At 46.5% G+C, this 70,640-nt stretch overlaps 1 protein-coding gene across 3 annotated transcripts; it reads left to right on the top strand.

The window, feature by feature from the left end:
* The first annotated feature begins 23,095 nt into the window (after positions 1-23,095).
* DOK5 (docking protein 5) lies at positions 23,096-55,111 on the top strand. Of its 3 annotated transcripts, none has more exons than XM_069033944.1 (8): positions 23,096-23,270; positions 39,722-39,829; positions 46,622-46,736; positions 46,836-46,955; positions 47,705-47,855; positions 49,192-49,327; positions 53,625-53,745; positions 54,477-55,111. In XM_069033944.1, the coding sequence occupies exons 1-8, from the start codon at positions 23,205-23,207 to the stop codon at positions 54,542-54,544; spliced, it is 885 nt and encodes a 294-aa protein (XP_068890045.1). In that variant the 5' UTR covers positions 23,096-23,204; the 3' UTR covers positions 54,545-55,111. The 3 variants fall into 3 exon arrangements, with proteins under 3 accessions (XP_068890045.1, XP_068890046.1, XP_068890044.1); XM_069033943.1 differs by having other exon boundaries at positions 23,097-23,270; positions 47,666-47,855; XM_069033945.1 differs by lacking the exon at positions 46,836-46,955 and having other exon boundaries at positions 47,666-47,855.
* Positions 55,112-70,640: the final 15,529 nt, after the last annotated feature.

Here is a 70,640-nt window from a genome sequence, read left to right as displayed (position 1 = left end):
CTCTGACATCACCTTCCCTCGCTTCCCCGCGTTCGCATTCCGCAGTTGTTAATGAGTTAATGATCTGTGCCGTTTTAATGAACAGAGCATCAATGAGGGCACAGGGAAGTGCATGAGAGTTCATGAAGCCGCCGAGTGAAGGCTTTAATTACACCCCATCTTCAGGTCATTAGCTGCATAACTACCTGTGCACGAGCTGATAGTTATTCTCTCGTGGCACTGATGAATTTGGGGTTTGTTTGGATTGGGAAAAATGCTGAAATCCTTCCCATGAACAATTCAAGTCACTGCCCTGGCTGGATCAGAGACTGACCACGCTCTGCATGTCTTCCTTCACCCCTGATGCTGCTGCACATTGGGTTTAATTCCCATTTTCCAGCCTGATGTTCAATTAACTTTGCTGCAGTTTGGACAGGAAATCTTTGTGGGGTCTTGCAAAAAAAATCAAGCAACAAGCATTAATTTTTCATAAAGGAGTTGCTGACAGGGTTTCTAGAGGCTGATCCTGGTTGTGTTATCTTTGAACTCAGAGGTGCCTCAGTTCCCAAAATCACGTGTAAAACCAATAATCACTACCCCTGATAATTCTGGAGTGGGTTCTTGGCAACTGTAATACACTTCTAAAATAAATAGAATTTATTTTAGCTGCTCTGAAAAGGGTAGCTTAAAATGTACGTGGGGTAATTTTTTCTGAGAGGTTCCAAACCTGCTTAATCCATTTTGCTCTGCACTTTACATGTGTAATTGCACTTGCTGCAAAGAGCATTTGAGTGAATGCACAGATCAAAGGAGCTGACAGCTCACATATACAAATCCTGTTTGCTCCTCACAGAGCTACAGGGCTGAGCATTTGAGTGCACAAATCTGGGGAATTTTTAAATATCTGAAGTTACACTGCAATCAAATAGTATCAATCTCATTTCTAGCAGCTAATCATCATCTTAGGGATTTTTATATGGGGAGCAATGGGATATTTTAAAATTCTCCTGACAGTATTTCAAATATTTCAATCAAAGGAAATAAATAGGCACTGAACCAGGTCCTGTAAGTGATTTTCCAGCTTTATATCTCTGTTGGGTATTGGAAATCAAGTGTGCAACTGAAGTATTTAAAAATCAGAAGCAGGTAAAATTCTCCAGGTCACAACCTGAAAGATAAAAAGATGGTGACTGTCTCCAAATTCCATCTGACTTACACAGGACAATGACACTGATTTAAAGCACTGAGTAATCACCTGAATGGTTTTCAGAGGGTTCATGTTTAGTGTGTGACACCGAGGATTGGTTTATTCCATGTTCTGCCCTTCTATTTCCCATTTTCCTGCCTTTTATAGCTCTCCTCTGCAAGGCAAAGAGAAAGGAAACAGCCAGAAGTTGATCTTGCCTGAACATGACCCTGTGGGAAGGGAGAATGGAAAAGCTGCTTTCAAAGCAGACAAGCTGAAGGATATTCCCTGATTCCCACTCTTCTGCCTCAAGATGAAATTTTGGTGATGAAAATCAAGATGAAACTGTGGGAATGTTAAAGAGGTGCAGCTGCATCCACAGATGTAGAGTTTCGTATAAACGAGGGGAGCACAAACGAGCAGGAAAGGAGAGCCCTGAGCCTTCCCTCCCTTTTCCAGCCCTTTTCTGCTCCAGCAGAGAACTCGTGCTTCAGGCCAAGAACAATGTATGGAAACGATCCAGAGGGGTCACCTAAAGGTGTTGCTGGGGAAAGAAGCAATTTCCAGCCGGAGTGGCACCCTCAGTTTGGAAAACTCCTTTGCAGTCCCACAAATCCTCCTGAGTTTTGTTCAGGATGGCCCTGACCAGCACTGCTTGAACAGACAGAGTTAAACCCTTTGCCCCATCCCCAAGGGGCAGAGCACAGGACAGCATTTCCCAGGCAGTCCCACTAAAATATCCCAGTGAAGGAATGAGGGAAGGGCCTGTTTGTGGGGCTGAGGGAGGTTCGGTGGCACATCCATCCCCAGCCAGCTCATTTTTCACTTCAGTCTTTTTCCCTTTGGTGCTGTCTGCAAATCCTGGGAGGCAGCTCTGAGATGTGCTGTGGGTTTGATCCCGTTGTACCTCTGGAGCAGCAGCTCTGATAGCATTCCTCTTGATTTAGCACGGACTAAATGCAAGCTGTAATATTTTATTAAACTATTCCCACTTCTTCAGCTTGCTGTGTGAGTTAGGCTGTTTATGAGATGCCGGATGGTTAGCAGAAAAAAAATTGGATTAACAGAATGCTACATTCATTTTTCTCTAACTTCTGGGTCAAATTTAATCAGCTTACAAGTCAAAGAATGCTTTCTGCCACAGCAGTAAACACAGCTGTGATCCAAAGTGGAGCTGTTGGGGGCAGAAAAAAGGCTCATGCAGTTACATTGTCAGCTAAATTCTTCTTTCAGGCTCTTTCTCACTGCTCGTGATCCTTGGAAGAAAGAGGCAACTTTTTAATTTCAGCAAAGGCCAGGTTGCCTGGATTGCCCATGTGGCTCCTGTCAGACTTTTCTCATTCCTAAGAAATCCCAGTTCTGCAAGTGCTACAGGAGAAAATTTATTTCTTCAGAGAAGCCCAAGCGTAGGGATTAAAAATAGAGAGGAAACAGAATTATTGTGTGAGGTGGGGTGGGGTTCACCCTGCTCCGGTTTTCTGACAGTAATCAGAGCTGTCTGCAATATTGCACAAGGTGATATCCCCAATAAAGGCAGGAGAAGGTTGGGCATTTATCATCAGTTTATCAAATTCCCACTCCTGGTGTGCACAGGCTTCATCTGCAGTGGGAAACCACAGAGCAGGAAAAAGGAGGTGTCTGACTTCACTGAGAAACCGTGGAAAGAAAAGACTTTCTGTCAAACACTGACTAAGAATACAGCGATATAATACATTATCTTTCAGAGATCTTCTTAATTCTGACAATTCCAGTGTAAATTTGGTGACAGGATCTATTTTCCCCTTCGAGTTGGTGGCACTTCACAAGGACAATATGTCACTAGGATAATGTGCTTTTTCCCAAATGCCCCACTGTGCTTTTAGCTATTTACATTTCTGACACCTTAATGCACTCTTTGCTGCTGAAATGAATGGCTCATTAAAAGAATTCAGTAGAATTAGAATTTGTTTTATCTAATTATGTATTCTTTTAGTTGTCCCTTGGAAGAGTTCAGCTCCTTATCTCACTGCTGGGATGACCCAGACACAAGGAATTTTTGTGGGGTTTTTTTAACCTCTGACTCAGATGCAACAAAACAGCTCTGGAGGATGCCAGTTTGGGCATAAGCTGTGCCAGGGTTTATAGAACACCAGGGAATTTCTGGACCTGCAGAACAAATGGAAAGATTTTTGGTTTGAGCACGTTGACATCTCCAGGTGTTGGTTTTTTGGGAGGCAGGGAATGCACACTTGGCAGCCCCTTCTCACATTCCTGTGGACACAGAGCTGCAGAAACAACATGCTGGGATACAAAACAGCAAGAAATGAAAGGGCAGTGCCAGGAGGTGTGAGGAAAAGAGCCCCAATCCTCACCACCCAGCAAACTCCAAGGGCTCGCCTCTACCTCTGTGGGTGTCAGGAAATGGGAAGTTGCTCAGAAATTTCTCTCTGGCACCTCTCTTTATTTATTTCCTTGGCAGGATTGCTCCTTCATTAAAACATGAAGCTCCATAGCATCCCAAGGGCTGCCAAGAACCCAAGCAGTGCCTTTTGGGAAGCTCATCCTACAGAACCAAGCCTGGCATTATTTGCAGTCTCAGAAATTCCCTGTGAAGGGAAAAGACCAAGGGCAGATCAAACCCCATCTCCTTGGGCAATCAGGCTGTTTTCCAGACTGAGCAGCACCGTGGAAGTGAGACAGGAGCAGAATTCCCGCTGCTCCCACTTCTGCTCAGTCTGGGAACAGCAGGAGCTCCCACCTTCGCTGGCTGCTGCACGGTTGGGTTTCATCCATGAGTTTGTCAGGTTTGGGGGAAATCTGCTTGGAATCAGGTTCCTCTTTCTTCGTGCAGGGAACCAAAGGACCTCTCTGGTTCAGATTCACTCTTTGTGGTGGCCAAAGCCATGCAGAACTCGTGGTTCTGAGCTGGTGCTGACCAAACCTTTGGATCCTGAATCCTTTCAAGGGACACTCCTGAGCTGTCAGCGACCACGGGAACCTTCCCCACCTATTCCCCACCCTCTCCCCCCAGTACCCAGCACTTTGGCTCCTGGTTTTGCCATTTTTTCATTGAAATTCCCTCCAAAAATGTAAATTTTGCTTTATTTGGTCAGAATCTCACCTGGACCATGTTGCAGTGGAAACAAAAAATTTTTTGCTGGAGTTTTTTAAATGCTCAGAAAAGTGTTTTTCTGGTTTTTTTTTACAGGCAATGCCAGCATAGCTTAATTAGAGGAAAGCAAAGAGGTTCATAAAGCACTGCTGTATTAATCACTGCTGAAATATTACAGGTAGCATGGTGAGCACCAGACTCACAGAACTGTTTCACCAAAATTTGTGAGTTTCTCTCTGTTTTCCCACTCCTGTTTCTAGTCTAACTGAACCCAAACCAGAATATCCTTTTCTGATCATAATATTTTTTTTTCTCCAATTGTTTGTAAAGCAGTGAATTGTACAGCATGTTCTGAATATTAGAAAGCACTTCCTCGCTTGGTCAGGAGCCAGTAATAAAAAGAAATTATAATGAGCTAATTTCAATTCCAAATGAACTCGTTCCTGTGCTGGCTGCTGAAAATGCACGAGCCAGGCATTGTACTGGCAAAAGCAACTTGGATTCTCCCTTCTTCTCCCTGCCTGCCCACAGAAAACATCCAGACTGGAGTAGTTCAAAGCGAACATGTTGGAGAAGGAAATGAACACCTGGTACACTACTGGCATTGTCTGGCCTGGTTTTGAATTCCTGCTGCACCCAGAGTGCTCAAATAAAGGTTTATAGGCCCAAGAGCAGGAGTGTGGTTCCCTGGGCTGCTCAGAAAGTACAAGCAGGTTGTAAGGGGTGAGGAAAATCCTGCTCTGTGCCACTCTGGGCTGGGGGCTCAGCTGTTCTGTTTGGGTCACAGAGTGAACAAGTGAAAAAATCCCTTTGCAGAGGTGTCAGCTCAGTTTGTGTTTGATTCAGGTCTGAAACACCACAAAGAGGGGCACTTAAAACCTTGAATTCCTCCCTCTAGAACACCATTTTGGGTAGTGGTAGCTAATCTTTTTAAACTGGAGACCCTGAACAAGCTCTTAAAAACCCACAAAATACCCCCCTGCTCTTGTCACAAAATTGCCAAAATTGAGTTAAAAATTACTGGCATTGTTTTCTGCTCCCATATTTCCAAAGTGTTTCAAAGGACTTTTTATATCAGTATTTAGTGCTGCAACATACACTTTAAATGCCTTGAGGGACTTTATCTTAGTTTTTTAGTTTGGGAAGTCCTGTGGCAATCAAAACATGAACCTGCTAAAATACAGGGCAACACAGTCTACTGAAGGATAGTAGGGCTGCTCTTTGTGGGAGAAAAAGTTACTGGAGCTTGTTAAATTGGAATGTAATTACAGCCAATAATCAAATAGAAAATATTCTGATGGGAGGCGTCCCTGCCCATGGCAGGGGGAACTGGGTGGTCTTTAAGGTTGCCTCCAACCCAAACCATCCTATGATTACATGATTTTTTCTAAGCTGAAACTCCACCAGACTTCTCTTCCTACTCCTCCTTCCCTCAGTGTTGTCCTTCCCTACCTGCCCTTCCCATTTAACTCTGGATGCTTTTGAACAGACACCAAACAGTTAATTTTTGAGAACATTTGAAACCCCAATTCACTCTTCCCAATAGCCCCAGGTTTTTCATGCTAAAGCTGGGACAAAATGATGATTAATCAGCCAAGCCAGTAATTGGAAATCTGATTTTGAGTCAGCAGCCTCAGTTTCCTCTGCTCAGGGAGAGGAAAACATTGACCTTTCCACCTGTCAGCGAGCCCTGACTCACTGCTGACAAACCTCTGAAGCTGATGTGCACTGCTGGCGAGATCAACCAGGGCTTCAAATCCCCATTTTATCTTTGCCTTGGTGCTTCACATGGGCCTGGGGAAGCGCCTCGGGCTCCTCCTGTCTCATCCGGTTATTCCTGGACCATTCCTCGCTGTGAGGTGAGCTGAGAGCCCACAGCCAGGAGCGGGGCTTCGTCCTGGGGGTGAAGGGCTGCCTGGGAATCTGCTGGGACACAGCAGGAAAATCCTCCCTGGTCAGTGCTGGGGTGGGCACAGGTCCCATCCTGCTGTCCCTGATCCCAGGAGCTCTCACTCTGCCTCTCCTGGGTGGGGAGAGGCAGAGGGGGAGGAAGCTGAAGGATGTCTGTGGTTCTGTTGTTTCTCTCTGGAGATCAGGGGCTCTTTTTAAGAATCAAATTGTCTGTCTGCTTCTGCCAGAACCGAGTGAAAATTGGGGCAAAAGCAGCAGAGAGAACAATTCCCATTGGCAGCACATGCCCAGAGCAATCCAGAACTTCCAGAGGATGCTCTGGCACCCCAGTTTGTATTCAGATATTCTGGTCTGAAATAGAAAGCAAGGCATTAGCCTGCAAAGGCATTAACTGCTGGGGTTATTCAGTGGAACAATCCAGAACTTCCAGAGGATGAGGATGTCACACCCTGCTCCATCTCCAGCTGACCCCAGCAGAACTTCCTGGCAGGTTTGGAATAAGAACACTCTGAAAACATGATTATACAACACTGAATGTTTTGGTGAGCTCATTTTCCCTCTCCCCTCTCCTCAGATCTGTGATTTAAATGTGACTGGAGGATGTGCTGAGGTAAAAACTCCAATTCCAGCCAAGGTGAAGGATTCTTCCCTTCATTTCTTCTAATTCAGCTTAATTGCCAAATATGTGGTGTGATATTAAGTTTGGCTTCAGACTGGTGGTATGGTAATGGTTTTAATTTTCTCTCTCAGCTTGAAGACTGACTCGTAAACATTGGCTGACAGGCATATCTTTCGTCTCACTGACAGTAAACTGATCTGTCAAAATTCCCAATGAATATTCCGAGAGGGAGGAGAAAAGTAATGCAATTCAAATTAGGTAAATCACTTGAGTTAAGATTTGGGATTCCTCCCTCTGAATCTCTTAGGTGCCCCTGGAAGGTGTCATTCTGCATGAGGGATGTCCAGCTGCCGTGACACACTGCCTGCTTGAGCCTCCAGGAAGAGGTTCAGGGGTTTATTTGCAGTGTCCTTGTTCATGTCCCTGTCCTGCCTCTCCACAGCTCTGCCCTGGGCTGCCCAGTGCTTCTTTCCTGGGTCATTCACTGCTGTTTCCATCACTTCTGCATTTCCCTCAGTGAAGACATTGTTTATTTCCACACATTCCACGAGCTGAAGATCTCTGATAATTTCTTATTTACATTTTAAAAGCCACCAAGTCAAACTCTCAGCACTGCCTGCACACTTTGAAGAGCGTTTTCAGCACTCAGATCGCTTCTCTGCTAAGCTGTGGTTGAAATTCAGGAATTGCAGTGGGCCAAGTGCTGCTCCTGCAATAAATTTTCTGGTCTTGTAAGGCAGCTGAGAGCGGGGTTTGATCCTGTTGTTAATCACCATAATGGTAAACAAACCCTAATGTTAGGAATGCATTAAAGTCAATGAGAAACAGCATTGCAGAGGGAAGTGGCGGGGGCTGCATTTGCTCATTATCCACTGAATAACCCCAGCAGTTAATGCCTGTGCAGGCTAATTGCTTTGCTTTCTATTTTAGACCAGAAAAGTCATATTTGAATACAAATCGGGCTGCCATGTTTATCACGGAGCATTTCTTTTTTTATGACTAATTAACTTTCTTTTGCACTTAAACTGCTAAACCAAATTGAACTCCAGGCTCACGAGCATCACTCTCTCCTTTGGGGAACACATTTAGAATTCCAGCAAGGGATCCCAGATGATCTGGAATGCTTTATTGGCTCTTCAACCCTCACTTCAGATCACTCCAAAATCAAAGTGATGCTGCAAAGGGCTGTTTGTTGTGTGACTTGCAGCGTTCTCTGCTGTTTGCAGAGCAAACCGATGAAATATGGACGTGTTTATGAAATATTGCTCAGGAGAGACCATTTCAGGCACTCCAGTTAAATCTTTCTGTTTGCCACAGTAATTGTTCTTTTACAATAACAGTGTGGGTTGGAAAAGAATAGTTTGGTTACTGAAGATTGATTTTTGGATTGGAAGGGTTGTTTTCCTTTTTTTCCCCCTCTGTAAATCACAGAATCGTGTGGCTTTTGCCTGATCCCCACCCTGTCCCCAGCCCAGAGCCATGAGTGCCACCTCCAGCCCTTCCTTGGACACCTCCAGGGATGGGCACTCCAAACCTCCCTGGGCAGCCCCTGCCAAGGCCTGAGCGCCCTTTCCATGGGGAAATTCCTGCTGCTGTCCATCCTGAGCCTCCCCTGGCCCAGCCTGAGGCCGTTCCCTCTCCTCCTGTCCCTGTTCCCTGGCAGCAGAGCCCGACCCCCCCGGCTGCCCCCTCCTGTCAGGGACTTGTGCAGAGCCACAAGGTCCCCCCTGAGCCTCCTTTGCTCCAGGCTGAGCCCCTTTCCCAGCTCCCTCAGCCCCTCCTGGGGCTCCAGCCCCTTCCCAGCTCCGTTCCCTGCCCTGGACACGCTCCAGCCCCTCCTGCAGTGAGGGGCCAGAACTGGACACAGCACTCGAGGTGTGCCCTCACCACTGCCCAGCACAGAGGGACAATCCCTGCCCTGCTCCTGCTGGCCACACTGGTTTTGATACAAATTTTCTGATTTTTTAGGCTGATGGCAGCCTGGCTTGTCCACAAAGGTGAGTTCAGTTCCTGCAGATGGCTCAGCCTAAGGGAAATGATGCATTTTTAACAAACCGTAATTGCAGCACACGTTTCCATGACAGACAATTCAGTGCCTGAACATACTTTCTGATTTTAGTTCATATTTTCATAGTTCTCTTTTGCACAACACTGAAAATCCTTTCAAACAGGGTAACAGGAAATGCTGTGAGTTTTATTGGTGAGTTTTATTGACTGAGTGGGGAATTTGGGCACGAGGAGGGTCTTGCTCTGGTCTGGGCTGTGTTTGCATTTATGTAAAACCCCAAGTACAGCCCAGTGAGGCGTGCCCTGAGCTGACCTGCCAGTTCAATTGTTTGTTTGTTTGTTTGCTTGGGAAATAGGGGTCATGGGGGCAGCAAAAGCAACTTCTTTTGTTCTGTTTAGTTCAGCACTTGCTAAATTCCAACACAATTCCTGCCAGGTCCTGCCAGAGAACCTGGATCTGCCAGCCTGCCTGGGTGTGCAGATGTTCCAGGCACTGCTTGCCAACTTCCTGGAAGATTTTCTCTCTCGGACTGGGTTACTAAGACAACAGCCCCACTCGATTCTTTGAAGCCAATTCATTATTTGAACGAACAGAACGAGTCCTTCTGCCACTCCTTGCATTTCTTCAGTCATTTTTAGCTCTCACATTGCCTCGGGGTGGTTGCAGGGTGCTGACTTGTTAATTATGCAGCCTCTCTGTTCTCTGAAACTCCTCAGAATGTGCTGGCAGATGCTGCTGGACCAGTTCTCAGTGAGATCCTGGTCTGGGATGCTGCTGCGTGACAGCCACGTGAGGATCAGCTCGGGCCCAAAAGGCGAGTGCTGGGTTTCTGGTACATATTCATGAACAAATCCATCAAAAGGAGGTGGCAGCACGTTGTGGTTTCAATTATTGTGATTCATTCACTGTAATGTGATCTTTGTAACACGAACCGGACTGGGAACCAAACAGTGGGAGGAGAAGAAATACATATGGCTTGAGAAGAATTTCTTTAAATGTCCTAAAAAATATAAATGAATGGTCCTTAAGGAATGCCGGAGTGTGGCTGAGCTGCAGCATTACAGAAATTCAGCATTCCTACAGTGTTGTCAGTGGTCTCTGTGATGGATCAGAGGCATCCATGGATTGATTTAAGATTAGTCCTTCCAACCTTTTTAAGACTGAGCAGTGAAATGATTTTGTTGTCCTCATTCCTTAATTTGAGGCACTTTAAAACAAAAAAATACTGAACGTGAGCTTCCTAGAGACTTGATAATTGCTATGAATTTTGCATTGAGGGTGCTCCAGTATAATGAAGATGGTTGGAAAACCTGGAAAGAGGGAGAGAGGTTAGCTGAAGGAAACACCCTAATTGCATAAATCATTACTCCAGGGCAAAACGTAATGAGAATTTTTTAAAACATGAGCTGTCTGCACTAAGAGATCTCTTTAACCTCGTGCCATCGTGTCACACCAATAATTGTTAATTTTAAATGAATTCCTCTTCCCCCTCCACATCACTGATGCTTTTGATTATTCTGAAGGAATCACAACAATCCTCAGGATTGATTTCCCTATAAAAAACCTCTTCTTGGTCCCCTGGTGGGAGCAGGTGACACCTGAGGCCATGCAGATCTCAAAGGGCTGCTCTGGTGTGACTGTGAGGACTGATAGGTACCTTGTGGGATTAATCATTCGGTCACAGTCCATCCTAATTCTGCCATAATAAATACCAGTAGAAAATCCAGATGTTGGGTTAAATCCCCCTATTGCACATCATCCCCCTCAGTGCCAGCCGTGGCTCTCTGGCAGTGTGCAGATGCTCCTCTGAGGCCCTTGCCTGGCTCTGGACCACGTCTGACACCCGAGCAGGAATAAAAACCTCCCCCACAGGACGTGGTGGTGGGAATTTCTGTGCAGTCACAGGTGAACAACTGGAGCAAGACTAAAGAAATGTTTTTATTCAGTAACGGCCTCGTTTGTAAGAGTGATTGTGAGAGAGGCCTGGCTGGAGAGGCGCATTCATCCACGATGCCTCTGTGTGGTTATTCACTTTGACACAGGAAAAATCGTCTGCCACCTTCAGCTTTTCCCTCCCCACGGGGGAAATGCAGATCCGCACTTAGCTCACTAAAATATGGCCAGCTTTGGGATTGCTCACATCTTTACCCCCTGAGCTCGCATTCCTAACCTGCTCCTCCATTCCAGTGATGCCATCACTGGAATCTTGTTCCTTCCCCTGGCAGACGGGGCTTTTTCTCACTTCCAGCACACAAATGAAGCTCTTTGTCTTGTTGTTTTCGCTTTTATTCAACGAGTTGCAGGTTTGTTGCAAATCCCATTAAGCTCCCGGTGTGTGTTGGATCATTTTCCTCTTGCAAAGCTGCTCTGCTTTTCCTTCTGTTCCCTGCTAGGGAGAGGTGAGAGCCTCCACCAGCTGCTGTCTGGGCTGGGTGTCGTGCTCCTAATGCTCCTTGTCTGCTCGCCAGCATCGTTTGCAGAGCTGGGATAATGCCAAGAGAGGAAAATTGTACTAAAAAAAAAAAAGTGGTTTAACGTTTCTCCTGCATTTTAGTACCTGTAAATTAAAAACAACCAACCAACCAAAACAAAAGCCCCAGAACGCCAACCCCAGAGCACTTTACCTGCGTGGCAGAGGATTATGGGGCTTAGTGCAATGATGGGGCTTTAACAAATGGTGCTTTTAATTGTCTTGTGCTCGTCTACCTGGCAGTGATTCAGGCAAGGATGTTTCTTGTCATCAGACCTGCTCTGAAGCACAAACCAGGCACGTCTCCCTCCGGGGAGATCCCCAGCAGGACCTCTCCGAGTGCCGGAGGAAGGGAGTGGACGTTTCCAGGCTCTGGATGCCCAGGAAGCCTCTTTGCACGGAGCTTTTGGGGTGGCAGATCCTAAATGTTGCCTCTTGCTGGCTCCTGTGAGCTGCTGTGCTGGACCAGAACTGCTTCTGGCACAGCACTAAAGGGCAGCACCGTTTTTGTTGGAATTCGTGCCGGTTTTAGCACGTCAGGGTCAGGAGAAGAGCCAAGACTCCACCACTTACTGATTAAAAAAAAATAATGCTGTGAGGGTGGTGCTTAGAGGAAAGCCAGAGGGGTTTAGGTCTCACTTCAGCTCCTGCAAATCCTGTTGCCTCTGGAATATCGGAGATGCTGATGGGTCTTCTCACAGCTCTTCCCAGCTCTGACTCTGTGACAGGGAAGCAGAGTTGCAGGGAGGAATGTCAATCACAAATATGACTTTTTAACTGGGTTGGTTGTTTTTCTAATAATTCTTAATTTTCCCCAAAGCCACGAAGATTGATCAGCTCCACAATGCCAGGGGACATCAAACTGGATGCTCCCATTGGAACTGCAGTGGCTTCATCTCCCAAATTACTGCTTTTATCTTACTTTTTTTTTTAAAGTAATTTCTGACTGATTCTAAAATTCTTGTCACTGAAAGACTGAGGAGTTGTGAGCAGCACTGTAATATTTGCTTTTATCTGTCATGTATATTTTCACTTGCTTGGAGTTAATTTGTCACATATTTCATAATTACCATTAACCATCTGAAACCTTCTCTGATGCAATGCTCTGCCAGCATGGCCATTTGCAGTTACTCACTTTCAATTAAGCAGATTTTTAAATAAACCTGAAACTCTCTTTTGATCTTTTTCATATTTGCAGGACCTGCCTTTTAGCTTCACCACACTGGATTTTGGTACTTCATTCATTTTGAGCAACCTTTTTGCCCAAATATCTTTCAAAATATTGCAAAGTCCATGTAGGCTGACTTAATTTATACGTTTTGTGTCTGTTAAATTCTATTATTGAACTGTTAGGGGTTTTTTTCCCCATTCTTATATTTATCAGTAAAAATATTTCCCAGCTCAATTAATGCTTTACATTAAGCTACAGGGAGCTATTTAGTTTCCATATGTGCAAGTTGTGTTTTATTTAATATTGATTTCTTTTTTAATGTGTGGTTTGTGCTTCCTTAAAGCCTGGACTGCTTTTTTTTACTGGCTCAGTTATGAAAGGCTCCAAAAGTGCACCCAGAGTTGATTGCTTTGCCTTTCAGCCCTGCAGTGCAATTGTTTGTGTTCTGGAATGTTTGGGAAATCTCTCCCTGCCAGATAAGGACACATCAAAGCCTTAATAGTTTATTTTACAAGGATATTTTGGAGTCTTTCTAATCTGCTGGCACGATTGCTTATCTTCTGCACTGCCACTTGTTGAGTGAAAGGATAATCTTCCTTTTGGATTAGGTTGGGAATCTTAGAGCAAAAAGTGCCTATGTGAGAGCAGTTTATTGTTGCTCCTGGTGCTTCTGCTGAAGTTCAGGGAATTTACTGAGACCAGATCAGGTTTTCATCCTGCTTAGCGTTAGCTCAAACTCCCTAAAAAGAGTCAGTAAAGTAAAATCAACACAATTATATAGAAAAAGTTCTCTCCCTTTCTTCTAGAAATGAAGGTACAAGCAAAAAATGACAGTGAATCCACGACAAAATGTTTTCTGGGATTACTGAGGCTGTCTGGGCTGAGATGTCCATTAAGAAATGGGCAGGACTAAATCAAAACTCCACACACATACTCTGATTATGGTGACTAAAAGATGGTTCAAACCAAGCTGTTCTTCAGGGTCATGCTGGGATTCTGAAGTTAAAATGCCTAGAAATGTGATTTTAAAAAACTTAATAAAAAACCAACTGGTGATGTTAAACAAAGTCAGATTTTCACATTGTCAGTCCAGTTTTGAGAGGTGTCACCAACATCTGAATATATTTAGAATGGACTTAGAGATTCCACTGGATATAAATTTTATTCTTTCCTGGCAGTGGTTTCAAGGATTTGTTACAATACAGTGGAGTCAAATTCCTTAATTTAAGTTGGACACAGGAAAAAAAGTTCCAGGAGAAAAGCCACTAAAGGACTTTATTCATCAAAATCACCAATTCCTCACACTTTTAAAACAAGAGTGTCACAAAACCTTTAATAATAGCAATTGTAGGTTTGTGTTTTGCTCATGAAAATACCCAATTGCTAAGCACATTTCCAATGACAATCTGCGTAATTAGATTTGCAATGATACATTTTGTTTGGTGGCAAACAGTTTGAAACAAAGAAGAAAATGTGATGATGACATTAAATATTACCCAGAAATGCTTTTTAGCAACGCTGCCCAAAGGAGGCCTGATAGAAAGTGCTGATTCTCATCAGAGAAAATATAATCTGTTAAAGTTTGGTGTTCAGGAAGGGAAGTGCCCCAGCGTGTGAGGAGTGAGCAGACAGAGGAGGGATGACAGCAGCGCCTGTTCCAGGCCCAACGCTGCTCCAGTACCATGGAAACAAACACTCATCCATGATTTATTGCCATGACTCAATCCAAGCATCACTTCTGTTCTGAACTGAACACAGCTGGGAATTAGGGTTGTCTTTCACTGGAGCTGATCAGTCCTAGCGCCCCATCCATCTCGCCAGGCAGGTGAGATTAACCCTCCCAATTAACCTTCCCAATTAACCAAGGAGACGTTTGAGCGTCTCACAGCAGCCTGGCCGTGCCATGGGGACTCAAACTGTCCCCAGGAGCCGCAAACATCCAGGTGTTCCATGAGATAAATTGCCCTATTTTCATCAGGTGATAACCACTATTGGCTTGTGTGTTGTTCCAGGATGTTCAGAAAAGTGGGAACAAGCTGCCAGAAAAGTGAATTAGGGGGTGTTATCTCTCCACATCCAAGGGATTGCTGACCAGGAAATCCTGCTGGTGCCCAAAGGAGTGGCCCTGACAGCCTGAATGTCATTATTGATGTCCCACCTTCTGCAGGAACATTTTCGATCCTCTATGAATTCCTGCAGTAAAAGATTAATTGTGGAGAAGAACTTGACATGGTGAGAGCCCACCTGGAATCCTGCATCCAGCTCTGGGATCCCCAGGAAGGACCTGGAACTGCTGGAGAGAGCCCAGAGGAGGCTCCAGGATGAGCAGAGGGATGGAGCAGCTCTGCTGGGAGGAAAGGCTGGGAGAGCTGGGATTGTTCACCTGGAGAGGAGAAGCTTTGGGGTGACCTCAGTGTGGCCTTGCAGGGCCTGAAGGGGCTGCAGGAAAGCTGGAGAGAGAGTTTGGACAAGGGATGGAGGGACAGGACAAGGGAGAATGGCTTCAAACTGGCAGAGGGCAGGGTTAGGTGGGATATTGGGAAGGAATTCCTCCCTGTTTGGAGACCACGAGGAAAACTCTTAAGACAAAGGACAGACCCACGTGTCCACGAGTGCAGGCTGGGCTGACAGGAATCAAACTCTGCCAGTTCGGATTTACTGAGACTCCAGCCAAAAGTTACAACCAGCAGACATCAGTTCCTCCAGAAAAAAAACCCTCATAACTGCTGTTACTGATGGAGAGGGGCTTTGGAATTACTCATCCATCCAGGGCTTTGGAATTACTCATCCATCACTCAGGGAAGGAGGCCTGGAACAGCCATGGCCTGAGCACTGCTCAAACACCATTCCATGAGTAAGGCCATTAATTTGTGATGCCACCACGGGAGTGCTTTGGTTTAGGTGCACAGTGAAGGCTCTTGATGAGTCAGGGCTGTGCTTTTCAGTGCTCGTGGTCAGAAATTCCCAAGAATTGCAGGAGAGGAATGAATCCCTCCCCTCATCTTCCTGAATGAAGGCAGAGGGGAGCCTGGCACTGCTTTAAGCACAATAAAACCCCCTGGAATCTGCTCTCACTGCTGCCAGGAGCTCCAGACCCTGCTTGCTCTTTGCCCTGCTCACTGCAGTTTATACCTGTGTCTAAAACCTCCCAAATCCACAGCAAAATGGGAAAATCCTGCACGTGGCAAAGCCTCCTTCCGAATGTAATAACCAGGCTCCCCCAGGACCCTGCAGAGGGAGGCAGCCAAACCCCACTGAAAATTCATTAAGAGCTGGGCTTCCTTCAGCCCTTCTGCAAAGCCCAAAGCACACAGGTGATTTCTGGAGCACAAAGCCGTGCCCACAACTCCTGCAGTAGTGCCAGGAGCAGGATTGCTGCCAGACTTTCATTGCTGCCTCCAGCCCTGGCAGTCTGAAGGGACAGGTAATATTGTTACAGTGAGATTAGCTGCAATTTAAAATTACTTCTCCCATTCCCACCTTTTGTCTTTTCTGGCCGTGGTTTGTGTTGAAAGAGGAAGCTCTGAGTGTAGAAATTCACAAGGACTTACTCTGAATGACCAAAATCTGAATTTCAATACCCTTGAGTAACCCATAATAATGATATTATGAGGTTTTAACACAATATTTAAGTTTCAGCAGATGTTTTGTTGTGGGTTATGGAGAACACAGGTTCAGGAATTCTTCAGCACTGCATTTTATAGTAATTTCTAACCTTTTTGCCTCAGCGCATTTTGCCACCCAAATTCACTTGTTATTAATATTCATGTAACATTTAAACTGCTTTGTAAACTACTGATTGAAAAAATGTGAGCATAAAGTGAGATAGACATGTCTGGCCACAAATGATGACAGAGTGAAATCTGAATTAATGTAACATTTAACTCTCAGTGAGGAAACAGAGGCACTGCTGGCACGACTTGTTAATGTTGGGCAAGGCAGGTTTCTCAGGTTGTCCTTGTTGTTTTAGTTTATGAATGAGTGGGGTTTGTATATTTTGTATATTTATTCTGTATATTTATAGCTGTGCCTCTCTCCCCTCTGTGCTCCTGCTGATCCGTGTGTGTCCCCCAGTCAGGACAATGATGAGCTCCCAGAGCCAGGCGAGCAAAGCCACCTGTGTTCGTGAGCCCTCGTTTGAAATCATTTACATGAGAGACACAATTTGCAATATTTTCTGTGTAAATTGCAGGGAAATCAAGGATAATTGGGCGTTAAGTGGTTCTGCTCGGTTCCTCGGGGAAGGAGCTGCACGAGAAGGGTCTGCAAATCGCACCCCACTGCAGGCAGGTGTTCAATTCGTGGCAGCTTTGTTGGAAAACTTGATAAACTTTGGGTAATAATAAACAATTAATGTTATTGAGATGTTCCACAGTCAGAACCCCCGAGTTTGTGCATTGTTTTTGGGTGACCTGAAACAAAACTGAAATCATCTCTGGCAAACTTCTGTTTCCTGCACCACGTCCTGCAGAGGGAGGAAGACAAAATCCACCCTTCCCACCTTCCCACCAGCTCCAGGGCACTGGGAGAGCTTTGGCTTTTCCTACCCGCAGTCCTGGGGAACGCTCTTTGTCTTCAAACCAATTCCTCTTATTCAGGTGCCCAAATGCTCCTGCAAATTCAACCCTGCCCAAGGAAGTGTTAAAATCCAGCCCCCAAATCTACTGCTCCTGAGGCAGCACAGAGTAACAAACTGCCTTGTAAACTGCCACTGTTTGGTGTCTTTTCCAAATGCCATCTGCGAGGACTATAATTAGAATATCTCCTTTTCCCCAACTCATTTAACAGCAATAAAAATATCAAAAAACAAAATTCCAAGCATAAATTTTCGGTAGACGTGCAGTATTAAATGCTTAAAGCAGCATGAGGCAGGAGAAGGATTTGCCTTGCAGCTATTTTGTTAACACAGACATCAGATTAGCTCGACATTAGCTCAGGAATGAGTATTTAGGGCAAAACAATAGGTAAGAAATGTCACTGGAACCAACTGGTATTGGAATCTATAAATGTGTACATTGAAGTCCAGTTTAGAAACATCTCGTGTTTAAATTTGTGGTGTAAAGCAAAGAAGCTTCTACTTGAATTTTCAAGTAAAACACTTGAACATTTGGGTTTCAACTGAAACTTAGCTGGTGCTTTTCTTGCAGGATAATAGTGGCAAATTATTTAAATAATAATATGATGTACTTTGTGTAATAATTTTGTGTAATAGCAACCAGCATCCTGTTCCAGCACTGACCACAGCCTGCGTGCTGGTAGGAACCTCAAATCTTTTTCTGGACAAGGTTACAAGGTTCAGATTCCTACAGAATATCCTTTAAAATGTCAGACACCATTAAATACAAGTCCTGCCATAAACATTTCCCTGGGTGCCATTAATACTCTCCCAGTTGGGTTCCTTTGTGAACATACAATAGGCAAAACATGAATTTATGGTAGGATTTCTACACCTTTGGCTGCCAAATCTCCCAGCTTGACGTTGGCAATTCCAGCCCTGAGAGAATGGGAAAATGCTGGTTGATCCCAGAGATTTTGATGTTGCCGTCAGCAGGGGCAGGTCCTGTTTGGAAGGATCCCTTGGAGGAGTTATTCCAGGTGCTGTGGGGCAGTGAAATGCTCCTCCGGAGGCAGCACAGTGAAATCCCAACCCTCAGGCACACGGGAATGATCAGAACGCAGCCCTTGCTGAGGTCTGAGCCTCTGGCAGCGCTGCTTTGCCCGCTGCCGGCCCCACAAAGGCTGCGCTCACAGCTCTTGGGACCAGCTCTGGGATCAATGTCCCTGTGCTGGCTCAGGCAGGAAATCCCAAGCAGGCAGTGGGGGAAATGCAATTTTCAGGCGATATCAGCACAGGCTGATTCACCCCAGCGCTGCCACAGCCCCGGATCAGAGCCGGGCTTTGATGCTCTGCGGGCTCGGATAAATCCCCTATCGGCACGGGGAGGATGGATGGTGGCCCATGACCCTGTTTAATCCCCCAGCCCGCTCTGCAGATGCAGGAAGGTCCCTGGATGTGTCTGCAGGAGAGCAGCGATGCAAAAGCGCTTCAGTGCTTGAAACTGTCACCAAAACCACAAAGCAAGCGAAATAAACGGTGGGTTTTTCAACGCTGGATTCCCTTGGCTTGCACATTCACTCAGCACGTATTTATTTCCATTTCAGCATTCCCTGTGTTGACAGGAATTTTGTTAGGGACAAAATATTCCAATCAGAGCAGAGTTTCCAGTGAAATGATGCATTTCCTCGGCTGCCCCAGCCCCCCCTTCACTCTCTCAGCCTCTCTCCACCTTGCTCTCCGAAAGCAGAATTCTTGGGATGAAGCCTGCAGAGGGAAGGCAGTGGCAGCACTGTGCACAGTGACACGGTAGCCCGGTTAATAGATTATTTATTGGCATTAAATATTGATTATCAGTGGCTCCTGCTGGCAGGCACTTCCCTGCTTGCTGCACGAGGAGCTCTGCTGTTAGGATGGGGTTTTTTTGTAAGTTAAATGTTCAGTCTCATGAATTTTCATGTTTTGGCACTGACTGACATCTGCATAGTAATTCTGCCAGGGAGGTCTGCATGCATTCCACTAATGCAATTTTCTACCTGATGGATTTAAAAACCCCTGGAGCGAACGAGGATGTTTCAACCAAGGGTCCTGCCCTCACCTCCACCAGGGAATGCTCGAATTTATGCCCAGTTTTATGGGTTTTCCTAAATTCTGTGACCCAACACACAACTCCTCAGCCTGAAGGCTGACAGAGCTGGACATTGCCTGGCTCTTGGGAACAGATTGTGGATGATGTACAAAGGAAGAGGTACAGAAGGAGACGGAACAGCAGGGAAAAGTACCTGAGAAATCTTAATTTCAGCAGAATTCATTCACTCAAAATTAATTAGCACAGTGACACGTAAGTGGGGAAGGAATTTCTGAGCAGTTCTGTGCTGTGGATCCAGCATTTGCACCAGAGGAGAACAAAACTAATCAAATCTCTGCATTCTGAAAGAAAGAAATTCAGGATAAACTTCTTTTCTTTTGGCTTTTTCCAAAATTAAATGATCCAAGGCAGCACTTTGCAAAAGGCGAATAAGGGATTTCAATGTCTGCAGTAACATGAGAGAACCCATCAGTTTTTATAAAGAATTACAGTCTCTTATTTCACTCATTATCTGTCACATTTCCTCACAGCCAGAACTCATCCAAATTCACAATTCCCACTGCAAAAACCAGAAGGAAATGTCAAAAATGTACCTCGCACCACAACAAAATTAGACACTGGAATGCCCAGCAGCTTTTCATGGAGATCCCGTGGTTGAAATATTGCATTCCAGTAACCCCAGAGCACTTGAAAAGGTCAGCACACTTCATGGTGATGTTATCATCTCCAAACTCCTCTGGAATATCAAAATCATAGTGGAAAAATGTTGGCATCTTGACCTTATGGAGGGAAAATGGTAGGGGGGCATTTAATAAAAAAATATTGACGTGTGCTATAGATTTACAGAAAATCATTTCAGGGGGATCAAATGGGAAATTTTATTTTTTTTTCTTTTTTTTTTTTTTTTTTTCAATCAGGAAATGCTTGACTAGTCCCAGGAAATAACTTCCATGGAAAATATTGCTTCCTGAAAATAAGCAGTTTTTTATCCTTTAACTTGGGAAGTCCCAGAGGTGTTTGGCAGATTTCAGCTGTGATGAAATAATACCCTGGGCACAGGGGATGAGGTGCTGTAGATACAATAAAATGAATGTAACTTCCTTTTAAAATGTCAGGATGGCATTTTGGGGAAAAACTGAGTTAAAATTTGTGACAGTGATTTGTGTTTGCAGGGGGCTAAAAGCAGCGAGCTCATCGTAGGGCAGCACGAGAGTTCTGATGAGATTAAAATATAACAATAATCCACTTAAATTATTAACAACAGGCTGGTGCTTCAAAGTGACCCTTGGCTCTTATCTTCCCAAGAAATAATAGTGATAATATCGGCATTTAAAGGAAAAGGACTTCAGTGACAGCTTATTAAGGAGGTTTTTGACAGTTTGGAATGTAGATAAAGATAAATGTAGTGCTGCATTTCCTTGTGGTGAGGGCTAATAGTCAACAGACCCAGGGAAAGGAAAGGATTCCTGTCAAACCAACTGGGGCACACACTTCCATATTAAAAAAGTGGGAAACAAGTTTTTTTTCTGGAGATAGCACCGAGTGGAAAACCTGAACAATGAGATTTTCTGGCACATTCTTGGAGCATGTTGCCCACACGGGAATTAAAGTGCATTTTCTCTTTGAAGCGTGGCATGTGTAAGGGATTTGTGCTGTTCAAAGGGAAGATGTAAGTAGACTCTAATATCCTAATTCATCAAAGAATAAACACAGGCTTAAATCCACCTTGGCTTAGCCAAGCTCTCAGGAACGTGTTTACCTGCAGGAATATGCCAGTGACTAATGAAACCAGCAGTGAGTGTTTGCAGGTCCTGCCAGGGATTAGAAGAAACGTCCAAACTTGCTGAAAAGCCATCTAAAGTGGCTCTGTTATTTCTTCCCTGCTACAAATGTCTTTGAAGCCCCGCTAAGACTCTCTGGTTTTGTTTATTGTTGTCATTATTTAATCCTGGGTTTAGAACTCACTTGATGCTTCCAGCATTAGTATTGAACAAAAGTGTGTTTCTTGGTAATTCCACAGCCTGGGCTTTGTCAGATGCAGCTGGTGTGTGTGGATTTCATGGAATGGTTTGGGCTGGAAGGGATCTTAAAGCTCATCCTGTTCCACCCCTGCCGTGGGCAGGGACACCTTCCACTGTCCCAGGCTGCTCCAAGCCCCATCCAGCCTGGCCTGGGACACTGCCAGGGATCCAGGGGCAGCCACAGCTTCTCTGGGCACCCAGTGCCAGGGCCTGCCCACCCTCATAGGGAACAATTCCTTCCCAAAATTCCATCTAAATGTCCTCTCTGTCAGTTTGAAGCCATTCCCCCTTGTCCTGTCCTTCCATCCCTTGACCAAACTCTCTCTCCATCTCTCCTGCAGCTCCTTCAGGCCCTGCAAGGCCACAGTGAGGTCACCCCAGAGCTTCTCCTCTCCAGGCTGAACAATCCCAGTTCTTTCAACCTTTCCTCATAGGAAAGCTGCTCCATCCCTCTGAACCCGTTGCCTCAAGGTCATATTACAGACTCAGAATATTTATCTGATTTCTGGTGTGTTTTGGTGCATGGGAGTGGAAGGTTCCGCTGTTTCTGGCTGAAGCTGTTTTATTTTATGCATTCTGTAAAAAAGCTCTGTGAAAAGGAGCGGGAAGTATAAATCCCAAAGTGAGGACTGCAGACTTGCCTCCTCCATCCTCAGTGAATCAGTCCTTCAGCTGGAGAGCCCTCCGAAATCCACTCCATCAATTAATATCTCGCAAAGCCTTGCAACGCATAATCACCTCTTCGAGGGAGAGCTGCGAGCACCACGCTGCCACTGCATCATTCCTGGCTGCTCCCAAAATGAGGGAGCCACACATTCAAACCAGACAGAGGCCACTTCTATCAGAGGTGGATTTGGCCTCAATAATCTTGTCCTACCTAAATGACTCTGTGATTCTGTGAACTAAATAAACACAGGCATCTCTTCCCCACAGCCCTGCGCTCGGCCCAGCTGGGGGCTGCCCTCCCTTCTGTGCTCCGTGGTGCTTCCCTGCTCTGCCTTTCTTGCTGTCCCATTTGTAATTTCCACGGCAGGATAATTCCCAAAGTCCAAGTCACCTGTCTGGCTGACCTCCTTGGGCTGCCTGTATCTGTGACTCTATACAAGATGTTATGCAGGGATGAGCAGTCCCCCTTGCCAGGACACGGTATTTATAGCATGGCACCAGCAGGTAACCCGTGTGGAGTCACCAGAGCCCCTCTCTCCTGATCTCTGGAGTACTTGGCAGTGTTTGCACATTCTCGGGAAAGGAGAACTTGGGAGCCACAGAAGGCAACCCCAGGGCCCGGTGCCAGGCAAGGCCTGTCCTTACTGCAACCACACACTGCCCAGAAAACACAGCCCAGGCTCGTGTGACATTTCCTCGGCATGAGGCATGGCCACAGGGCAGCAGCTCGGGTTACCCGTCCTTCGGAGGCGATTCTGGAGAATCCTGGCTGCATTTCAGGCATCTGAAAGACTTCCAGGGAAAGCCACTTTTCTGGGGAAAAACCACAGGTCTGAGAGGCAGGTGGCCCCGCACGGTGGGGCCGATCCCGGTGCTCTCGGCTGAGCCACCTGCAGATGGAGGGCGGGGTGCGGGATCGGGGCAGCGGGGGCTGGCGAGGATGCGGGGATGGAGCAGGCGGGGGTGGCACAGGGAGTGCGGATGGGGCTGCGGCAGCTCTGCCCCGGCCCGGGGCGCTCGGGGTTTGGTGCGGGGTGGAGCGGAGCGCCCCAGGGAAGCTCCGGGGGTGGTGCGGATCGTTCGGAGGGGCGGTGCGGGGCTGTGCAGGGCGCTGCGGGTTGTACCGAGCGGCGGTGTGCATTGTACCGAGGGACGCGGCTGTCCCTCCCCGGGCGGTGCGGGGCGTTCGGAGGGGCGGTGCGGGGCTGTGCAGGGCGCTGCGGGTTGTACCGAGCGGCGGTGCGGTTCTCGGGGGGCGGTGCGGTCCCTCCCCGGGCGGTGCGGGGCGTTCGGAGGGAGGTGCGGAGGGAGGTGCGGTCTCTCGAGGGGCGGTGCGGTCCCTCCCCGGGCGGTGCTGTCGCTGCCGGGGCGCGGCTCCGGCGCTGCTCGGCCATGCGGACGGGCTGAGCGGCGCTGCCGCCGCCTGTCCCGGGCAAGGATGGCCTCCAATTTCAACGATATCGTGAAGCAGGGCTACGTGCGCATCCGGAGCCGCCGGCTGGGGGTGAGTGCCCGGGGGCGCTTGCCCCGGGGCTGGGCATTTTGCTCTTTTATTTATTTTTTTTCCTCCTGCTACTCCTTTGTCTCTTTTTGCAAACTGAGCTCGGTGGGTGCATCCGCAGGGGAGCGAGGAAACAAAAAGATGGGGAGAGAGGAGTGAAGGCGCCTAAATATATAGGATGTATAGGTGTGTATGTATATATTTATTTCCTCCTCTCTCTCCCGCTGGGAGCCGGGGATGCTGCGCTGCCTCCACCTCCCGGCGCTGCCCTTCGCTCCGAGCGGCAGGGACCGGGGCTGGCGGTGGCCGTGCCCCGGGACTGGGGGTCCCGGGAGCTCCGGGCAGGGCTGAGCTGAGCGCTCTGGAGCTGCTCAGGTGCTGCGGTTCCTGCTGCCAGTTGGGGTTTAAGGTCTTGCCTGGGACGAGTGAAGGTTTGCGGTGTCTTCAGGGCTTTTAGCGTCGCTTGAGTTGCGCAAATGAAAATTCGCCAAGCCCCCTTTGGCTGCTGGTGTAATTTTAAAGTTGTTTTCAGGTTGTTTTGCTGCCACGGCGTGTTCCCGGTTCCGGCTGTAGGTGCTGGATGTGCCGGGGGTGGCAGGGCAGTTCCCCGCAGTACCTGGGCTGGAATGAGCTCTGAAATTACTGGGCTGTTCCCCCAGTCCAGGGGCTGCTGCTCCCCTGAGCCGTCCGGGGATGGGACCGGAGAGCTCCATGTGCCTTAGTGAGCCTGGCTCAGGGGGATGCACCTGGAGGGACGCTTTGCATGTATAAAACCTTATCATTTGTGTATCTCCCTCTCAGGACAGGAAAGAAACTGATTTATTGTGTTTATTCCAAACTGATGGGTTGGCAATTCAGAATTTGTTCGTTTTGGTGAAGTGTCTGTGGTCCTCTGAAAGCTTTTGCTGCCTCACTGCAGTTACAGCTCCCATCTCTTGCTGTATCCATGGGCAATGACTTCTCCACAGTTTTGGTAACTTGCATCTCCCTGGCTGTTTTGGAAACAGGAAAGCATTTAAAAGTCTTCCATCAGGCTGGATTTCTCATCCCTGCGCTTGCAGGCACAGTTCATCCTGTAATACTGTGTGATTCTGTGACAGATTGAGGTAATGTCATTCGGAGAGGACCTGTAGTAAATTTGGCACAACTGGTGTGTCATGATTCAGTTTCATTACTGCATATATATCAGTGTTCAGTTTGCTCCGGCATAAAGGATGAGTAACATTAGACTGTGATACATTTTTCCCTACTGTAACAGTGAAGCTCAATGAACGTGAATCAGGCTTATCTAACTCCAGAATAGTTGTAAATGCTGTCAGTGCTGGTGCCTTTCCTTTATAAAGGCTTTCCAGACCTCTCTGAGAGTGCTGGTGGTGAGAAAATGTTGGATGCCCTCTTAGGAGATGAGGCTGTGACAGCTGAGTGCAAAAATAGAGAAATGGAGAATGACACCGAGTCCATGGAAATGGAACAAATGTGAAATGTTTCCTTTGAAAGGACAGTTTGGATTTTGTTCCAGTTCCAAAGGTTTGTATCGTTATCAGTGGCTGGAAAGTACAGAAGGGATGATGAAAAGTGCTTTTGTGAAGCAGTCCAAGCCGAGTCCCAGAGAGGTGCCATGGCTGAGGATAAACCCTGAGCTGCCCTCAGCTCTGATTTTCCTGTCCTGACAGCATTCCCGAGCTTGAGAGGGACCTTGGGAGGTACTGGGGTCTGGCTGCCGCTGCTTTGGATTTGGTGCTGGAGAGGTGACCTGGGCAAACCCTGCTCCATTTGTTGGGAATAACCAGCCTGACCAGCAGCAAAGCTTTTCTCTCCTGGTAGTTTCCAGCTTGGAATGTTGGCCCAGGACTCGAGAGCAGATGTGGCTGCAGCTTCTTCCTGTAGGGTTTTCTGTAAGCTGCTTACAGCCCAGCACCCTGACTGAGAGCAGAAATGGGTAATTATGATCAGTCTGAGTTCTTTAAAGGCTGGACTGGAGCGTGTCCCTGCTCCTTGGTGCACCTTCCTCCTGGCTGCAGGTGTGATGTGACACCTGGAGCTGGAGCTGGCTGAGCTCCTGGCTTGAGCAAGAGCTTGAATTCAGTCTCACTGTGTGGCTGATGTGGGCTTGGCTCCTTCAGAGGCTGAAGGATTTATGCCAACAGGTTGTTTTCTGGTGGCTGTGCTGGGGAGGGCTGCGGGACACCCAGGAGCAGCAGGTAGGAAGGGAAAAATACTTTAGATTATAAAATAGTAACTTTCAGACAACTTTCCCATGCTGTGAAAACCTCAGGAAAGATGAGCCTACTCCAGCCCCGTGTAGGATTCCTGTTTAATTGAGAGGGATCTCAGCACTCCCTGTGTGACAGGATGTGAGTGGGAGTCACTGAAATACATTCCTGTATTCTGGTGGCACAGCTGTAATCTGAGCATTGTCTCTCCAGGCTGAATGCAGCTCCTGGCTTTGACTCTGTAACGCTGTGGTAATTCCATCTCTAAGGGAACTGGGAGCAGAGCTTGGAGCCACAAATTACCTCAAGAAATGACTTTCCTGAGTAACTGGGGTGCAGGTGCTACATTTGGAATGAAAGGGGTGCAGAGAAGCAGCTTGCTCAAATCCAAACCTCTTTTAAAAGGAACGTGACAATTCTGGAAGGCCCTACTTTGTAATTCCAAAATTGAATTTAGGCTAATTGGTTTTGCACCTGAACTCTTTCTGCACACTTGAAACGTGGAAGTTTAATTGAGTATTATTTAATAGAATAGTTTCCATAGCAACATTTGTATCACATGTGTCTTCTGCAGAGCCAAATATATTCAGGAGAAAGCTCACTCTTCCCGATTCTTTCCATCCTTATAGGGAGAAAAGTAATTCCCTCAGCCAATGGTGTTGGTCTGGTGTGTCATTAGCAGTGACACACAGGAGGCTGTGTGCTCGAAAACTGCTGACAGGGCACAAGCACAACCTTCCAGAGTTCTTTAAACCAGGAAAAAAACAGCTTTGCTTTGGGAGGAGGGATTCTGTCAGAGACCACCAGGATCTGTGTTTTGGGAAGGAGGACACCCAGTGCTTTGCAGTCACCTCTCAGCTGATTCAAGGCTTTATTTCTGTATATGAAGCTTTATGGCCTCTCTCTGTCTTTTTTGTGCTTAGGATTTTCAGGTCACACCTCGTTCTGTGGTACAGGCGTGTCCTTTCTGAGGGGGAGCGCATCAGGGAGATGTTTCCCAAATGGAAAAGCCTGTTCCTGTCTTTCCGTTTTTGGGGTGGGTGGATATGAACACACCTGAGCTTTGGCTTTAGGTTGGGCTGGCTCAGCTGAGTGCTCAAATACCAACCTAAAATCAAAACAGGAGCCAACCTTTGAAACAGAGGGGTTTGTAGCACTGGTGAGCCTGAAGAGCTGTACAAGGGAAAAGGCACCTGAGGCTTTGTGGAGGGGAGGGAGGCTCTGCCAGTACTTGACTGACTGGAAAACATCAGCTTCCAGAAACGTTCTCACTGGTTTGCTTGGAAAAGAGGTGTTCCCTTCTTCCCAGCACAGGGTTTGGCTGTGCTGGCTTCCATTCCACGCTGCTGCTTTCCAGGTGGGATGGGACACCTTCCTGAGACAGCTTGGGATAAAACATGACTGTGCTTTGTGCCAGGCTTTGTCTGCTCTGATCACACCTGGCTGCTGTGCAAGTGTTTCCATTGTATTCCCATTTTTCAGAAGCATCACTTTTAAACTCACATGGGCTTCGTTCTGTGTGCTGTGGCACAAGGTGGCTCAAAGCTCTGTGTGTGCATTCTGTTACTGAACAATCTTCCAGGAGAAATTCCAGGATGGACAGCAAATTTTAAACTTTTGTGGCTTAAAAGTGGTTGTGGGGCCATCTACAGCCATTTGTGCTCGGGTGTGCTCTTCCCGCGAGTCACAAGCTCCTCAAAGCTGCATCTGTCATGTCAATAACTCTTAAAATGTCTTTATTCCAGAAGACTTTTAATGTGAGAGTCTGTGCCGTGATCCAGTATAAACCCGGGCTGAAGTAAGGAATGCATTGTGGATAAAAAATTAAAGGCACGGTTGTTTGCACACTTATTTATTTCATTAGAAACAGAACAAATGCAGCAGTTGTGCTGCTTTCTGCTTCAGCCAGCTTTCAAACTGAAACTATTTCTGCTCCCTGCCTATTTTCACCATGTTAATTCAGGTTGTCTTCTCTTCATTTCGTGGTGGAGTTGCAAGACTAAGACAACTTTGGCTCTCACAGATGGAGCAGCAGCCTTCCCAAGCCTTACAGGTTATACAAGCAGGATAGGAGGTGCTGAAATAACTTGAATATTAAAATTCAGGTGAGCCCGTGTTCTGGAAGAGGACAAAATGCTTCCTTTTATAAAAAAGAGGGTTATTAAAATAAGAAAAGTAGAGGACAACAGATGCTGCTGAATCAATATACACAGATTGCTGCTGTTGCAGCAAAGAAACACTTAAACAGTCCTGGCAATCTGTTGTTTGTTAGAAAAGCCTTCGGAAGTATTGAGCTGTGTAGAACAAATCCCACCACTCACTGGACACATGGGATGTTTACAGCCCAGGACAATAACCTGAGCCCTGACTGATGTGTGCAGCTCTCAGAGGTGGGCATCACGAGCAGGCAGCCTGATTTATTTTATGAGGGTGTATCCTGCGGGCACGGCTCTGGGAGGCTGCCCCACGAGCTTGCGTTACTATCAAGGCATTGCAGGCTGTTAAAAACCCTCATTTGGGAGGAGCCACTGACTCTTATGGAGCTGTGCAAACAGCCAAGTGTCTGTTCCTAAAAATGCAGAGACTCCTTGGTCTGTCTGCCAGGGAATAAAGCTCGTGGAGGGGAACTGAGGGGCAGAGTGGAATTCTTTTTACCTGGGAATGTGTCTGGGAAGGAAGTGCTGCTGCCAGGTTTTTGTCTCAGGAGGTCCCTTCCACCTTGAGATCTGTTTAACAACACTTCTGATTAAATCCCCAGCCTTCCCTGGGGGCTCTCTGCAGCCCCCTCTGAGTTATGCAGGGAATGATCAGCCTCAGCTGGCTGCTGGAGAGGGCCCTCCATGGAAATCGGGGCTGGCTCCAGAAGGATCTGAGCACCCAAGGTGAGGTTAGCGGGGTTTCAGGGCAGTTCTGGTGTTTGTCCCTGGTGGGTTCCTGAGGACAGATCAGCCCTCCTCCTGCAGGGGTTCAGTCATGGCTTGTCCAGCCTCTGGAACGCTCCTGCAGCCCTGCCTGGGGAGAAGTCAGTCCTCTGATGGGGTCAGATTTGTGCAGGGGAGTCTTCAGTTATGGCTTTGACCTTTGCTGAGGATGGAGAAACTTGTGCCCCTCCATGTGGCAGCAGGGCTGTTTGAAGGGCCAAAGGTGAGCTCAGCCCAGAGCCTTTTCCTTCCAGCTGCTGCTTTTACAGGGCCCTTTCCTGGCTGTGCTGGGTGCATGGGACAGGGATTGAGCCTGTCCTGCTCAGGATTGCCCTGGGCAGTCCAGGGGAGCATCCCCTTGTGTGGTGTTCTGGACATGGTTTAACACTGATCTGAGCCAGCTTAGCCAGATTCAGTGAAATCCCACTCATAGTGAGGTTTGGGAAGGCAAAATTAATGGTGGCTGTGTCTCTGGTGGAAGATGTGACTGCTGGGACTACAGCAGTGGAATTGTTCCCTCTTTAGCATGACCCTCGTTGAGGACAGAAATTGGATCTGTGTGGGTCAGGTTTCTGTGCTGGATGGGCCTGACTGGCCCAAAACCTCTTAATCACATCAGGGGGAAGGAATGTGGTGTCAGGGGTGTCCTCCAGCACAGAATTAGGGCACTCCTGGCCAGCCCCTGGCAGGGATTTGTAGTAATTCAGTCTTCAGCTGGTGACAGGAGGGAGCTGGGACTGCCACAACTCTGCAGCCGGTTGTTTGTTCCTGGGAAATGCTGAAGTGGTGTGAGCAGTGCTCAAATATTTCTGGATTGATTAAAAAACTCAGTGGAAAAAAAAAATTCTTAGGTTTCTGGACTGCCTGCTTCTCATTTTGATCAGTGATTTATTGACATTAAACTTTCACCTAAAATGAGGAGGATGAGAAGCTTTCCTGTGTTTGAGTGTTGGGTGAGGAGTTCCCTGCTGGACACTGGCCACGGGCAGGACTGAACTGGGAAGATCCAGCAATTTTGTCCAGTAGGTTGTTCCTCAGGAGGCAGAGCATCAGTGCTGACTGCACACCCTTGTTTTAGATGGGAAAACTTCTGCCTCCTGCTTAGAAATTCAGAGAATCTTTGGCACAAAGCTCAGGACTTGTCCACTTCAGGAGACACGTTTGATTGTGGAAAGCTGCAGAGAAATTCAAGCTCTCAGGGTCTGCTGTGCTTGATTTTAATTAAACTGAGTCCTGTGGCAGCTTCATTGAGGAGATCAGTGTTGAACATTGCCAGTGACATGTACTTTGACAAGTTCTGCGTCGCTCTGTTTCTGTGAAACCCTGTGGGAGGAGAGGTAGAGTGGGGAAGAGACAATCTGCAGGACTAGAACCATATGGTGGAAGAGATTTGGTGCTTGAGTACATGTGCCAGAGAGTTAATGTGGGGATTTTAGAGCATGAGCTGTGAAAACGGGAAAGAAGGATGATGTAAGGCTGGGGGAAGGAGAAGGAAGAGTTGCCTGTATCTACATTTGAAGCAGCTTTATTAATAAAACTCTGCTCACCTATGCAGATCCTTTCAGTCTGGAAGTTGGAGACAAGGAAAAACCGAGCAGATTTCTCAGGCACCGACTTCAACCTGTGAGATATTAAGCCCACTGGAAATTCAGAGTTTCAGCAAGGCTGCAAGATAAGGTGTTAGAATATATTCACAGATATTAAGGTTTCTTACTGCTTGGAAGTTGTCAGTGGCAGTGGGGATGGGATCCAGAACATTCCTTGGGAAGTTGGAGCTTTCTCCTTGGGCTGGTGAGGGGAGGGATCCCAGGAAATGCCAGGCAAGCCTCGTGCAGCTCCAGCTGGGTACTGGGGCTGAAGCAAGACCCCTGTGGGTTCCCTGTGGCACAAAGTTAATGGGATGAGAGCCCAGTGTCTTTATGGGGTCAGCTCTGGGATTTGGGTTGGAGAAAGGTTTGTCATTTGGGTGCTGTCACCTTGTGTCACCCCTTTTTTGGGGGGATCAGGGTGCTCAGCCCAGCTCTGGGTGAGGTAAAAGGAAGTTTTGCAGCTCCCATGGTGGAATTACATTTTGTTTCTTTTAGTATTTGACTTGTGGGAACAGCTTGGAGAAATAAGGGTCTTAATTTGTTCCCAAAGAACCCCACCAAAATCCAAAAAGGACAAACCCCAGAACTATTCCTGGTTTTCTCCCCAGAAGATTATACAGATCATGATTTGGAGTATGATTTCCTGGTTTGATACTGGCCCATTTAAGGAGGAGAAATGGCTTTTCTTCTGCTTTCCAGCCTGTTTTCTGATAAATTACCTTCTGTGTTCTTCTTTGGAAGATGGGCTCAGTTTGTGAAATAAAACAATCAATTCCAAATTTTTTCCTGAACTGAATTAACAAGTGAACAAGTGGCTCTTACCCATTTACTATCTTGTTCTAAGGATGTTTTATTGTAACAAGTTTAATGCAAATCTGACCAGATCACCCTTTTCCCTTTATCCCAAACACTTCCCTGACCTGCTGGTTGTGGATCTTGGCTCTCTCCTTTTCCCTATTTGCTCTTCCTTTGGTAGAAAAATCAGTGGTTTCTGGAGGTGTCAGCACCAGCCCTGCAAGGATGTGTCAGGGATGATTGTAAAGGCAGTGAAAGAGAAAGGAAACCCAATTATAAACAGGTGAGATTTACTCTTTGGTGATTCTGATGTCTTTTCATCATCAGTTCCTTTCCCAGTGTGGAGGAAATTCTCCTGCTGCTGTGCATGGGCATTGCCCTGGGGTGAGATCAGGGATAAATAACATTTTGCAGTGGCTGTGGAAACACTTGAAAGAAAGTAACAGATGCAAGGGCTGCTCCTGAGACTGACATCTTAATTTGAGACTGACATCTTAATTTGGTGTTTGTGTAGCTTTAGGAATGCCATGGAAGATGATGGACTGTTCCATTATCTTTTTGTCTGACTTCATCAAGTGCTGTCAAATACCAGCGAGAGTTCAAGCTGTTGAAATGAATATTGGTGGGGTTTTTTTTGCTTTACTGATAATAATGTCACTTGTTTCAATTCAGAAGATCAACAGGGTAAAATGAGTGGTGTTTCTCCCCAGTAATGTCAATGGAGGAGGTTAAGTTATCCCTTTACTTGCCAAGGAGTGTTTGTCTGGTGAATTATCAATTAATGCCCTGTGTTTGGCAACGGGAAATTTCCTGTGAATGTCTCCAGGAAGGTGAGGGGGGATGTTTGGTGATGTTCTGAATTGACTCATCCCGTGGAGAGGAAGACTCCTGGCACGGTGCTGTGGTAAAATACAAGTGGCTCTTCCCTGTTAAATGGAGAAGTGCAAATTAAGACTGTTCTGCTAAGCTTTTAAAGACATTTTTAATGCAGCTTTCTCGAGGTTGGATCTACCTAAATGTGAATGAACTCCTGAACTCTGTCTTTAATTAGTGCTACACAGCTGGGACATGAGAAATTCACACGAGCTGGGTTTGTCCCTTTGAACTAATGTGGAGATCAGCCTGGAAAAGTGCAGGGGAGCTGCGGGAGCTGGTGGAAAAGGGAATTCTACCAGGGAAATATGGGCTCTGGAATCCTCATTTTATTCAGTGTTTCTTTAAGTCAATATTAGTCCATTCCTCCAACTCGAAGGAAAAAAACCCAACAAATAAACAGGAGCTGCCTGTCCCTGCTGTGCCTCTGGGGGCTGAGCAGAGGGGCAGGATCACTCCAGATGTGCTGGGGAGAGGGGCAGGATCCTTCCCTGAGCAGGCACTGAAGTGTTTGGGAAGGGAAATCCATTTTGAGTGCCAGGAATTTTCTCTGGAGCAGCTTTGAAGGCAGGCCCAGCCCATTCAGCAGTTCGGGAAAACACCTTCCCTTGTTTTCTGCAGCTCTCAGGTGCTCCTTACTCCGATTTCATGGGCTGCAAATCCCTCACTCCTCCCAAAACCCTGCGTTTGGTGAAGTCCAGCCTGCGGTGACTCGCTGGGAGCACGATTTGCTCTTTCATGCAGATTTGCTTTGATTTTAAAGCTGCTCCCCAGCAGCCCGGGGAGTGACCTGTGGCTGCAGGGCTCTGATGCCAGGAGTGAAGGGGAAATGTGGAAGGAATGAGATAAATTTTCCTCGTGCTGGGACAGTGCCACGGACTCACCTCCGCACCTGGAGCTGTCTGCAGGGATGGCATGAGCTGTATTTATTACACAAAAACCTCTGCTGCTTCCTGGAGCTTGCAGGTGAATGAATTGGTGAATGGCAGGGGATGACGGCAGGCCAGGGATGGGACGTTATTCCCGTTATCCCATCTGTGAGTGAGGGGCTTGCAGGGCATTTGTCACCCTCAAGCAGCTCCTAACAAGCATCATGAACTGAGTGTTGCAGGCGGGCAGCAGGTCTGCCTGAGCTGCTCAAGGATGGAGGAGCTGCAGCCCTTCTCCCGTGTCTGGCTTTGGATGCTGGCAGCTTAGTGCTGGAAAAATCACTTTACTGACAGAAAGGCTCCATTCATGTGCAACTTCTGCCTTTTTTTTGGTCTCCTTAGGTGTAATCTTAAAATTACGAGTCCAGCTCTGAAATGCAGCTCCTACAAATGATTGTGTGCTCTGGGGGATGAAAACCTGAGTTTGTGAGTGAGTCCAAGTGTGGAGCAGGTCCCAGCTGTGCCTGCTGGGAGAGCATCCTGCTGCCCTGGCTTCAGCAGGAGTGTCCTTGTCAGAGCTGTGACTCTCACCCAGAGCAGCCTCTTGCATCCCGTGTCCTAATTACTGAGCTCTGTGAGCTGCTAATGAGCTGTGTCAATGCTGTTTGCCCCCCATAGCCCGTGGAATTCCAGTGACCAAATCAGGTACTGTGTGACACAAAGGAGCAATTCCAAACCCTAACTCACTATAAACTGTTCTAACAGCTCCCTAATCTTAAAGGGTGCTGATTCCCGGGATTGTGCAGTGGCATGCCCCGGCAGGATGGCGAATCCAGCTGCAAATCCAGCTGCTGGCAGCACGAGCTGCCTGCACAGAGCCCGGCTTTAACCTCCAGTGAAGCCTTCACTATTTTTTCTCCCTGGTTACAGTCCCAGGCTGATTCTGTCCTATCCAGTTTCATGCCCAGAATTAACTGTGCCCATGTACAAAGCTTAGCAGATGTTCAAGGAGCTGAATCTGATACTTAGCTCCAGCCTGGCTGCTTTTTTTCAGCTGTCACTGGCAAGGGAGGGTTTCTGCTGGAAATGCTTCTTGGCTCTTCTTTTGGAGTGGCTCTTCTCTCCCCTGATGGCCTTAAGCAGCCCTGAATTATAACCTTGTCTGTGTATGATTTATAAAAAACCCCAACAAGCCAGCAGACTTTGAAGGCTGTAGGTCCATAAAAAAACAGCCTGGAAGGGGAAGGATATTTCAGATAATGCTCTCTCTAATGATACCGTGTCCAACTCATCAGTTTTGCAGGGAGAGCAGACTCAAGTCTTGCTTTTAATGTCTTTTAGGTTGCATTTCAGCAGCACGTCCCAGTGTGCAGTGAGTAGAGGAGGGAGAGAAATGACTCCTTTACAGAACACTTGTGATATTCCTGTGGGATAAGCAAGGTCTAAACCCCAGCCCTGCCTGCTCAAAGACATTTTCCATTGTCAGCTCTCACTGTCCAGCTCCAGGTGCCACCCTCCTGGGTGTCCCTGCCCCTCGAGGTCCTCAGTGCTGCTTCAGATGGCTCCCCTGCCCTGTCTGAACCACAGAGTCCTTGCAAAGCCCTCCAAAGATCGTGTGCCAGAGGGATTTCACTGGTGCACTGCTTCATCACTTGGCCAGGATCTGTAATTAAGGAGCTGCTGAACTCCAGAATTGCAGCTGCTGGGTCCATCAGCAGTTTGAAGGGGATGTTGCTGCTTTATTGACACTTGCAGTGATTCACTGGAAGGGGCTCTTGGAAGCTCCCAGGTGTCCCTCGAACATTGTTTTACCATCTAATCCTCCATCAGGCTGGAATATCTCGGCACGTTGCTCCCTGCCCTTCAGTGAGCCCGGTGCCTCTGGGATCTGTGCCAGCAGCAGTTTGGGGGAGCATTTCCCCCTTTGTCCGAGCCAAGGACTAATGGCCAGTTTGGAGCAAAATCTGTCAGTGCTGCTTGTGTTTCCCTGTCCCAGAGCACAGCAAAGCAGAGGATCCATCCCTGGCTTGTCAGCAGATCCTGGGTGAGCTCTTTTGCTGTCTGCGCTCAGATGTTGCTCCCCAGCTCCCTGCGTGGCTCAGACAACGTGTCACAGACTTCCAGCTGCTCAGGGGGGTTTGGCAGTGAATCTTCTCTGTGGAATCAATCCTATGTAGTCCTGAAGGACCCAAATAAATGAAGATGTAGAACAAAGCTGCCTTCTGATTACTGTGTCAAGTGGGAATGTGTCTGTGGGCTCAAATCCAGCTCTTGGGTGTTTGAAGCTAAGGTTGGAGGAATGGCTTTGAGCCTAAACCATTTACAAAAATCCCACTTCTGGTTGATGTAATTCCAGTCGGGAGGGGAGAGTTTTTGAAGAGAAAAGACTGATTAAAATGCCTGATGTTTCAGAGCAATAGGAATCTGTTGTGACTTGCATTAACAGGAGTTAAAGGTGCACAGATTCCTAAAGATCTGCCAGGCACTTCTGTGTGCACTGGCCTTGCAGCAAGTCCTGGCCAGTGCCAAAGCTGGGGTTTGTAACTGGAAAAAACCTTTGCAATCCTGAGCAACTTTGTGCATTCTGAATGCAATCAGAGACAAGATTACAGCCTCATTCCCTATTAGCAGCTGTGGATGACTCTCATGTCAAATATTGTTGGTGGAGATGCAGCCTGAATGAGGGGAAGGAGTGAGGTTTATCCTTCCCCAAATGTGTTCTCGGGGGGGAAGGAAAAATTGAGATTTTCTTTAGTGCCCAGGAGAAGGAAATAGCTGGATGCAAACCAGCCTTGATTGATGCAGTCACTATGGGCTGATGGCAGGGAATATGGCTCACTCAGAACACATGGAATGGGTATTCTGGGACAGGGAAATCGTCTTGTTGCCAAGAGCGTGGATGGCTTTGCAGACAACACGTGGGCAACTCTGCTGCTGATTTTACACAGCCACTGATCCACTCTACAGGGATCATTTAAGTCCTGCCGAGCACAATTCCAGTTAGAGACATTCACAGCCATGGGATTCCATCCAGTGATCCATCTATTTGTAATTGTTCCATGCCTTTCTTGTGGCTTTTCAGGATGAAATAGAGCTGAACAAGCTGCCAGTGTGGGGGGACGTGGGCATGGGCTGGAAAAGGAGAGAGGCAAGCCGTAATTTAATGGAGGAAATAATTCCAATGAAATAGTTTGTGAGCTCATGGAGAGGTTGTGGGGCCTTTTCTAGGGTCACACAGTCCCATTCAGATGAGAGATAAACCAGACCTGTTGGTACCCAGAGCTCGTTACCCAAAAGCAGCTCTCCAGTTTTCCATGGGGAACAGCTTCCTGATGGGGATCTGCTGCCTCAGACACGTCTGGGGAGGGGATGGAATAAAGGAGCTGCAATCTGTCTCTCTTGGCACAGCTTCTTTTTTCTAGAAGCCCAGCAAAATTCTAGATCCTGTCCCCTCACAAATTTCCTTTGAACTGAAAACAATTTCGGGGCTCATCTCCCACCTTTTGACTCAGAAGTGACAAATTAAAGCATTTTTTTCATAAATAGAAGAATGGAAATCCAAACCCTAGCGGGCTGCCTGTGTGAAGAGCTCCCTTTGGAAGGACCTTGGACCTGGAATTCCAGCCCTGCCAAAATCCAACAAAATGCTCAAATCACTTTCCATCTGCAGCCTTCAGGGTGAGCTTCCTACCAGCCTTGGGTAAAGTGGCCACATTTTTTTCCTCCAAAAGGTAAAAAAAAAAGGCAAATTTCAGGGGAGACTGAGGAATTTCTCAGGCATTGTGCCGTGCCTTTGCTGTTTTATGTGTTTCTAGAGGTTACTGGAGTCACCAAAGGCAAATTCCTGGCAATATCCCAGGGTTTCTGGAAGGGATCCCAAGCTGCAGGAGAGAACGTGCAGCTCCTGCTCTGGAAAAAAGCAGAGTTTGTGTTTATTTGATGGCGAGTTCAGTGTCCCTGTAAATGCAGCTCATCAGAATGCTTTGTTTTAGGGCAAAGTGCAGAAAAACATTCCCTCTAGGTCCCTCTGAAATAACAAACAAACAAGGGTGGGATTGTTTGTTTTGGTAGTCAAGTAGCTGTGCTTTCCTGCAGTGTGGTGGAGGCCACATATCTCAGTTTTTAAAACAGCCAGTTTTAAACCCCTGCCTTTGAGATCTGAGAAACAACCTTCCCCCCTCCAATTTCTACATATTTGGCCATTTTCAGATGGCTTTTTAGCGTGGTTCCTGAGCAAAAATAGTGAGGGCTGGGGCAAAGAAATTCAGATTTTAGCTTCTACATGAAAATATTTTGTTTCTTACCATGTGGAATATTCTATTCCATTCTTACAGTGTGGAATAATCTGTGTTTCATGTACAAAGCAGAGCATTTTAGGCGCTTGGAAATCCAGCCCTTGGTGATCTTTTGCTCAGCTGAGGAGGTGAGGACTGCCAGGTCTCCCTCCCACCCTCATTTCCAGGATGCTCCAGGGTTTGGGTCATCATGTAAAGACATCAACCCCTGGTTTCAGTTTCCCTCTCTGCCTGAGAATATTCTCAAACCCCGAAGCTGAGAAAATCAGAAGAATTTTTTCACTTTCCTCAGCCATATCCATCCCTGGAAGCATCCCAGGCCAGGTTGGATGGGCTTGGAGCACCCTGGGATAGGGAAGGGTGTCCCTGCCCGTGGCAGGAGGGATGGGTTGGGTTTTAAGGTCCAGTTCCAGCTGAGCTCAGGTTTGCTGAGGTCTCTTTCCAGCGCCAAGGAGGGATGGGCATTCCTGGGCATTCCTGCCTGCTTGGCAAGCTCCGAGGGGCAGGAATCCTGATCCTCACATTGCATCATTCCTTTGAAGTCACTTCAGTTGTGGTAATGATTTATATCAGATCATCTCTGGAGCCAAAAACAGAACTGGCTTGATGTGACCTTGGCCGTGCAGCGCCTCTCTGGGAGTCTGGTGATCCACTTCACAAACAGCTGGGATATTTCCCTGGAATTTCATGTTGTTACCTGCTCCTTGGGCTCCTTCAAGCTGAAATTTTCAGGAGAGGCCGCAAGGAATAGATGCTGATTTTTGATACTTGAATTAAATCCTGAGTTGGACTTTCTCAGACGATCTCAGAGGGAGAACTTGGTGGGTTTCAGGTGCTGTGCAAATGCCAGCTATTCCTGCTCTCCCAGCACATCAGACCCCGATTTGCTGTCTGGATTCCCTAATCACTGTCAGCGCAGGTAATTACAGCACCACTTCCAGCTAATTCCTACTCATGGAGCAGCAGGGAAAGTGTTGGTTTGGGGGCTGAGTGAGCTCAGTGTTCCTGATGGAATCAGCGCCTGGGAGCATTTGGGGCTGGTGCTTCGCAGCTGTGGCAACACAAGCAGCTCATGCTGTCCCTGCCTTCAGCCTGAAATGCTGACACGTCTCAGGCACAGCCCTGACCGTGGTGGCACCAAAGACCTCGTTCCTTGCTCTGTGGTGGAGCTCAAAACAGGGTCTGGGATTCACTCTTTGTCCTGGGCATGGCACTGACAACTTTTCAGTGCTCCCAGGAGGGTGCTGCCAAATTATTGATAGAATCATGGAGTGGTTTGATGGGAAGGGAGCTTTAAGTCCCACTATTTTTATTGCTTTGTTGCTGGAGATTCAAGGTTTCCTGCAGTTTATGCTCCCTAAGGGTGATGCTGGGTGAGTTTTATGTACTTGGAGAGCACAGAGGTGGGACAGTGCTGACAGTGCCCATTCCTGGTATCTCCACCATCCCATTTTTGAAGGTTTTAAGCAGTGAGGGTGTGTCTGTTCTTCTGAGTCTGTTTGTAAGTACAACAGCAAATGATTACTGAAGGATTCTTCCCTTCTTTGGGCTTCTAATAGCTGAAGTTAGAATACAGAGTTTTGAAAAGCAAAAGGGCTGAATACTCAAACTTTGGACAGTCTCTTTTGGGTGGGATTTTGGAGATTCTTTTTCCTTGTCAGGTGTGAGGAGATGATGTTGGCCCAGCAAACCAAATTCTCAGAAGGCAAATGTACAAAGTCTCTCGCAGCAGAAGTAGGTGCATATTTAAATTGTGACTTTGGTGTGAGCTGTCACTGTGGTCAGTGATTTCTGAGCAATCCAAATCAAACCCTTGCATTAAACAGAACAGGCTGAGTGCCCAAAAAGCTGGAAAAGGGAGGAAAATCCTGATCAGTTCAGCTGGTGCCTGGCATGGGAGCAGCCCGGCCTTGAGCTAAATGCTCCTGCAGCCACGTGGGCCAGGAGTGTGAGAGTCTGTGTGTGAGATGGGGAGGGAAAAATGATACAGCTGGGAGAAACAGCTAAAAACTGGTGAAAGAAGCACAGCCAGTCAGTTAACAACCCTTTGTGGGTTCAGCAAGGGAGTTACAGCTACTTTTCATGAACATAAGAATTTTTTGACCCAGCAGGGGTCAGAGGATAGAGCTGTTTTCCTGTTGGGAGCTGCCTTAGTGGGGCAGTGGGATGTTGTGATGGGTCCCATCACTGCTCACCCCACTGAATCTGTGCTGTGAACGCCTTGCTGATGGCTGGTCTGATTATTTTTTTCTTTGCTTTTGAAATCACACTAATTTCGGTGGCAGTTTTGATTTATTTCGAAGCTACCAGGTGTTACTTTGGAATTACTGATGAAGTGTGGGCTGTGAACAGTTGGCAAGGCTTGTAATTCCTGCCTTCTCTGCAGGCAGTCTGAGCTCAGCTGAGAGCTGTGGCTCTGAATGCAGGAGCACGGCAGAGAGTGCACCAGAATTAAGGGATGGCTGGGAAGATTGCAGGGAATTGTGGCAGGAGCTGGAGAGATGAAGTGGCTTCGTGCTGTGGTTGGAAAGGTGTTTTAAAAACCACTCTGCACAGAGCCTGCCCCAAATGACTTGAATTTAAATTCAATTAGACCCTGGGAGCAAAATGACAGAATGGTCCTGGGTTCTGCAGTTAAATAATCTGCTTTTTCTCTTGTCAGTAATTCAGTTCCTGCTCCCTTGTGTTACCCCTATTCACAGCTGATGCAGAGTGTCACCTCTCACTCAAGAGTTGCTGGCTGGATCCAAAGGAACAGGATGTAGCTCCCCAACAGCTTGGGCTTGTGCTCCCTCTGAACTTCTGAGAGTCCACAGCTGATTTGGGATTTAACTTCTCTGTGAGTACTGGTGATATTCAGGCCATTGAAGATGCCAAGTTTGTTCTTCTGTGTCTCTAGATTTACCAGAGGTGCTGGTTAGTGTTCAAGAAAGCTTCAAGCAAAGGGCCAAAGAGGCTGGAGAAGTTCTCAGATGAACGAGCTGCTTACTTCAGATGCTACCACAAGGTAAGGCACAAGGTTCTCTCAAACTGTTTTTATCTGATGCAATATCAAGAATAAAATCCAAAGTTTTGTGTATTAGTCGGCCTGAAAATGGAAACTTTTTTTAACTCTTAGGGTCCTAAACCCGTTTGTGGGTGCTTTCATTCAGTGGAGGCAGAGTAAATGTTCTTTGTAGCAAACATCTTGCTAAGTGAGTGGAAAAGGACTTTATTTTTAAAGCATTTGGCCTTTCCTCAGCCCTTTAAAATCACATCTGAAATACTTCCCAGTGGCTCCTGCTCTTCATGTTTACAGTAACAACCATCCCAGGGAACATGGGAATTCAAAAAGCACTTGGAGGTTCCCATTTTACTGGGAATTTGCCTCTGTGGGAAGACAGGAGCCAGCTGCAGACATGAAGGACAGCACAGACCTGGTGTGAAAGCCTCTGCTGAATTCACTGGTGTTACAAGAATGAGGATTTTCCCTTCAGCCACTGCTCTGGAGTGATGTGCACGTTTCATATTCCCCTGAGAATTTCCGTGTGTCGTTCTCCTGGGCATGGAGGTGGAAATGAGAAACCTTTTAATTCATGATAATTGTCAGCAACAACTGAAGATTAGGAGTGATGGGCATAAATTCCCAGGAGCTTGAGGCTGCTCTGCACTCATTTGGACAGACTTTTAAGAGGAAATCCTGAGGGAATCCTGTCTCTGAATCCTGTCTGCGTGCCACGGAACCTGTAATTGATTGGTCATAGAACCCGTGGCTATTTCTAATAAGTCAGGCCCAGAAATAGTTCATTCACGTTTATATTAAGCAAGTTTCAGAAGTAATGAGGTTTTTTTCCCCCTTTTTTGGGAGAGGACTGCACAGAGCCCTCTGTGTAAGAAATGTGTGAGAACTTCCAGCTCTGTGTGAAACACTGCATTTATATTATTATATCTGTCAATTATTGATGCAATAATCAATAATTAGTTGTTTTGGCCACTAAATTAATGCAATATATGAGCAGCACCTTGGGTAATGGATATGAAATCCAAGAGGAGCCTAAATGAGACTGGAATTTCTCCTCTTTCACAAAATTCCATCAGTCAGCACCTGTTTGCAGGTGTTTAACCCACCAGCAGCCTGGATCTGCAGACTCAAGCACCATGGACAGCCTCACTAGCTGGGAGGGATTTTCACTTTTAGGCCAAGCTTAGTCTCTACTTAACAGTTACTTCATTTCAAGCTATTGCTTCTCCTTTAAATTTAATTTCTGGATATCTCTAGTAGCTGATTTGACAGGAATGAGTGATGATCAAACTTCAGAAACAGTCACTGGGGACTTACACACAAATTTTGTGTGGTTTTTGTCAGAACTTTGCCAATCAAATGGAAAGAACCTCAAAGATCATCCAGTTCTACCTTGGGGACACCTTCCCCTGTCCCAGCTTGCTCCAAGCCCTGTCCAGCCTGGCCTTGGCCACATCCAGGGATGGCTCTGGCTGATGGAAAGTGGAAAAATTGCTGACTTTCTGGGGTTCATTTGGATTTTGAGAATATTCTCAGGCAGAGAGGGAACTGAAACCAGGGATGTTGAGTAAGGCTCTTCTCTGGTTTAGAGTTGTCAGCTCTCCAAGCTGACAGGTCCCATTTATTTTTAACAAACCTCACTGAGAGGGAGCTAATGAATATTAAAGGACATTTCTGGGCAAAATCTGCTCATTTACAAAGAGCACAGGTGGATAAAAATGAGGTTTTTTTTTAAAATGAGCCTTGTAAATGTGTGAAATTCAAATGTGGTGAATGATGGAGATTCTGAAAGTATTAAATATGAGCTGCTGGAAGAAGTGAAAAAAGAGCATGTCCCTGCTGCTCTGTGTCAGGCTGTAGTTGAATGATTCTTAGGAAAACCAGAGTTAATTATTGATAAAAACACCCAACAAAGAATATGGCAGAGATGTCAACACACTGCATGTCACCTGCTTTTTATTTATAATATTGGTGGGATTTTGGTGCTGAAGCCATTGTGCAGAGGTCTGGGGTGGTCACTGCTGTCCTGCAAGGGTTGGTGGTGTGGAGAGGCTCTGCTGGGACAATTCTGCTGCTGTCACTCGGGGACAGGAGAAATTAATCCTGCAAAAAAAAAACCCAAAAGCAAAACCCAGGCAGACCTGTGAAGGTGTCAAGTGTGCCACGAGCCTGTGCTAATGAAGGGTTCAGGGTGGCAGATGAGAGCAAAACCTCACCTGCACATCCCCGGGGTCTCAGGAACACACTGTCAGCAGGATGCAGTTTGTTGGGTTTTATTGGAATATTAAGGATTCTACCGGCACATCACGAAGTCAAAAGAAATAAGAATTTTTTCCTTAAAGTCAACTCCTACCTGGACTCTGGAGTGATTCTCAAATGCTGCTGAAAGGAGCTAAAAAAACTGAGGAGCCCTCACTCAGCCCATCAGTCTTGGGAGAGGTTTAATCCATCATAAAACTGTAAAGGGTAGAAAAGGAAAATGATGAATGGAGCTAATTTCTCAACAGCCCCTGCCTCCTTCACTCAAGTGTTTCCTTCTGAGGCTTTCCTTTTTCCTGGCATGCATTGAACTGCTGTGTTCCTTTGATTTATTGGTGCAAAGGGGCTGACAGGGCCCTGGTTGTGGTGGCACCGTGGTGGCACCAGTCCCTGGGGCTGAGGCTGGGCAGCAGCTCCTTTCTTTCCCCATCTGAATTTTGGGTCCCCGGCAGTGCCTTGGTGGTGCTCCTGTTATTTTGGAGAGTCACATTTGTTTGCATTTGAATGTGTCCTTGTCTGCAGCTCTGCACCAGGGCATGAGCTTGGACATCCTCACCACGGGAAGAGCAAAACAGAAATAAATACTTTTTTTGGTCTAATATTAACCTTAAATCCTTACTAGTCCTGCTCTGCTTTTTAAAAGTGGAAAGGTCACAGTATCCTAAAATAAAGGTCATGTGAGAACAGTCATCTGTAGCTGATGGAGTGAACTGGGAATTTGCACACACAAAGCAAATTGCCCACTTAATTCCTTTGGTCCCACAAGGGAGGGAAAATAATTAGGATCCAGGCTACAAGATCTATACAGAGAGTTGCTTTCCAGGTGACTGTCTGATTTTCACTTGTTAAACATAAATAAGCAGCCACAAATTGCCACATGCTTGAACAAAATACTACTGGAGGAAGGAAGAAATTCTTATTTCTTTTGACTTTGTGGCGTGCCAGAAGAATCCTTAATATTCCAATAAAACCCCAGCTAATTGCACCCTGCTGACAGGAATACACCGAGTCCTCGAGGGGTTCTAAGTTTTAATCCCATTGTGTTAATCTTGCCTTGAAACAGCAGAAGTAATTTAAACAGTCTTCCTGTCTGGTTACGGAATAATCCATTTGGAAAATTGGACTGTGGAACTTGTAATTGTTTTCCAGGCGAAACTGTATCACAGCAAATGAAATGTTTCAAGTCTGACCACTCTGTTAATAACGAGTTGTTAAACATTTATTTTAATGAATGCTATCACTTATCTGTGAGCGAGGTGTCAGATTCAAGGCTTTCAGAGAATTAAAGGAACTTCTCAGGGTGTTTTGGTGTCCCCACTAAAATTCCACCTAGTGGGGCTCATGGAATATTTGTGAGGAAGAGAAGAGAAGAAGAAGAGAGAAAAGAGAAGAGAGAAAAAGAGAAGAGATAGAAGAAGAGAAGGGAAGGGAGTGAAACTGAATGGGCTTTAAGGTCCCTTCCAACCCAAACCCTTCCATGATTCTATACAAAATTTAATCTGTTATTTATACTTAGCAGGTTAGAGATGTGCAGGCAGCTCTTACCAGCAGGAGTGAGCAATAACATTTTCCATTAAATGCTCCCCTGGGGTTTCCTGGGGAATGTTTGATTTGTTCTCATCACGGGGCAATTTTCAGTGAGCTAAGACAGAGCCATGAATCCTTAATTAAGATTAAACCCCAAAGTGCTTGGGAACCATTGAGTGTGGCAGTTGTGGAGGCAATAAAATAATCCCTGGTGTTATGCTCTGAAATGCTCCCCATATTTGAGAATTATGCACTAATTCAAACAATAGTTGGAATGCTGAGGATCATTTTTTAGGAAGCTGCTTTTTGGGCATGTTTTTGATGGAAATGGGAGAAGTGGAAGAATTTTGGCTGAGTGGATCTGTCAGGCTGAAGCTCTGCTTGTTCTGTCAGCTGGGAAATGACTGATTGATTAATCCCTGGTCCTGGTTCAGAACTCTCTCACCACACAGCTCTGCAAGTACTTTAGTTTTTAATCTAATCAAATGCATTTCAGTTATATGGATTGTCATCTTAATCCAAAGGAGGCTCGAAAACGAAAAGGAGGGGGGAAATATGCAAAGGGAGGTCTTTAAACCTTAACAAATATCATTCTTCTTGTGATTTCTCTGCTAATACAGTCTTAGGTCTGATATTTGTGGTTTACCCCTCAGTTTAGAATTAATTTGCTAAGTGTACATTAGTTCGTGATTTCAGATAAATAAAACATACACGGATTAAACTACCCATGAAAACACTCGTTTTGCAAGAGCCTGGCAGGAGGAGAGCTATTTTAAAATGCAAAAAATAATTAAAAAAAAGAGAAATAAACCAAACTTCAGCCTCAGTATTTGCAGGTGTTTGGTGCCTGCTCCTGGCCGGGTTCCAGGAGCGTGGGGGTGTTTGCAGGCTGCCGCCCCGGCAGTGTGAATTCCAGGAGGATGTGCCAGACAATTGGGACCATCTGTTGTGCCAGGGGAGCAACAGGGAGGCTGCTCAGCCTGCTGGGCTGAGCAGGGCACTTGCTGGGTGGCACAGCAGGTCAGGTATCCTGATTTTTTCCAGAGGACTGCTCCCCTGGGAGCGCAGGTGCGAGGTGGAGCGCTGGCAGCAGGAATTGCTCCTTGGATGAAGCTCTGGATCGTGCCAGGAGGGACCACTGCCTGAGTGGAGAATACCCCTGGAACGGGGAGAGGTGAAGGCAGCCTCAGCCTCGATGGCAGCTCAGATGCTGTCAGGTGAAGACTTTGAGGCCCCGCTCTGTGAAGAGCCGCCAGGTGCTTGTGGAGTGTTGTTTTCCAGGCATGGAAATCGGGTGCCACGAGATTGTGCCCAGGATGGAAGGAGTGGAAGCTGAAAAGCTGGATTCCAGCCACTCTTCTGCAGGGAATCATTGGTGCCCCTGAGTTCAGAGAGTCCCGGAGTGCCAGATTGTCCATCTGTGTGTGCTGCTGAGCACCCTGAGCCGTGTCACAGCACCCTCAGGACTCCTCTGCCCGCAGGCAGGCCCTGGGACATCCAGCAGGGACACTCAGACAGGAGCTTCCCATTAGCAAAATTCCAAGTCAGCCTAAATCCTTCATTTCCAAAATGTAAGTTCTGCTGACTCAGAACTTGCATTTCACCCAGGGCTGGAATTCATTAGCACATTCCCTTGCAGGAAATGCAAGTGTGCTTGGCCTAAATGTCAAGGTGGTTGCTGTCCTGGATGGGGAAAAATCTGGTTTTCTTTCCCCTTGCATTCAAATCTTTTCTTGGCGTCTGAGGAAAATACCTGGAGTGGAACTTGGCAGCTGGCACTCTGTGCTTGACCTGCCGTGTCCCAGGGAATGGGTCATGACAGGTCTGTATTTAGCAGTGAGTTGGGGTCTGGAGAGCACTGGGGGATGTGCTCCCATCACAGTGTTTCCTGGAAGAGGGTTAAAAAAAAAAAAACCTTGTGCAAAATGAAGCCCAATTATCAAGTCTCAGTTTTGACGCTTCTCAAAGTCTTCAACCTGGAGGCTGGAGAAACCTGAGTTCCAAATTTGGCAGCTCTGCTGGAGGTTTGGAGTGTTCCCCATGGGATGGTCCTTCCATTATATCCTTCTGCTGCTGCCTATGGGAGGAGGTTCTGGACACTGGCTGTTTTGTACAATTTTTGGGGAGATGTTGCCCATGAACTGCCCTTTGTTCCTCCCATTCACAGTAGGAAAAGCTTCTCCAGGGTCTTGCTTGGAAGTGTGATTAATTTAAATAAAGAATTCCTCCTCAGCCAAATTTCGGAGCATTACTCATGGGTTGTGAGGGTGAAAAGTGCATGTTAGAAATATGAAATCACTGTATTATGGATTTACTAAAGCTGTATACAAGGTAATACCAATTTTTTTTTTTTTTGAGTATAAAAGCTATTTTTCCAATTATTTTTTGGCAACCAAGCAACAGAAATCTGTGTTTACAGTCTGAATCTTTAATGCTAAAACACTTTCTGATAATGAAAGCTGTGATTTTATTTTTGTTTGTTTTTTTTTTAAGTGGACCATTCTAACAAATCCTCAACTTTCCATAAAAAAAAAAAGTAGCGTAGAGAGCAGCTTTTCACCATTGTTTTTTCCTCCTTGCTGAAAGCTGTGCTGGAACTGGGAGTGCTGGAACTCCACTTGGGTGAATCCTTTAGATTTCCATCTCTCCTCTCTCTGGTTCTGCTGCACCAGGTTGGTCTTTCTCATGCCTTTCGTGTGAATATTGCTCAGACTGGAGGGAGCTTTGGTCCCACCTTTTTCTTGGCTAAAATTCCCGTTGGGATGGTGATGTCTGGAGGTGAGAGAAGTGGAGGACGTGGCTGCTGCATCTCCCAGGGCTTTCCCATGGAATTTCTGAGGTGATTCCTGGCAAGGCGGCGTTTCCTCAAGAGCCATCACGGAGGTTCAGAGCCTGTTGATGCTGTCCCAACTTTTTCTCCCTCCTTTCCCTTCTCTCCTCCCCTTGCCCAGTCAAGAACGGACAGATCTCTTCCCAAGCTCCTCATTAAAATCCCAAATTGTGCTTTTCCAGGTCACGGAGCTCAATAATGTGAAGAATATCTCGAGGCTGCCAAAAAGCACAAAGAAACACGCTGTGGGCATTTATTTCAGTGATGACACCTCCAAAACCTTTGCCTGTGAGTCAGGTGGGTGAAACAGTGACTCTCCTTAGAAAAGCTCAGAGCATTATTGTGAAATTGTAAATATTATGTACCTACACAGAGATTTTCTGGGCATTTATACAGAGCTTGAGGCAGATGAGTGGTGCAAGGTGCTGCAGATGGAGTGCCTGGGAACACGAATTAATGACATTAGCCTTGGAGAGCCTGACTTGTTGGCATCTGGAGTAGAGAGGGAGCAGAGTGGTAGGTACAGAAATATTGACCTTTTGAATTGTTAATTGCTTTATTTTCAAGCCTTTTGGACTGTATGTATGGATATTGGAAATAAAGAGGAGCAAAACTGTTTTTCCAAGCCCTCCTTCCTGTTTTGGGGGGGTTGGTTTTGGTTGTTCAGGGGTTTATTTTTGGCTTTTGGTTTCAGTTGCTGCCAGTGATAATAAATAAGTTAACTGGAATTATTTTGGAGTAGCACTTCTCTTTCTCAGATGAGTTAGTTGCTCTTGGAGATGGGAACTATTTGTTGTGTGGTTTTTTTTGTGTGATGTCAGTGACCGAGGCTCTGTAAAGAGAATAATAAATAACAGTAATTGCATGCAAAACCTGACTCCGTGGCTACTCCACTTTCCTATGCAAATGAGCTCATTACCTGCACAAGCAATGCATTTATTCATGCATACAGTTTTATGAGCTGTTTGCAAATATCAGGATTGTGCTGGCACAGCTCTCCTCAGGCTCTGAGTGCACACACAAATATTTGATGCCCTTTGGGTGCAGCATCTGACTGCCCCAAACGTGGAGTTTGTTGAGTTATTGGAAGGAATTCTTTGTGTGGGAATGAGCAGTTCTAAGTGGAAATAAGATCTTGTGTTAGAGATGGAAAATAGGAAATTCCTTGAATGACTTCCACGTTTGCTGGGCAGGGATTTTAGACTAACCTTTTGTTTTTCTCCCAGAGAGATTCAATGTGTATTTGATGCCATCCCCTAATTTAGATGTGCATGGGGAATGTACCTTGCAGATAACATTTGAGAATATCTGTCTTTGGGACATCCAGAATCCCAGAGTCAAACTCGTCTCTTGGCCATTAAGTGCCCTCCGGCGCTACGGGCGGGACCCAGCCTGGTTCACCTTCGAGGCAGGGAGGTAGGTGGGACTTTGTTCTCTTGCTTTGCCTTCCTGGGGGTACTTGGACCATTTCCAAAGGGTTTCCAAGGATAAGAGAGCTGATCTTCAGCCAGTCTGGACCCATTAATACAAAAAACCCCCAATTAAAATATAGAAACAAATGTAAACCCCCCAAAACCCCAATTAAAACAGTGAAATATAAATTTAAAAAAATCCTCCATTAAAAATACTGAAACAAATATAAACCCGAATAAAACCCCTCTCCATCCCAGCTGAATGGAAGCAGTTGCCAAAGTGCCTGAAGGGTGTGGGAGAGCTGAGGTATCCCAAGGGATGCCAGGTGGAGGCTGACAGTGTTTTATGGTACTGTATGGAGTTATTCTTAAACAAAGCAGTCAGTGAGCCAGGGATTTGGATGGAAAGATCTGGGAAGAAGAGGTGAACATCATTCCAGAGTTTGTACAAGGTTTGGGTGCAGAGTTACGGAGTTTTCTCAGGAGAAGTGGAGTTGGATGTCAAGGGCAGTGGGTGCCAAGTTGTTTCCCAAAAGCAAATGAAAGGAATGAAGGGACTCCTGTTTTGCACGGATCTTTTTGACAAACAGGTTTATAAGGAAGCTGAATGGAATTCCTTGTTTTAGAGGTGTTGCTCCTCTGGCTCAGTGGTAACAAGCTTTGGGTGAAGCTGGAGCAATATTGAACTGAACCATCAAACCCTTGTGAGGAGATACTGGAGGCATTATTTGAGATGAGCACATTAGAGAATTACAACAGTGAAGGGGAAGCAGATCACACAATTAACTTACCTGGAAAGGGAGGAGGCACTCAAGTTTCCATCCTCCATCTTAGTGCAGGATTTAGCCCTCCTGGGGAGGGGAAAGGAACACGTTTTCCTTTGGCTGATCATGCATCAGCCATGACAGGACAATGCATTTGGGACACTGAGGATTTGTATTTGTTGTTTCAAGGGGAAGACAAAAGTCTGCAAAACTCATCAAAAGTCCAAAGGGGGGAGACAAATCAATCCTGCCTGGCACAGATTCCAGATAGAGCCTAAATAGAAAAAATCCGGGTCTTGTGCAGGCGCTCTCCAGAGCTTTCCCACTTGTGATGGAGCAGCTGAGTCTGTTTGGAGACAGCAACACAAACATGGCCTGGAACAGTAAATGGCACGAGAGCTGCACAGAACCACAGGCAGAGAGGTGGAAATAACTTTGTTCCCTCTTCAGCCACCTTTGTTTCCTCCCTCCTCGTGCAATGGCACTTTTAGAGCAGCACAGGAAGGTGTTGCTGGTTCGTGGTGACCTGGAAACTTCCATCTCCCACGTGGATGCCCTGTGCTCTTGCCTTGGCAGGATGTGTGACACGGGAGAAGGGCTGTTCATCTTTCAGACCAGGGATGGGGAAGCCATCTACCAGAAGGTTCACTCGGCTGCCCTGGCCATAGCAGAGCAACACGAGCGGCTGCTGCAGAGCGTGAAGAACTCCATGGTATGGACCTTGCTGGGATGGGGATTGGGATTGGGATTCCACACTGGTCATCAGCCAAAGTTGTGCTGCTTCAGGGGGATTCGGATTCTGATTATTATTTTTTATTATTATTATTATTATTATTATTATTATTATTATTATATTCTGCTTGATTATAAAATTTAGGGCACTATGTATAACTGGAGTTCCTGTTCAAGGATAACAACAGGGAAAGAGTCCTCGATGTCTGTGTGTGCAAAGTTATCAATAAATGTGAATTAATACAGAGAAAATCAGCTCCTGTCATTGCACAGTCTCATTAATTTCCTTTGATTAATCAGCACCATGAATTTGTTTGGAAGCATTTCTCATCAGTCTGCTTGCAAAATGTGGCTCCTGCTCAGTCTTGCATTTGCTGAGTGGTGTCTGTGCTCCGAGGATGGTTTGGAAAGAATCAGACAGGTTCCCTGGGAAGAGCTTGACACTCTGCTTGATTCTTTCAGAAACATGAGAAGAGCTCACCTGCAGCTGGCAGTGCTGCTGGTTTGCCCTTTCCCAGTAAAAGATCATCTAACACCATCTTTGCTGGGTTTTACTTTCTTCTTTAAAACCAAGAACCTCTTAGTTCTAGTTAATGAAGGGAGCTCTTGTTCAAAAATATCTAAATTTGTCTTCAGTGGAGACAGATGGATAGATGAGACAAGTACTCAACAGTGACTAAATTAAGCAGATTAAAATTAACCTAGGCTAGGTCAGCATAACTTCAGTAACATTTGTAGCCCAGCAGGGTCAGAAGGGATGGAGGAACCTGTTGAGGGAACAATTTCATGTTCAGAAAGCAGGGATCAGTTCTGAAACGACAGTGAATAGGTCTACAGGCAATTTCAAGTTCGTTGGCTTTGCATTTCTGGAATAACGTCTTTAATAGATGATGTAAAATTTCCATCTCACAAGTGCCCATAGACTCAGCAGATGCAGAGTTGCTGTAGATTTCAATAGGCAGCAGCTGCACAACCTCTAAAAAAGCTTTTTCACAAACACTGTGTCCCACCACGACCCCTAAATCTAATTTTGTAGACCCTGCAGTGCCAAGGGAGGGGATAACAGCATATTCCAGCTGAACTGAAAGTCTTGGAGCTCAGTAGCAGAATGCAATTGTTTCAGCTGAGTCCATATGTCCTGGATATGGGTTCCCCATGTCTGTCACAGAAATGTTGAAATACTCAGTAGGGCTCTGGGGCCCAAGCATATTCAGGTTTAGAAGCTCAGGCAGAGCTCTGTTGTATCAGGTGGCTTTTTCTGCTGATCACAGAATATTTGCCAAGCACCTCTTTGTTCAGATTGATTGATTTCCCCTGTATTTTTCTGCTGCTTTTGAACTCCTCACCGAGGACTTCATTCCAGATCTTTGCCCTTTTTTCTAAGCTGTTTGTATTGTTTCTGTCTCCGAGAATTCCTTACCCTGTGTAAATTTTTGTATTAGTGAAGCTTGAGCTGTTACCTGCAGAAAGGGCAAGTAAAGGAAGAAGGTAGGAGATGTGGTGGTGAGAAATGAAATCCACAGTGAGTGTTTTCTTTTTGCTCCTGGCATCCTGACCACTGCCACATCCATGGGGGGATTACCCAAGGCTGAGGGGAAGGTTTGATTAAACCACCTGAGGGCTCCTGTGCAGGGAAAAGGAGAAAAGAAAGGGAAAAAGGGAGTTGAATATCCCATGGTGATGGACTGGAGCAAAGCTGCCAAGGAGTGCTCTGACGTGTCTGGCACCTCCTGGGCTGGAGCCTCAGCCTGGCTGTGCTGCTGTGCCACTTCCGCAACTTATTTTCAGTGAATCCACAGCTCCTCCCTTTTCTCTTTGAAAGGGAAGAGCGAGCTGCCTTTGTTTAGTGACACATAAATCCACTCTGGTCATTGGTGGCTCTTCTCCTCCAGGTTTCTCTCCTTTCACTTTCACATTGCCAGAGAATGGAAAGCAAAGACCTGTTCAGGTTTGATTTTGAAACCAAACCTAAGAAATCTTCAATCATCTTTCTTTTCTTTCCTTTTGGAGCCATGGTCACAACCAATCTGAGAGAATTTCAGTGTGCAGGGGCTCATTTTCCATGTCAGTGCCAGGTACTGCTGTGGGATGGAGCCAGGACGAGTTGTGCCTCCTCCTCCTGCTGCCACAGAGACACGGGAGGTTAATTGTGCAAATGAAATCAATCACCATTAAAGCCTCCTGTGCTCGAAGTCTGAGGTGCTTTGATGAAATGTTGTGTATTCAGGACAGAACATGCTAATTTTTATCCTCAGCTGTGTTTTTTTTCAGCTTTCTCCCCTGCTGATCGAGTCCAGGAGGGGCATCTCCTCTGGGCCTTCTCTGTGGCACTGTTCAGCTTTCCTCTGGCTGTGTCTCTGGGGTTTTTCCCCAACACAGCCTGTTGGTTTTTGCACTCCTGCTGACAGCAGAACCGTTCTCAAACTGCCCCGGCTCGCTGTCCAGCTCCCCAATAAATGAAACCTCCAGAAAACAATACCTGCAGCTGAGCATGCCCTCCCCAGAGTGCTCTGCTGATTGGCACTCCCTGGAAAAGATGCCATGGTTTGTTTCCATGGTGCTGAGGTGTGTGGTGACACTGCAGAGGGCTGGAGCTCTCTGATCAGTGTGGTGTAGGTGGGACCTTGCCTGGGGCAGTGATTCACATCCAGCTGATGTGGAGGTGGCTCCTGTCAGAGCAGGACTTGAGCTGGCTTTGGTTTGCTTTAGTTTTAAACTAAAGTTTTTTTATTAAAACAAATTCCAGTTTTTTAGCTTCCCGTCACTGGTGTCCCTGCACAGAGAGGAGGCTGAAGGCACCTCTGAATAACTTGGAAATGTCTCTTTCCTTCTCCATGTTTGCTGTTGGGTTTTGCTCCAAAATACACAGATTTTCTTGTAAAAGGTTCTTTCACCTCTGGTTTTGTGAAACCAAAATGCAAAAAGCTGTCTTCATAAATTAGAAAAGTCTAGGGAAGCCTTGGTATGTTTGAACTGATGTTTCCCTGAGCTTTGGGAGGAGAGTTTTAGCTGCACTCTGAAGCTGATGATAAAATCCAAATACTTCTATCAGCTTGCACATTATTGAATTAATGGAAGCAAAAGTGCCTTAAAGTAGTCAGCTCTCATGTGTTAAGTGCAATGTCGATAACCAGGGGCTGTGATTATGCAAGGAAAGGGAGCTGAGGGCCCTGCATGAGGGGGCAGTGTGGGATGGGGCTCCCAGCAGGGCAGCGCAGCCCCTGTGCTCTCCTCCCAGCACGTCTGGCTGTGTTCCTGCAGGGAATCTGGATGCAGGATGCAGTTCTGCTGCACTCCTGTGCCATCAGCTGGCACCTTCCTGGGCTCTAGGGGAGGGAGGTGAATAGAAGATGCTTCAAAATTACTGAGAACAAGTTGTGAAACATGCCCAGTGAGGTTCTCCGTGTGCCGAGCTGGATCTGGCTCTGGGAAGGTGCAGGTGTAGCTGGGCAGCCCCTCTGGTGGCACGGGAGGATCCCAGCACTGCCCTGCCTGCTGCTCACCCTCACTTTCTGTTTCAGCTGCTTGAGTTAGGACTGCCCTCGGGGGCAGCTGGGCTTGCCCAGGAGCAAGGCAGCACCAAGGCGAGCTGGAGCAGCAGCAGTGGGACCTAACCCAGAGCTGTGTGCCCTCCTGACCCAGAGCTGTGTGCCCTCCTGACCCAGAGCTGTGTGCCCTCCTGTCCCAGAGCTGTGTGCCCTCCTAACCCAGAGCTGTGTGCCCTCCTGTCCCAGAGCTGTGTGCCCTCCTAACCCACAGCTGTGTGCCCTCCTAACCCACAGCTGTGTGCCCTCCTGACCCTGAGCTGTGTGCCCTCCTGACCCAGAGCTGTGTGCCCTCCTGACCCAGAGCTGTGTGCCCTCCTAACTAGAGCTGTGTGCCCTCCTGACCCTGAGCTGTGTGCCCTCCTGATCCTGAGCTGTGTGCCCTCCTAACCCACAGCTGTGTGCCCTCCTAACCCAGAGCTGTGTGCCCTCCTAACTAGAGCTGTGTGCCCTCCTGACCCAGAGCTGTGTGCCCTCCTGTCCCAGAGCTGTGTGCCCTCCTTAACCCAGAGCTGTGTGCCCTCCTGACCCAGAGCTGTGTGCCCTCCTAACCCAGAGCTGTGTGCCCTCCTTAACCCAGAGCAGTGTGCCCTCCTGTCCCAGAGCAGTGTGCCCATGCAGACTAACCCGGGCAGGGGGGAGTCCAGGCTGCTTCAGTACCAGTTCTTGCAGTGGTTGTGCTGTCCCAGACAGTGTTCCAGCCTGTCCCTGACCTGCTGTCCTGCCTTGCAGCTGCAGCTGAAGATGAGCGAGCGGGCGGTGTCGCTGGGCACCGTGGTGCCCCTGCCCCGCAGCGCCTACTGGCACCACATCACCCGGCAGCACAGCACCGGGCAGCTCCTCGGCCTGCCAGGTAAGGGGCACTGCCCTGCCTCCTCCCCAGAGGGTGACACTCAGCCTCGGGGGGGACAAGGGCATGTCCTGTTTGGGATGGACAGCTCGGCACAGGGGGTGTGCCGGCGTGCTGTAACCCTGACCCTAACAACCAGAAAAAAAAGCCTTAAAGGAAATATTTTTCCTGGTTCTTTCTTTCCAACACTAGAGGGGGCAGGCAGCACACGGAAAGCTCCATCCAGGGGCGGGATGAAGGATGAAAGCGGCTCTTCCATGCCTGGTCAGAGCTGTTCCATGGATGAGGGCATGGGAGGAGGAGCTGCTGGTGGCACAGTCTGTGCACTGGCCTTACTGTGCCCTTCCACGGAGCCCTTTATTAAACCAGGGCTGAATTCAGGAATTCAGCATGGAGCTGGCATGAGATAAATTGGCTGCGTGGGTACAAACCACTTGTTTTATATTTAGAAAAATATCTTGCTTGTTAGACTGGGAAAAAAAGGATCTAAAAGAGCATTTTTAAATTCTAAATGAAAGTCAGAACTCTGAAAAAAACAATTTGCTTTGTACAAGTTTCTGTTCTGAAGGTAAAGAAAATCTGCGTGGATATTTCTGAGCTGGAGCAGCAGATTGAGCAGGGATAGATTTGATTAATTAATCTCTAGCTCCCATATTCCTGTGTGTGAATCACTGAGTGAGGTGCCTGTGTGTAACTGGGGTTGTTCTGTTTTTTCCATCTGGCTCTCCATGAAGACGTTTCCAGCCCAGTGAAGCTCCACCGCACGGACACTTTTCCAACCTACAGGGCAGAGCATCGATAAAGATCTGGGAAGAACTTTACAAACTCTTTGTCTTCTGACCAACTGCCCCAGTGGATGAGTGGTGATGACAAGCAAGGATGGAAATGCAGAGAAGTTCAGGTTGGACGAAAAATTCTTGCAATACAAAGGATTTTTTAAACTTTGCCCAAAGCGGAAACTCTTCCGTGGATATTGGAGAGAGGAACCAAACCACCAAACCCTCTGGTGTATCTTTTATATCTTACAGCTGGACAGAGGAGAAATCACTCCCTAAACACTTCCCACTGGTTTTGTATGATAGGATTGTTGTAAATATGTGAGACTCCTGTTGTAGTGTGGTTATTTTGTCTCCTGGCAGCTGTGTGTTCACCGCTGTGTCACCCTGGTTTGTGGCAATGCTTCTCTTTAGTTATTCCCATTATTGTTACCCTGTTTCTGATCTCTGGAATGGTGGCCAGTTTGAAGCAGCTCTTGGATACAATTTTTCCTGTTTGAAGACTTGATTGTTTTCTTTTAAAAGAATCTCCTCTTTCCTGTATTTATTTCCATCTCTGTAAACATTGAAAATAAATAAAAAAATCCCACTTAGTTTGTGGTGCAGTGTTTTTTGTCATTCAATTAGCACAAGCTAATTTTCTTCTAGGACAGAATCACGGTCTGGGGCTTTGAGGTAAAAACAGCAAAGGGTAAATGTTGGATTTCCACGTGCAGGAGTGTTGTAGGAACAGAGCTGGAGGGGAGGGAGGCTCTCAGGGAAGCCAAACCCTGGCTGTGGTGAAGGTAAATGTGTTTCTGAAGGAAATAAAATCAATCTGCCATCGCTGTGGAAGGTACCCCACAGTGCAAAGATAAGCTTAATTTATTGTAAATAAGGATTATGTTCATTCCAGAGCTGAACTGCTCACACAAACAGGGATTGAAAGGCATGTTGTGACTAATAGCCCTTTATCTTCCAGGTTTACTCCTGCTAATGTATTCCCTCCTGAGCTGACAGCAGCTGTTGCTTTATCAGGGATATGACAGTTCAGTAAATGCTTTTATTCACCTTTTATTCATGCAGTGATTGATAGAACACAGCTATCTCTGGCTGAACACTCCTATTACAAAGAAGACCAAAAAAAGCCACTCTAACCTTGGCCTTTAAATGAAGGGTGGTTAAATCAACCAGCTCTGAGATGATTTTTTCCAGTAAAACTGCCTGGCAAGGCTGGGAAAGCAGCCTGGAATCCACGTTACTTTGAGTTATGGGGGGTGTATGACACAGGATCGAGGAGCAGCTTTGGTGTAATTTTTGGTACCAGCACATTGAGTTATCTTTGCATCACTGCTGCCTCAGAAGGCCAAAGGAATGAGGGAATTTGCTGCTCCTGGAGTGAATGGCTTTTTGGCAAGGGCTGCCTGTGTTTGGAGCTGGCTGCCAGGTGCTGTCCATGGATCCTTGAGAACTCCTGGTCTCTGTTTTCTGCCCTACACATGGACCCTCCACAAGAACAGCCCCTCACAAAGGGGTTTCGAGCTTGGGCTCTGTGTAAAAAGGAGAATAAAAAACAATTTACAGACTGGTTTCAATTGCTCCACCAAATTCCAGCACAGCCTTTTTTATATCCTTCAGCCTTGTTCTTTCTTGAACGCCTCATGGAAATGCCAAACCCCTGGACCCTTTCATCCCACAACATCCATGCTGCAGGTCAGAATAGTGGAGACAGAAGGTTATGTGTTAAGGGAAGGAGAAAAAGGGATCAGAGAGGAGGTGTGGAGCTGCTCACCCCACTTTTCAGATCCATGCTAAGAAGTTATTCCAGTTTTTGAGCAGGTCTGAACCAGAAAACTGGAATAGCACAGTGGGTAGAGGGAGAGGGTCCAGACTGCAGCAGAACTCTGGGTAGTGATCCTAAAATCTTGGAATCAAATGCATTAGGGAAGAAAAATACAGATCTAATATCAAGACTTCCCATTACATTTCTTTTCCGTAGATGTTTTTATTGCAGGTAACAAAATGCGAGTGGAGGGATTTAAACAGCACAGAGGGCAACACAACTGCTGGAAATAAATCCTGGTGCTGCTGGGAGAAATGGGATGGGTCACATCATCTCCATCTCCATTTAAAGGGACAAAGGGACATGGATTTGCACCAGGACTTGCTAAAGTTGCTCAAGACCTCGAGGTATTTTTATCATAGTTCAAACCTTTTTTTTTTTCCTTAAATAAAGGAGATCTTCCATTTTTTGCTTGACCAATATTTAATAAAGCAATATTTGCCCCCTGGAGGGAGGCCAGTGTTTGAAGTGGGTTTGTTTAGCACTTGTCTGAGTGAAACACCTTTATTTTTCCAGCTTGCACTGCTGTCAATGCTTATTCCTATAATTGTGAGTGAGTGTTTAGCTTTCCTTTCCTTTACACCTTATGGCAGAAAAACATCATTAATATTTAAGTAGGTGAGCGTCTCTCGAAGTCTGTGACTTGCAGCCAGATTGGCATTAATTTCAGTAATCACACAGATAAAATTAATTCAGTGAGAGTTGTATCTGAGCCCTGTTGCTGAGCAATTGTGGGCAGTGTGTAACAGCCCTGCAGCCTCAGGCGCTGAGATCAGGGGGCACGATGTGAAATCTCTGTGTACTCATTAACTCTCACAAGGGCAGACTGATCTTCTGTTTCCATGAACACTAATGAAGCATTCCCTGATTTTTAGGGAATATTCTGCCACTACCACGGGCCCTGTAGTGTTTAAAGAAAAGCTGTTTTCAAACACAAGGCTCTCATTAGAAGCCGGGCCTCGGCTCTGTTGATTGCTCCACACTTCCTGCGTGGATTTACAGATGCCGGGGAAAAGTTTGTTGTGGTTGCTTTCTTTTTAGTATTTATTGCCTGTGGGTTCTGTTTCTTGACAATCCAAATGTAGGGAGTTAGGTGCTGAGGCATTCAGGGTGGTTGGTTTGTCCATGAGTGTTTTCCCAGCTTTTAAACGCTCTGGGAATCTCGCAGGTAAAAGGAGGGAGGGGCTCATCTGCTCTAAGCCATCACAAAAAACCCGCAGTTTTTTCGCGCTGGTGAAATGAATTTTTGGCTTTCCAGCGCTAGGATGTGAGAAAACCCGGGGAGGGAATAAGCAGGAGTAGCTGGGAGCGGTCGTGGCTCGGTCGGGCGCGATCCCGGTGGCTGCCGCGGGATGCCAGCCTTGTCCTGGGAATGGGATCCCCGGCGCTCGGGACTGCCCCGGGACTGGGGCTTGGACAGAAAACCCCCAAAATGTTTCACACCGGGTTTTATCCCTGCTTTGTGGCGCCTTCCAGCACGCCCTGCCCGCGCCCTGTGCTGCCCTGGCTGCGCAGCGCTGGGGACAGAGGGAGCGCCCGGGGTGTTCCCGAAGGGATCGCGTGGCGTGGGAGGAGTTTCACGCGCTCCCGGGAGGAATCCGGCCATGTCCCCGTGGGCCCGATTTTCCAGGCTCTATTTCCAACCTGGATTTCATTTTCTCCTTCTCTCTTTGCTGCCCCGTCCCTGGAAGTGCCCAAGGCCGGGCTGGGACAGTGGGAGGTGTCCCTGCCCATGGCTGGGGTGGCACTGGATCATCTTTAAGGTCCTTTCCCACCCAAACCATTCCACGATTCTGTGGCACTCAATTTTCCACATCCTAACAGTGGGAATGACACACCTGCAGTCCCCAGGAGAATCCTGCAGTAAAAGTCCTGCCATTTTCACAAACAATGGGATAAGGACCACATAAAACAGTGCAGGGAAGTATCTGGTCCTACTGGACAAATTATGTGTTAAAGGATACGTAAAAACGAGATTTAATTACCTGTGCTCATTAAGATGCTTTGATTGTTTTTTGTTTTTTTTTTTTTTTTTTTTTTTTTTTTTTTTTTTTTTGTTTTGTTTTGTTTTGTTTTGTTTTGTTTTGTTTTTTTGAGAATTGCACCCAAGCCACAGTTAAAATCTGGCAACTGCCTCAGTTTTGTCTCTCAGATTTCTGGGCTGACTCTCCCTAACCTCGTGTCCTACACTTTTATATTCTGCTGTGAGCTTCACAAATCTGCCATTCTCCAGCACAGAGGTGGACATGCTGTTTATATGATCTGTTGAAAATCATGCCCTTTATCAAATTACAGCTTCCAATCAGATATTGTCTGTACTTTGGGATGACTGGGTAAAGGATTTTATAAAATGACGAAGAGAAATTCACTTGTGAATGCGATTCATTGTATCTTTTTGAGAGAGTAAAGAGCATGTTACATAATGAGATAGGCTGTGTATGGACCAAATGCTACAGAAAACCTGTTGTTCATAAAACTGGAGAAAATAATTGCATAAATACTTATTTCTCCTTCATGTGGAGTGACTCAGCTGAAAGCCAGCCAGGATTAATGAGGTATTTCTGGCACATTCAGTAAAATGAAAGTGCACCTACATAACAGATAAATGCTGTCCTGCAGTGTAGGGAGGGAAAAGGTGGCAAAATTGGATTTACAGCTCCTCTGCCAGCTGTGAAAGAGGAGGAACTGGAGTGACCTCTCCCAGCTGGAGCTGCTTGGGAATTCTGCTCTGGAGTTTCCAGTAGACTCATGAGTAACCTGCCCTTTTCTTCATATATTTGCCTCAAAATGAAGATTTCACAGGCCTTTTCATTGTAACGGGGGTAGGGTTAGAGGAGTTCTGTGTATTCAGACCCTGAAACGGAATCCAACCAAATCCATCCTTTTCTCTCTCCAGAAAGGCAGCAAATATTTGCAAGGAAATTTTTGCTGGGGCAGACTTTTGCTGACCTTTTGCAGTGAGCCAGGAAGGATCGATCCAAGGCTAGGATCCACCTGGAGCAGCAATATATGGAGTAAAAATTCCATTTATCTTTGTTTGGGGAGGGTCTGTTATTTCTAGTATTTGTTTACCACATGTATTACCCAATTTAGTGATTTCCACAGTGAAACAAAATCAATTGGAAGTTGCTTTTCCTTTGCCACACGTGACTGGCCAATCCTTGTGGAAAATTGCTCCAGTTGTGTGATCTGTGGTTCAAAGTGAGAACAGAATGCTTAATTAGAGTTTAATTGCCTTGGAAGGTTTGACACACTCTGATTGCTTTTGTTTCATTCCTTTCCTTGCTCAGAGGTCTCTTTTGAAGTGTCTTTGTTTCAGCTGATCCAGGTGCACAGGTTGAGCCTGCAGGAATATTTTCCCTTCAGTCTCATGCTCATGTGTGACCTGGTAGCAAGAGAAGGGTTAAAATGGGCCTGATCCTCAGAACTGATGGCTGAAAGCCTCACAAATTGGTTTACATAGATGAGTTTATACAGACCCAGCTGTTGTGTTCTAATTTAGTCGCTGTTTTTGAGGCCAAAAATAGTTGAAGAACTGGGATTTTGGATGTGGAAATCCACCAGTTACCCACCACCTGCTCTTCTGGCACCCTGAACTAGATGAAGGATTTTCCCCCAGGGCAGCCTAAACTCAGCTTTCTGGTCTAACCAGCTCCTAAGATGCCAATATTTTGCTGGATATTAAGACTGCATCAATCCCAAACCGCAATATTTGGGTGCTGGGGTAAAAGGAAGCCCCTTGATTTAGATCCTTGTCTTTAGATCTCTGTTCTGGCCCAGAGGGAGTCTGGAAACTGCTCTGCTCCAAATGGCCCTCAGGTTTGGGCAATGTTGTTTGGGTCTGGCTTTTTGTTTATTTAACTGGAATTGGCTCCCAGGTTTCCTCCACGGGGGGAGGGCCAAACCCGAGGCAGGAGCAAATAAAGGGGAGAATTTTGGCAGCAGTGCCCAGCTGTGCTGGTGTGGGAAGATGCCTGGGTTGTGGGGGAAGCCCTGCCTGACTCAGGCAGGAAACAAGGGGAAGGCAGGAATGAGAATTCATGGACAGATTCTCACTCTGAAAGTCTTTACAACTGTTCCAGTATCCAAAGCACTTTGGGGTGTGAGTTTCACTCAAGTTTGGGATTAAGGTGCAATTTAAATGGTGTAGAACCAAACCTTTCATTGAGCTGTTGCTGATGAAGGAGTTGATTGCTGATTTATGTTCCTTATCTTTCATTATATTCCATTTCTGCTGTGCAGGGGGTCACAACAGAGTCTTTGTACAACCACTAAGGCAGAAGCAGCTGATGCTCCTAAAATCACACCAGATTCTCCTCAAAATTGCTGTGAGTTGCTTTTCCCTCATTGTTGTCTCCGAATTTTGCATCCTGCTCTCCCTGCCATGCCTGGAATTTTAATGGCCTCATGGTCTGGTGTCTATTAGGGGTTTTATTAGTATTAATATGGTCTATTTTTCCAGCTGTCTGCTTCATTATATTTAATTTCAGAGTGGTTCTGAAGTCCAGGCTAAAGGGGAGCTGAAATTTCATTTGAAAGCCATTAATAAATGCCTCACATTGGGTTGTTTCTGCAGAAAAGGCTCCAGCAACCAGCTCCTAAGGACTCATCTGACTGACTCCCAACTTGGAAAAGAGATTTTAAACACATCTCAGCACTCTTTTAATACCCAAATAAAAGGTTTTTCAGGGCAGAGCACCTCGCTGTTCAAACACACTGACTGTGATCTGAGCTGAGTTTGCCGTGGGCTCAGAGATCAACTTCCCACAAAATTCCAGAGGTTTTCTACAGAGGGAAGGACTGAGACATGAATTCCCCTTTTGCTGGAGATCCATGTAGGGACAGGCAGGGCCTGGGGAGCTCCCACCTGATAATTCACTCACAGAGCACTGGGGAGGTGCTCCCTGGGATTTACGTGGGACATAAAGCTGTGCTCAGTCTTCCTCCCTCCCTCTCCAGAAGATGATTTAAGGAATGAGGAGAAATACGATGCTGGGCCCCATCTGGCTGCTGCAAGGAAGGGCTTTATTGTTCCTTTAATTAAATACCCATTTTCTTTGGAGCCCAGAGTGCTTTCCCTGTCCTTGTCAGGGCTGCCAGGTGGGCAGAGTTACAGCTGCCACTCGCCTCGGAGCAGGAGAAATTGTGGGAAGCAGGACACAGCACAGACACGACAGGGATGTGTAATTCCTGCAATGCAGCTTTTAGCTGGACGTGAAGAAAGAGAAAACCTCTGTCATAACACACTGGTTGTGCCAGATACAATTTTGATCCTGGGATGTGCTCAAGCTCACAGTGTCAGAAAATATCCCTTTCCCAAGATGCAGCGATTTCCTGCTTCCCTTCTTCCCTCCTTCCTGGCACCCAGAGAATTCTGAGGGAAACTTTGGCCTGAGGACTGGTGTGAACAGGAGTCTTCATTAATTTTACCTCCGAGCCCAAATTCTCCCTTTCTTAGACAACAGCTGGTGTCTTAGACACATCTCTGGCGTGTTCAAAACCAGAGCCTGACATCTGAACCTTTTTGCCCCAGGTTTGGATGAATCCCTTGGATTTCAGCAAACCCTGGTCTGCATGGCACAGAACCAAAGCAAAGCACAACAGTTTGGAAATTCCTGCTGTTCTCTGGGGGCAAACCCCAGTTGGTGTCTCTATTTTTGGGATGTTTGCCTAGTGCTGTATTCTCTTAGCAAAGAGTTTTCTCTCTGGCAGCAGCAAGGCAACACAAAAGTCATCTTTTACAATTTCCACACAGGGTGGGAAGCTTTAGATCCTGCTGGCTCCTTCCAGCAGCCCACAGCCAGCATTTATCTCCTGACTCCTCTAACAGGATGTGACTCCTCGTGGCATCACGTTTGGAAAGGCTGCGGTTCACTGGGTGCATTTCATCCCCTCTGCCCAACGCTCAGGCCTTTTGCAGAGATTTAATCTTTTAAAACCCAGTGCAACCTCCTGGTGAGGGGATCTTCTGCCAGAGGCTTCTCCAGTGCTGCTGCTCCGTGGTGACCTTGCAGGAGCCCATCGGGGATGAACATGCAGGAGGACTCAGAGTTCCTCAGGCTCTGGATTTCAGGGAATTGGCTGCACTGCCCTGTGCTGCCTGAGAGCTGCTGGAACCAGCACAGCCAGTTCCTCACGTTATTTCACTCCTGGTGACTGTGAAAGTCCGCAGAACACGCTGATAACTTAAATATCCATTTCCTCTCCTCGAAGCAAAGATGGAAGATAGGATTCATTCAGTCAGGGAGGCATCCAGAGGGAATTCTGAGCTGTCAGCCCGAGCAGTGCTGGCTATAAACCATCTCTGCCTCTACAAGTATTTGTGCCATTCCTGATGAGAGCCTTTAATCATTCCCACTGGTGCAGGACAGGCAGGAATATCCTGGATTTTCCTGCCTGAATGGACTGTGCAGCTGTGTTTTGCACTTTTGTTCATTATTTTAAATAAACAAGATTTGTGAGTCCTGTGAGGAGTGGCTGAGGGAGCTGGGGGGAGCCAGCCTGGAGAAACGAAATGGAATAAAGATTTGTAAATACCACACAGGGAGTTTAATGTATTTGAATTAAACACTGCTGGTCTCTGCTGTGCCCATAGTGTGCACTTTGTTTTTGCCCATGGTCAGACATGGACTGAGGCAATTTAGCCAAAGGAATGAAAAGCAATGGGACTCTGCAGAGTGCCAATGATCTAATAATACCTGTGCTTGTGGGTCCAACATTCCTGACTCTCTTTGCTCTGCAGCGAAACCATGAGATCCAAGCAGAAGCATGCTGAGATGCTGCTCTCGAGCCAGCAAACTGCTGACTACCTAAAATCAGCTGCTACTTCAATTATTCTTGGTAGGAGGATGTAGCTGCGGTTAAAATAGGTGTTAAATTGTCCCTGCAAACAGGAAATAAAAAAATTTAAAAAACCCAACATGCTGGGACAGAAAAATCAAAGCAGATGATTCTGCTTCTCTGATTAAGCAAGGCGAGACAACTGTTTAAAGGTGTGAGACTGGGGTTTAGAATGAGAGATCTCTCTGGTAAGGCTCTCACCTGCCTGGTCTATTTCGGGGTGATGTTGGAACACTTCTCACCATCCACTCTCCACTTGTCTTCCACTATGGAACCATTCAAATACTTCTGCAAAGTAGAGTTTGGAGGGCAATGTCGTCCTTAACCAGAAGAATAAACCCCAGCCTGTCCTGCCAATGCACACAAATTTATTTTCCCAAGGTGCAGAATTGCTTGCCCAGATATTCTTCCTGTTGCTGATCCCTTTCCTGTGAGCTCCAAACGATCGCAGCAGATGGTGAAATTCCCTGTATCACCTCGGAGCAAGGCAGCAAGTGCTGACTCTTCCATTCTGCACCAGAGCAGCCTGGGACCCCGAGGACTGCGGCAAGGATGGAGCCAAGCCAGAGCCCTGCTCGTTGCAGAGATCTTTGTCATTCCAAGCAGGGTTTTCCCCTTTCTTCCTTTCCATTTTAGTTGGTTTCAGGGTAACCTGTTCCTCTCTCTGTGGGGATGCTCTGGGTAGGGCAGTCCCTTGTCCCCAGGTTTGGTGAAGTGTCCTGAGAGCTTGGGATTGGATTTTAACAACTCCAGCCCAGCTTTTCCCCTGACATTTTGAAGCTGTTGCTCTCAGAAAGTGCCTCCTGTTCAGCCCTACTGGAACAAAGCTGGTGGTGTCTTGGAAGTATTTTGTGGAGGGTGAGTTATGGAGACCTGCCAGGTCCCAAAACTGCCCTGGGTGTCCTCAGAAATGTGCTGGATATTTATGGCCTTCCTTAGCAGACTCAGAAATGAGACCCAGTTTGGGTTCATGGAGAAGCTGTTTGCCTTTTCTGGGTGCTCCCAGGATATTTTGTGGAAATGCTGGATCTGTTTTTAAGGGAACTATCGAGCATGAAAATGTTGAGAAAAAAGGAATTATTTTAAAGGTAACAAGGAAAGTAAATGTTTGAGGATGTCAAAATACTCCATCATAAAAAGGGGCTTGGCTTTACTATTTTTAAAATATTTGTCTTAAATTAGGGGTCAAAACTTCAGTAAAAGCAACACAGATCAAGGCTCTTACCCTGTGCAGGTGGAGATGTCATTGCCCTGGCCAGGATCACCTGGGCTGCCCACCCACCCTGGGCCCCACAGCCACGTTTAGGACAGACCCTGGGCTTTCCAGATGTTTTTTGCCTGTTCTGGGCAGCTCTTTGCTCAGCCTCCTGTGCCTCTGGATCCCAGGTGCTGCTGCCCTTCTGGGTTATTCCTGGAGCTGTTTGGGGATCCCTGTGAAGGTGCCTCTGTGTTGTCCCTTTGTGCTCTCACCCTCTGCAGAGCTGTTCCACTCGGGCTGCTCCTGGACAGAGGTAAAACCTATTTTAAAAATAAATTATACTGTTGCCTCAATCAAACTTTAACTTCCCATCTGGAAATGTTGCACCTGAATCCAGCAGGATCTGGGGTCCTCAGCATCACCCCTGCACTGAAATGCTGCTCTCCCCATTAACTTCTGTCACTTCAGCTGTCACAGTTGAATTTATTCACTCCCAGGAAAAATATTTATTTGCCTTGCCTCTGGAGTGGGAAGGCAGTGATTAGCCAGGCAATCAGGAGATGCTGATCTCCATAGAAATCCTATCCTTCCTGACATGAATGGGAATTATGTACCCTTAAACTGTATTAGTTCCACTCCTTAGGCAGCCACTGTGCAGGGAGACAGGCGAGTTTAGCAGCCTCATCTGCAGCCAGAGAAAAGCCTGCACTAATTTTGGTGTGCTTTGGGTCAGGGCAGGAGTCTGAATAATTATATCTGCAGGATTAGAGCAGTGAGAGTGAAGGAAGACCCCTTATCTTGGAGCTCTCTCCCTCTGGAGATGCTGGAGCATCACTGCTCAAAGCAGGCAGACCAACAACTTGCTCCAACTTTTGGGAAGTAGATTAAAAGGAAAGGATGGATCCGATTGATTCCTATTTTAGTGCTGAATACCTGAAGGCAGCATTGTTCCTTGAGCTCTCAAGGAATATCTCATTATTTTGGGTTTATTTCTCAGTGTGTCCGACTTTGTGGATATTGTTGTTCCTGCATTGGAAAAGAAAAATCCACTCAGATGTGTTTGACTGAGAAATCACCCCAGCAAAACAGAAATTATTCCAGAGGGTCCATCTACATAAGCACACATAAATTTACTTCTTAAATATGTAGTAGAGCCTTTCCCCTGAGGAGACTCTGGAGCTGTGCAAATATGTAGCAGTAATTAATTACAAGGCAGGAATAGATTCATGTTGCATGTGAGGACTAATAAAACAAAATGTGTGTAACCAAGTGGTGTCTGTAGGGTAAGGGGAGCTGGGCAGGGAGCTCAGACAGTGACAGGGAAATGTTCAATATCCTATCAAAAGGAATGTGCAGGATTTCATCTGAATGGCATTTTCTGTATGGAACAACTATTTATTTTCACAGCTCATATTTTATATGAACAAAAACATTTTATTTCCTCTTGCCCAAGGGAGCTGGCTTTATTGTTGCTGCTGAAAAAGCCATTTCTTCTTTTAGGAATGGCTGCTGAACATACTATTGAGGTTTGAGTATTAAATATCATTGCCCTGCCTGTGTGTGAGCTGGAGATGAGAACGAGTTCCTGAAAACACCTTCTGTGCCCTGTTCTCTGCCTTTTACCACTTCAAGGTTCTGCCCCAGCCCTGCTGCACCTCAGCCTTTCTCTGCTGCTGTTTGATGCCTGGTGCAGCAAAGATCTCTAAATGATGTGCAGGTGGAGGTTTAACTGGAATCTAAAACCCCGTTGACAAGCTCCAATCTGATTTACCCTGAGTCATGCACTAAGCTGAACTCCCAGGGAATCAGGGTCTGGATCCAGTCACGGTGTGTGGAGGAGCCACTGCCATGCCTGTGGCTGCTTTAGCCCCCAGTGATGGGAAGATCTGATAGTGGGGATTTTAATTTAGGGTATTAAAAGGGGACTCAGGATCTGGATATTTAATGTGAGAATACCAAGAGGAAAAAGCCATGTTGGGCACTGAATCCAGTTAATTGCAGTGGGACGTGCACGTGAGAAAATTTTGGTCTGGAATATCCCTCCAGAGCAGAACATCTGAATTTCTGCCTCCAAAATCCTGGCACTACAAAGCACTGCAGAGGAAAGCACAGGCAGAGGAGGCACAGGATGGGCTGGGAAGTGCTGTGGTTATCCCTGCTTTTCCAGGCTCCTCCTGCCTGAAGGAGAAGGGGAAACCCAGCATTGATTGATTGCCTCAGACCCCCTCTGTCCTGTCCCAGGGCTGGTGGTGCAGTTTCCCAGCCATGAAGTTCTTCCCCAAGTTATAGTTCACAGCTCCCTAAATATCTTATTTAAATGGCTTCTTTGCTCTAAATATTTGCTTTCTGACTTGTCCACAATTTGAACATTTCATGAGGTCAAAGCAGGACACTTTCTGGAAACCAGCTCAGGACCGCAGAACAAATTATCTCCACTCAATTGAAAACCTAGTGCAGATTTTTTTTCTTACTCTTTTGAGTATAAAATTCACTATTTCTAATAAAGAGGGGAAAGAGCATGTTTAAAAATCAGGCACGTGGTGTTTCCACCTGGATGAGCAAATGGGAGGCGGACTGGAAAAATCTAATTTGGATCGTAATGATGGGTGCAACAAAAGGCAGCAAAGAGCAGAGCACAGAACTTCAGGGGAGCTTTGTCAGCTCTGATTTTAGAGTGTCTGGATTAGTTGTGTGGATAAAAAGCAGACTTCATTTTCCACTGGGGTAAACTCAACATCTGCTCACTGAGCTCATTTTTTAAAAACAAAATCTAAGTGGAGTACAATAATATCTTCTGCCAGAACCCTTGAGGAGAAGGTATTTATATTGCTTGCTGTAGCGAGGGAATAGAGTGTGAGGTTTAAAATAGCCTTTCTTCTGTTCCTGAGCAACTGTGGCACTTTGCCAGCTGAAGTGGTCTTAAAATCCTCTGCTTTTCAGAAATTGAGACCTGCTTGGCTGTTTTCCCCCCCTTCTCTAGATGCAAAGTGTCAGAAAATAGCAAGGAGAGCACGGGGCTGGAGCTGCTGGGAGTGTCAGCATTTCTCAGGAAGGTCATTGGAGAGGAAAGATCCCATGGCAGAATCCCCCTGCTGCTCCCCGAGCTGCTGGCACCTTTTCAGCAGATGGCTCTGGGTTTATCTGCTTTTGTTTGTGCTACAAAAGCAGAGGGGAGATGAAGTGGGGAAGAATATCCTGTGGTTTTCTGCAAATGTTCACTACAGCAGAGCTTTTTCTCAGCACTTTCTTCTCCTAGCATGAAGAGCCTTGGAAGGAAAACATCCTCTTTGATGTTTGCATGTCTCTAAACTGTGGGAATGAAGGGGATTTTGATTTTATAGGCGCCTATTTGTACTCCTAAGTGACCCATTTATTTTAGGGGCAGGTTGCAGCGTGCACTGAACACACAAATTTGCATGATGGAATGTGTTATTGGGCTTTCAGAGGCTTCTTGGGCTCCACAGTTGTTCGTGAGCACAGGATCCAGTGGCTGGAGTTGGATCCTGCAGCAAGAATTCCTGGAGCAGCTCCACCAGCTGATGCTGGGAAATCTCTTGGGGGATTAGAGGTGACAGGAGTTAGGCTGTTGTCTTGCTGGTATGCAAAAACCAGTTTTAGCTAATTTTGCATTACCATGCAGAAGAAATCCTGTGAATCCCTGCCCACAGGTGAATATTTGCCCACACCCCCTGGTCTGTGCCACGATGGTTTAGGAATGAAGCAGAAACTCAGTGATCACCTCCACGTTGTGCTGTTCAGAGTGGGGTTTAAAATGGAGATGTTCTGTGGCTGAAATACTTCAAAAGAGCCGTGCTGGCTGATCAAACTCGAGGGGTGTTTGTTAGAATTCGTGCAAACCTTGTCCTGGTTGTGTCTTTCAAAGTTCTCCTGTAGCCAGAGAAAAGAGATTGTTTCAGTCTGCAGCACTGGGGACGCTGGATTCCCTTGCTGATTGTCCATTCAGAAAGAGAGGAAGATTAAAATAATACAGTTAATTTGGTCTTTCCCCTCCTAAAGGAATGAGGGGCACATCAAGGATTCAAAGAGGAAGTACAGGTGCTCTCTAAGGTTGTGCAGGTGCCATCATGTCATTTCTGTTTTGATTAAGATGTGCCTGATGCAATCCTTTCACCATAATTTTAGTGGATTTTTTGGCTGAAATATAGATTAGCTGAGCCTGAGCTGTGGCAGCATTTTCATGGCCTTTTTCTCCTCCACTGGAAAGTTTCATATGCAGGGAAGTAAAAAAAAAAAAAAAAAAAAAATCTTGTTTTTTTTCTTAACTTTGTAATTTCCTGCTCCTTCCTCAGCCCTTGCAATAACACATCACAGTGTCAAGGCTTGATTAATTCAATGAATTACAGCAGAACTGGAGCTGTCAGGAGGTTGCCAGTGTATTTTGATTGATATTCAATTACTTTTCATGTAAACACCAATGATTTTAATGTCCTTATGTTCTAAAGTTATTTATGAAACAAATTTCCTGGAGGAAGAGCTGGAGCCGGTGCTGCTGGGCTGTCACACACGTGGCATGGCAGTGATTGGAGTGAAACGTGCTCAAATACTTGGAAATTTGCTCACCAAAGGGACAGGGGTGCGAAAAATCCTTGAGGTTGTGTCCATCAGAGCAGTTTGTGCTGCCTGGGGGAACCCATCCTGGCTCCAGCTTTTATCATTCCCTGTCCCTCCTTATCAAGGGTTTGTACATCCCTCTGGTCCTGCCCGTGCTTTGGTACCTGGACAATGGAATATTTTAATGAAAAAAGAGCAGAAATGAGCCCCGAGCTGGTTGGGGAGCCCTTATTCCCATCCCTGAGCAATTCTCAGAATAATTCCAGCACCAGCAGCGATCCCACACCGACCCTTCCAGGACTCTCTGCTTTATGGACCCTCAGTGCCCAAAGTGGCCCAGGCAATACTTCCTTCTCCTGAAAATCCCACCCCAGGGAGAGCCTTGCAAATGTTAATTTAGCACTTGGGAACAAGGCTGAATATTGTTAACTCTGGTGACGGGTTTTCCGGGATGTCCTCAAAATGTCAATTATTAATAAAATATAAATTAATTTTGGACCTTACATTATAATAAGCAAAATGATCAGGAATGCACCTGCAGTGGAACTTGGAAAGGGAACACTGGGATGTTCTGCACTTGTTGATTTTTTCTGTTTTCCCTAATGAGGTCTCTGAAACTTTAATGAGGTCAGGAGTTGAGAGCTTTATTATCAATTCCTGGTCAAGTCTGAAATAATCTGTGTGCACCAGTGCCAAAGAGAGTTAGGAATCTGCAGAGGGCAGGACCACCACAGGGTGATTTTTTGGGAAGACTTTGGCAAAGAGGAGTTCACTAGCTTCCCAGGGAATTCCTGATATCCCACTGCAATCTGCAGTTTGCTTCCTTGGTTAAACATCACGTTTCTTACTCCAAAGTTTGCTCTCTAAATAGATTATTTTGCCATTTAAAAATGCTTTATACCGCTTTGGGGTTAACCCACTGGTGCATTACGTGAATTTGTTGGATATCCTGGAATTCTTAATCATCATAAACCTTGGAGGACAGATTTTAGACTTGATTTGGAAATAAAAGAAGCTGAAGAGTTTCATTTTCAAGTAGCTCCTGACTTTTTTGTTTAAGCTTTTTTTCCCCCAGAACAAAGGGCAGGTGACCCTGAATAGATCCAGGGAATGCTGAGGAACGCAAATATCCCCAAATATCTGGGTGTCATCTGCCCAATCAGATTGTTTCCTGCTATTACCATATTTTATAAATTAGAAATCTGTGTATAAACGTGGATTTAATGGAAATTTAACAGCACAGCAAGGAAATGCAAACACTTTCTTAAGTGCAGCTCGAGTTGTTCTTGCGTTTCGCTCGAGTCGTTCAGGGGCCATTAGCAGGAGTGGAACTCTCAGGTAAAGCACAGCGGCTCCTCTGAAGGCTCTGCTTGGAATCGGCTCAGGAAGGGGAATTCCTAATTGCACTCATTCGGTTTTACAGCGCTGGTGGAGATCTGTAGGTACCTGACTCTCGCATGGGGCTGGGTCACACAGAGGCTGAGTTTTCATCTCCTCTGTGACTTCCTTTCTCGGTCTCTCGCAAATGCTCCAGGTGCAGGTGACTTTTTCTGGCAACTGCTTCGTGTCAGCTCCGAATCTGAGTTTTAAAGCTCCAAGCCAGTGAAAAGCTGCAGACTGCCCTCAAAATAAATGCAAATATTTGAGGAGGGCAGCTGGGTAAAAATAGAATTCCTGAGCTGAAGAGACA

The sequence above is a fragment of the Aphelocoma coerulescens genome, chromosome 20 (assembly GCF_041296385.1).
Source record: "Aphelocoma coerulescens isolate FSJ_1873_10779 chromosome 20, UR_Acoe_1.0, whole genome shotgun sequence".
Taxonomy (NCBI): Eukaryota; Metazoa; Chordata; class Aves; order Passeriformes; family Corvidae; genus Aphelocoma; species Aphelocoma coerulescens.
This window is presented reverse-complemented; position numbering and strand designations above follow the sequence as displayed.

Excerpts from the sequence above, each read along its gene's own strand:
- DOK5 (XM_069033943.1), top strand. The coding sequence starts at position 23,205 with ATGGCCTCCAATTTCAACGATATCGTGAAGCAGGGCTACGTGCGCATC. Across the intron at positions 23,271-39,721 it reads TCCGGAGCCGCCGGCTGGGG|ATTTACCAGAGGTGCTGGTT; the intron begins GTGAGTGCCCGG and ends CTGTGTCTCTAG. Across the intron at positions 46,956-47,665 it reads AGTAGAGAGGGAGCAGAGTG|AGAGATTCAATGTGTATTTG; the intron begins GTAGGTACAGAA and ends TTTTTCTCCCAG.